This window comes from Nicotiana tabacum, chromosome 22, assembly GCF_000715075.1.
Source record: "Nicotiana tabacum cultivar K326 chromosome 22, ASM71507v2, whole genome shotgun sequence".
Classification (NCBI taxonomy): domain Eukaryota; kingdom Viridiplantae; phylum Streptophyta; class Magnoliopsida; order Solanales; family Solanaceae; genus Nicotiana; species Nicotiana tabacum.
The window spans coordinates 210,561,316-210,633,404 of record NC_134101.1 but is presented as its reverse complement, the minus strand read 5'-3'; the positions used below and the strand labels follow the sequence as shown (position 1 = coordinate 210,633,404).

The following is a 72,089-nucleotide window of genomic DNA, read 5'->3' as shown; positions in this document are numbered from 1 at the left end:
GTGGACGCCTGACTTCTTCAATTCTTATCCTCATTCTCCAGGTGGACGCCTGACTTCTTCTTTTCTCATCCTCATTCTCCAGGTGGACGCCTGACTTCTTCTTTTCTCATCCTCATTCTCCAGGTGGACGCCTGACTTCTTCTTTTTCTCATCCTCATTCTCCAGGTGGACGCCTGATTTCTTTAATTCTCATCCTCATTCTCCAGGTGGACGCCTGATTTCTTTAATTCTTCATCCTCATTCTCCAGGTGGACGCCTGATTTCTTTAATTCTTATCCTCATTCTCCAGGTGGACGCCTGACTTCTTCTTTTCTCATCCTCATTCTCCAGGTGGACGCCTGACTTCTTCTTTTCTCATCCTCATTCTCCAGGTGGACGCCTGACTTCTTCTTTTTCTCATCCTCATTCTCCAGGTGGACGCCTGATTTCTTTAATTCTCATCCTCATTCTCCAGGTGGACGCCCGATTTCTTTAATTCTTCATCCTCATTCTCCAGGTGGACGCCTGACTTCTTTTAATTCTCATCCTTATTCTCCAGGTGGACGCCTGACTTCTTTTAATTCTCATCCTCATTCTCCAGGTGGACGCCTGACTTCTTCTTTTCTCATCCTCATTCTCCAGGTGGACGCCTGACTTCTTTTAATTCTCATCCTCATTCTCCAGGTGGACGCCTGACTTCTTCTTTTTCTCATCCTCATTCTCCAGGTGGACGCCTGACTTCTTCTTTTCTCATCCTCATTCTCCAGGTGGACGCCTGACTTCTTCTTTTCTCATCCTCATTCTCCAGGTGGACGCCTGATTTCTTTTAATTCTTCATCCTCATTCTCCAGGTGGACGCCTGACTTCTTTTAATTCTCATCCTTATTCTCCAGGTGGACGCCTGACTTCTTCTTTTTCTTTACCAGGTATTTCCTGACACAAATATTGTTTTTGCCCCTGTTTTAAATCAAAGAAAACTTCGTTAGTTTAAAGCAGGGTGGTTGGCTGTGGTATTCTTGCAGATGGTGATGTTTCTCTTCGTCTCTCTTTATTGCCTTGGAATGATTGAAAAGACTGTTTTGTCTTTGTAATTGAGCCTTGACCATAGGATTCCCTCTGTGTATTTTCCTTTAAAACCTTTCAACTGTAATCATGTGCCTCTTCTGACTTTGCTGATCCACTTTTGATTGCATCTTTCTTACACCCGTATTTTATCTCCCACTTTTCGTGGCTGTATTTTGTAACCTTGAATCTTGGTAGTATACCTTGACATTCCTTCTTATTTGTTTGGAATAAAACTTATCTCAAAGCTTGGAGAAAGTAAGATTATTAATAACGAAATACGCTGATTTCGACAATTATAGAATGAAAAGAAAAATCCAATTTTTTGGATGACTGTTGGAAAAGGAATAAAGGACTTATCTGATTGGAATTACTGGCACCAATGATCAGGGTATGCATTTCGGATTAATCAACCCAGTCTTTTAATCAATCTCCTCTCAATTGTCTTAAGGAGTTTTCACCGATAAATTTTCCTCGTTTTTTCACTTCTTCACTTCCTTTTCGCCTTATGGTGCCTGTGTGGGTTTTTCACCTATAAGACTCTCTCATTTTACTTTTCTCTAAACTTCCGTCGCCTTATGGTGCCCGTGTGGGTTTTCACCTATAAGACTCTCTCATTTTACTTTTCTCTCAACTTCTGTCGCCTTATGGTGCCCGTGTGGGTTTTCACCTATAAGACTCTCTCATTTTACTTTTCTCTCAACTTCTGTCGTCTTATGGTGCCCGTGTGGGTTTTCACCTATAAGACTCTCTCATTTTACTTTCTTTCCTTGTTTGTACCAGAGTGTTATGAACCACTTCATTTGCTTGCCTCAGTATTTTTCTAAGATTGATCGAAAGGTCTTTTTGGTATTAAGGTTAGGAATGGAAAAGGTATTAAAAGCTAAATAGCTTTGGTATGGGTTTAAAATTACAACTCTTGGAATCTTTTCTTATTTCCAATACAATTCCTGCCCCAGTTTCTTGATTGGGGTCTCTTAATATTTCTTTTCCGTGCACATTGTGCATGTTGTGCACCCTATGACCGAGCCGTGAGGCGCCTACGTATCCTTCTTTGAGGAATCAGGTCAAACGTAGTTCACTACATAATAGTGAAGATTTTGATTTATTTTTTTATTGATTCCAAAAGAGGGTAGGAAAAAATAAGTATGGCTCAAAAGGGGAAGCAAATGGTATAGTGTTTGGATAGTAGAACAAATTGCCTTTGTCATTTCAATCTTCGAAATAGTGCTAAATACAAACATTCAAAAAGTTATGCATAATATCTCTTTACCGCGTCAGAATTGATCGCCATATCTATGCATTTGCCTTCGATATCTGTTAAACATAGTGCATCATTCGATAATACTCTGGTCACAATGAATGGTCCTTGCCAATTCGGGGCAAATTTGCCTTTTGCTTCAACCTGATGTGGAAGAATACGTTTCAGCACATGCTGACCTACTTCAAACTTCCAGGGACGCACCTTTTTGTTGTATGCTCTTGCTATTCTTCTTTGATATAATTGACCATGACATACCGCGGCCAATCGTTTTTCATCAATTAAGTTTAACTGTTCTAGACGGGTTTTGACCCATTCATCATCATCAATCTTTGCTTCGGCGATGATCCGAAGGGAAGGAATCTCAACTTCTGCAGGAATTACTGCTTCAGTGCCATATACCAACAAATAAGGAGTTGCTCCTACTGAAGTGCGAACGGTAGTGCGGTATCCCAATAATGCAAATGGTAATTTTTCATGCCATTGTTTTGAACCTTCTACCATTTTCCGCAGTATCTTCTTTATGTTTTTGTTGGCTGCTTCTACTGCTCCATTCGCCTTGGGCCGATATGGGGTAGAGTTACGATGTGTAATCTTAAATTGTTGACATACTTCTTTCATTAAGTTGCTGTTAAGATTAGCACCGTTATCTATGATGATCACCTTCGGGATTCCGAATCGACATATGATATTTGAGTGGACAAAATCGACCACAGCTTTCTTGGTTACTGATTTGAATGTCTTGGCCTCAACCCATTTGGTAAAATAATCAATAGCTACCAGAATGAATCTGTGTCCATTGAATGCTGCCGGCTCAATTGGTCCAATCACATCCATGCCCCAAGCAACGAAAGGCCATGGTGCCGACATTGTGTGCAACTCGGATGGTGGAGAATGAATCAAATCTCCGTGTATTTGGCATTGATGACACTTGCGTACAAAACTGATACAATCTCGTTCCATGGTAAGCCAATAGTAACCGGCTCGGAGGATTTTCTTTGCCAACACATATCCACTCATGTGGGGTCCGCAAACTCCTGAATGTACTTCAGTCATGACAGTGGTAGCTTGTCTGGCATCTATGCATCTTAATAATCCAAGATCTGGTGTTCTTTTATACAAAACTCCTCCGCTTAAGAAGAATCCATTTGCCAATCGCCTAATGGTTCTCTTTTGATCTCCTGTGGTTTGTGTGGGATATATACCCATCCTGATATATTCCTTGATGTCGTGGAACCATGGTTCTCCATCAAATTCTTCTTCCACCACATTGCAATAATCGTGCTGATTGTGGACTTGAATATGTATTGGATCTACATAAGCTCTGTCCGGATGGTGCAGCATTGATGCTAGGGTAGCCAATGCATCGGAAACCTCATTATGGATTCTTGGAATATGTTGGAATTCTACTGATTGAAACCGCTGACAAAGATCATGTAAACATTGTCGGTATGGTATGAGCTTCAAGTCTCGGGTTTCCCATTCTCCTTGAATTTGATGTACCAAAAGATCCGAATCTCCCATGACTAAGATTTCTCGGATACCCATATCGGCGGCTAGCCTTAACCCCAAAATGCAAGCTTCATATTCAGCCATATTATTGGTGCAATAAAATCGTAGTTGAGCCGTAACAGGATAGTGATGCCCTGTTTCAGAAATGATTACAGCTCCTATTCCGACTCCTTTCATGTTAGCAGCTCCATCAAAGAAAAGTTTCCAGCCAGGTTTTTCAATTTGCTTCACCTCGTCGATATGCATTGTTTCCTCATCAGGAAAATAAGTCTTCAACGGCTCATATTCCTCATCGACCGGGTTTTCGGCTAAATGATCGGTCAGTGCTTGAGCCTTCATTGCAGTTCGAGTCACATAGATGATGTCGAATTCTGTGAGCAATATCTGCCACTTTGCAAGTCTTCCTGTTGGCATAGGCTTTTGAAAAATGTATTTCAATGGATCCAACCGAGAAATGAGGTAAGTAGTGTAGGATGACAAATAGTGTTTCAATTTTTGAGCTACCCATGTTAGGGCACAACATGTCTTTTCCAGATGAGTATACTTAACCTCATAAGCTGTGAACTTCTTGCTAAGGTAGTAGATGGCCTATTCTTTTCTGCCCGTGAGGTCATGTTGCCCCAATACACAACCAAATGAATTCTCCAAGACCGTTAAGTAAAGAATCAAAGGTCTTCCTGGCTCTGGCGGGACCAACATAGGTGGTTTCGACAAGTACCCTTTTATCTTATCGAACGCTTCTTGACACTCATCAGTCCATTTGACCGCAGCATCCTTTTTCAACAATTTGAAAATTGGCTCACAAGTTGTTGTGAGCTGAGCAATAAACCTGCTGATATAATTTAACCTTCCCAACAAACTCATTACTTCAGTTTTGTTTCTTGGGGGTGGTAGTTCTTGGATGGCTTTGATCTTTGATGGGTCTAGCTCGATGCCTCGTCGACTGACTATGAATCCCAATAACTTTCCAGATGGAACTCCAAATGCACACTTGGCAGGGTTAAGCTTGAGGTTGTACCTGCGAAGTCTTAAGAAGAACTTCCTCAAATCCCCAACGTGGTTGGCCTGATGTTTTGATTTTATGATCACATCGTCCACGTATACCTCGATCTCCTTGTGTATCATATCATGAAACACTGTGGTCATTGCTCTCATATAGGTCGCTCCGGCGTTTTTTAAACCGAATGGCATTACCCGGTAGCAATAAGTTCCCCATGGTGTGATGAATGCCGTCTTTTCTGCATCTTCTTCATCCATTAGAATTTGATGATATCCGGCATAACAATCCACGAAAGACCCTATATCATGCTTGGCACAATTGTCGATCAAAATATGGATATTGGGTAATGGGAAATTATCCTTTGGACTTGCTTTGTTGAGATTGCGATAGTCGACGCATACTCTAATTTTGCCGTCTTTCTTTGGTACAGGAACGACATTAGCTAACCAAATAGGATATCGAGTGACTCGAATGACCTTTGCTTCCAATTGTTTGGTGATTTCTTCTTTAATTCTCACACTCATATCAGGCTTGAATTTTCTCAGCCTCTGCTTGACAGGAGGCATCATTGGATCGGTGGGCAATTTGTGGACCACTAAATCAGTGCTCAGGCCCGGCATGTCGTCATACGACCATGCAAAAACATCTTTGAATTCTATGAGTGCTTTAATTAACTCCTCTAGGATTTTTGGCTCGAGATGGACACTTATTTTAGTTTCCCGGACATTACTCGTGTCCCCTATATTGACGTCCTCGGTATCATTCAAGTTAGGTTTGATTTTCTCCTCAAAGTGAATTAACTCTTTACTAATCTCTTCAAAAACCTCATCTTCATCATATTCTGATTCATAATCACAATATGTTTCTTGAATTAATATTTCGGAACCAGATTAATTTTTAAGACTGGGCTGAAGATTCCTCATGCATGCCATATCACTAGAGCCAGCGTAAAAAGAACTGTACAGAAAAGAAGAAAAAGAAAAGAAAGTTATTAGGAATGATAATAAAAAGGAAACTGCTTTTTATTGGATAATGAAAGATAACAAGGTTTTGCACACTTCAAACCAACTATAAGATAAACTTTGGGATTACAACCTTGAAATATCTCAAACAAACTGAAAGAAAATCAAAATAAACTACCAAGACTTCTTTCGAATTGGGAGAGGAGTGACTTTCCAATTATTGAGCTTTGTTTCTGGTCCAACGAATTGAACTTCTGTGTTGTTACACCCTTCTCTGCCTTCCAGCATATTCACATCACTAAACAATTTCTCGAACCTTTCAATTAATTCCTCCTCAGGATTGACCTGGGATTTAGGAATTGTTGTTATCGGGCGATTTTTAGCACCGGTCTTGACAAAAGACTTCGACAGCTGTGGTACTGGTTTTGGAAGAACCCATGCTTGGTGTTTCAACTTCCTGGCCCTTATCACGTCATTGGTGGTAGGTGTGAACCCTAAACCGAATGTTCCCCAGTTCTCGGGGAGAGATACTGGTTGTACAATTCCTTGCAAAGATAAGCCCAGACCTTTGCCGGGTATAAAGCTATTCTTCATCATTTCATAAGCTACCATGACTGATGCAGAGGATACCTTTGGATTCGAAAGGTATTTTCCTTCTGGAATTTTCTCTACCGACACCGTGTCGGACACTTGGTATACCCATGGTCCTTGGTCAATTTCTGTTCTCTCGACCGGTACAATGGTGCTGTTGTGAGCATTTAAATTTTCTTCTCCATGCACGACTATTTCTTGATGGTCTCATTCAAACTTGACAGCCTGATGTAGTGTTGACGGGACTGCTTTAGCAGCATGGATCCATGGTCGACCCAACAACAAGTTGTAAGAAACAGTCATGTCCAACACTTGGAATTCCATTGTGAATTCAACTGGCCCTATAGTTAGTTCCAACACTATGTCGCCAAATGAATCTCTGCTTCCACCGTCAAATCCTCGTACGCAGATACTATTCTTCTGGATCCTCTCCTCTTTAATTTTTAATTTGTTTAAAGTGGAGAGAGGGCATATGTTTGCACTGGACCCATTGTCAACCAATACCCGGGTTACTACGGAGTTTTCACATTTCACTGTGAGGTAAAGAGCTCTGTTGTGCTCGGTGCCTTCCACAGGTAATTCATCATCAGCAAATGTAATTCTATTTGTCTCAAAGATTCTGTTGGCTATTTTTCCCAAATGATTTACAGAGATCTTTTCAGGAACATGAGCTTCATTCAGGATTTTCATCAACGCCAGACGGTGTTCCTCTGAATGTATTAGTAATGACAACAATGAAATTTGAGCGGGGGTCTTCTTTAATTGATCCACCACAGAATAATCATAGAGTTTCATTTTTCTTAAAAACTCCTCCGCCTCTTCTTCCGTTACAGCTCTCTTTGCTGGCATTGAATTGTTTTTAGTTTTTCTCAGCTCTTCGGGAGTAAAACATCTTCCCGAACGAGTCAAGCCTTGCACCTCGCACGCTTCTTCCTTGATTTCTTTTCCCTTGTACATTACAGTCACTCGTTCGTAGTTCCATGGGATGGCTTTGTTGTTGATGACTGGCAGCTGGATTACAGGTGCAATAATAACCCGATCTGTACGTGCTCCTTCCACGAATACAATGGGTTTGTTAGCAACCCCTGGTACTATCACTTTCGGCCTTTCTTGTCTTGCGGCAACTTTGCTTGATGATACCTCATCGACTATCATAGACGGTTCGTCACCATTCTTGTTCTGCTTAGACACCGGCTTCTCCCCCATTAACTGCTTATCTGGCTTGGTTTCATGAGACTTGATCATCATGACAGTTTGTGACGGCTTCTTTGTCTCCCCATTAGCTTGTATGATTTTTATCATGTTAGCCTCTTGATGGGCTGGCATTGGATTTCTATTGATATTTGGAGCTTCGGGGTTTTGAACCTCGATTTTATTAGTATCAATCAGCTCTTGTATTGCATTTTTAAAATGCCAACATTTCTCCGTATCATGGCCCAGTGTACCGGAGCAATATTCACAGCTAATGGTGTAATCCAGATTCTTTGGTGGGGGATTGGGTAGTTTGGATTGTATTGGTCTCAGCATATCTGGCTGTCTCAACCTGTGGAACAGACTAGTGTAAGATTCTCCCAATGGAGTGTAAGTTTTCTTTTTCTGTTCCCTTTCTCTCCTGAATGCTGGCCTAGGCTTGAAACCTGGTCCGGGATAAGCTCGGGAGTAAGTATTTGGTGTGACAGGAGCACGCCAATTGGTGTGAACAGGTGGCTGTTTGTATGCTTGAGCATGGTTAATGGCAAAATGAGGCTCTGAAGGGTGATAGTAGTGTTGGGATGAATCATGGTGGTAAGCTGATTGGCGAGGTCGTTGCTGATTATAGTAAAGCGGTGAACCCCTGGGTCCCGGCCAAATTCCTGAATCAACTACGGCTGCTTCCTCCCTCTTTTTTCTTCCGATTCCTCCTACCCCACCTTGAATAGCTTGAGTAGTTGCCTTAATTGCTGAATAGCTCATGATTTTATTTGTCTTGAGGCCTTCTTCCACCATACCTCCCATCTTCACTACCTCGTTGAATGATTTTCCAACCGCTGAAACCAAGTGGGCATAGTAAGTTGGTTCCAAGGCTTGGAGGAAGTAGTCTACCATTTCGCTCTCCTTCATAGGAGGATCCACTCTTGCTGCCTGTTCTCTCCACCGAAAACCATACTCTCTGAAACTCTCATTGTGTTTCTTCTCAAATTTGGTCAAAGATAACCGATCTGGGATGATTTCCAGATTGTATTGGAAATGGTATGTGAATGCCTGTGCCAGGTCATCCCAGGTGTACCATCTTCCATGGTCCTGGCGTGTATACCACTCCAAAGCTGATCCGCTTAGACTTTGACTGAAGTAAGCCACCAATAATTCATCTTTTCCCCCAGCTCCTCGCATCTTGCTACAGAAACCCCTTAAGTGGGCTACTGGGTCGCCGTGCCCGCTGTATAGGTCAAATTTGGGCATCTTGAAGCCAACTGGCAATTGTACATTAGGGAATAAGCATAAATCTTTGTATGCTACACTGACTTGCCCACCTAATCCCCGCATGTCTCGGAACGATTGTTCTAGACTTTTGAACTTCCTGAACATCTCTTCTTGTTCAACATTTTTGGCTGGCTTGTCAATTTCGGTTGGGAAATCAAACCGAGGAGCAGTTGAATTGATTTCGGAGGCTTTGAAGGTAGGCTCCGGGGGGTAATATTGGTTGTCCTGGGCCTGGAATGTAGGCTCACTAGGAGATTTGTGAAATGTAGCAGGGGGAGGTGCTACGAAAACAGGAGTCATAGGTGGAGGAAGGTACGGAACTGGTTTTGGAGGTGGAGACTGTGGTGTCTGAGAGGTGGTGCCTCGGTAGTGCTGATAAATGGGGAAACTTGGGGATAATTCAGTGGTGATATTATCCTGAGTTTGGATCATTGATGGAGCAGGGTTATTTGGGTAAGAAGGGGGTAACTGTCCTGTAGACCAAGCTTGGTACATTTCAGCCATTTGCTGCTTGAGCTTAAGCATCTCTTCTTTCATTTTCCCAACATCCATCTCTTCTATCTCCATACCTGTGTCAACATCTGGGATAGACATACTTTCGGGTATTGGTCCTTTTGATCTTGTGTGATAGTGATAATATGCCAGTATACTCTTTAGAGAAACTAACTGGTTGAATTCTGAAAATGAACAAACTTGTTAGTTTTGAGAGTTTAACACATATATAATCACACGTTGAGATGCAATGCTCCTAGACAAATAATCCCTTTCTATTATGCATTCGCTCGGTTGCTTGTGTCGTCCCAGCTTTCTTGAAATTGAAAAATTGTCACTCGCTTTTATTTACTACATATATCTTTATCGTGGTGATCGAATCTTAAAGATTGCCTACGTATCATGTCTCACATGAATCAGACCTTGTGTAGTTTGGACTGAAGGCAATCACTTTTATTAATTACACAAAGATGGAATTTCATTTGAAAATTTTAAGAAAATAGCTTGAAATACACACACTTAAATCAAAATAAAAGATACAATTCATAACATCTCACAACATGCCCCACTTTCCACTTTTGTTCTCTAATATTGGATTATCTGCTCAATGTGGGGCTTGACCTGGATGGCCTCCCAACGTACGATACATCCTTTCCAACTCCATTGCTAGATGACGAGCAAAAGTGGGCGCATGCTCTGTAAACCTTTCATAATCCATTCCTTGGCAGTTTACATAATTTTGAGATGTGAAGACTGCCAGGTCGTGGATTTGTGCCCTGAAACCTTGGAGACGTTGGTCTTGGTCTCGCAATTGCTGCGGACGAGTGGTGGCTATGTCTCTGACATGGTTTTCACGATCTAAAGCTGATTCTAATAGAGCTCGGAGTCTGGCCTGCTCTAATCTTGCTTGCGATCTTTCCCTGTCGAGGTATGCTTGTTGATATTCTCTGTTGCATCTTCTTGCCTCTTCTAGTTGTGCACGAAGCTGGTCTTCTGATCGCATCCAATAGTCTTTTTCCTTCTTGAATTGAGCCTTGTCTTTTTCGGATTGCCTATCTTGGCATTCCTTGTTAGATCTGGCTTCTTCGTTTAATTGTTGGATCCTTTCTTTTGCTTTGCTCAATGCCCTTTCGTTTTCTGCAAGCATGGAATCATAATCTTGCATTTTTTCGAAGAGGTTGGCGATGGTTTTTTGATCCTTCCAGCTCCTCTTTGGCGTTTTAGAGACTCTTTTCATTTTTTGGAACCGAGCATGAAGATTTTCATTCTCACAAGCTAGACTCTTTTTCTCGCCTTTGGCTTCTTGTTCTTGCAAATCTTTCTCCAAACTGAGGCTTCTTAGATTTTCTTTTAGGGCATGGATAGTGGCTTTGTACCCTTTTTCTTTTTCTCCCCAGATCAACCGCTCTTGGATTTTATCATTGAAGTTTTGAACATGGGGTCTTTTCGTTGGCCTTTTTAGCTCAGGTTCTGGTACATCATCCATGCGAGACCGCTTTTCGAACCACCTTGCATATCCAGGATTTATCTCACCCTTGGTAGTGTCTAGGACTTGAGTATCACTTTTCAAGTATCGGCACCCATTCCACATTTGCTGAAGTAAAGCTTCGGGAATAGTGGCTTCTGGGTGTAATTCGATTACTTGCATACTCAAATCTTCCTCATCAGGAACTATTTGATATCTCCCTAGTTGCCTTAGGACTCTTAGTGGTGCATACAGCTGAATGCTTCTCAATCCCAATAGTAGTAGATAACTATTTGAGGTTGACATATGTATTACTTCTCTCATCGGGAGCCATCCCAGAGTCCATTCAATTTGATTTGCCGTTAAAGCCTTTAGATGAGATACCCATGCTTCTATCCCTTCTGGAGCTTGATAATTTTTTGTTCTTTCCTCATAGCTCTCGATGTAATTAGCTTTGTTCGATCCATACTGTATGATCTTGGGTTGTTGTTGGAGATGTTCAATCACCCACATTTGCAACAAAATTTTGCATCCTTCGAAAGCTTTCGCTCCTGATTTGCATAAAGTCAAAGCCCGATAAATATCTGATAGAATGATGGGGACAAGGGTGTGATTTTCTTTAGTGGTGAGGATTTGCACAACTTTTGCGGTGCGAATATCAATTGTTCGCTCTCTATTTGGGAAGACCATGACTCCTAGAAAAGCCACCATGAAAGCAAATCGACGGTGTATCTGCCAAGTGTCTTTGTTTTGCTTATTAGTAAGGCCTTTCTCATGAATTTCGAACCCATCTGACTTTCCAAACCTGGAATACAAAAAATTGAAGGAACAACATCCATTGATGACATTGCTTTTCCTGATTTGACTGCTGATGTTCAGAAGACCGAAGAATCGATGTATTGAAGGAGCCTTTGTGAATATCAAGCTTTGATTTCTTAAACTTCCGTCAAAACCAACATATCCAGCTATCTCCTCTAATGTAGGAGTAAGCTCGAAGTCAGAGAAATGAAAAACATTGTGAACAGGATCCCAGAAAGTTACTAATGCCGTAATCAGATCATCCCGAGGCTCAACTTTCATAATGTCCGTGAGATTTCCCAAATGCTTGACGACCTATTTTTGTCCGTCTTCGCCTAAATCATACCACCACATTTGAAGCTGACATAGAAATTCCTCCGTACTTGTGGATGAGGGTCTTTGTGTAGTGCTCATTTTGTATCTGAAAGTTAATTTTAATAAAGTCAAAATTTATTTTGGAAAAATTTATGCTAAAATCATTTTCGAAATTTTTCTTTTATTTATTGAATATCTTTATTTCAAAAATTTAAAACTATATTTTTTCGAAATTTTTAAAGCGACCCATTTTATTCCTTTCTTCTTACCAAGATTTTATTTAAGCTGGTCAACAAGCATGTTCGAGGCGAATGAATGCACAAATAACAAGTAAGATGCATCATGATGGTCTTTTAATTTTGGGTTCACCTGTCCTAGACAGACCCAACCCCTGTGTTGAGTCTCCAAGGCCAAATGCATATGATGCAAATATTCGTTCCTACTAGGGATCCGGTACATGGCTAAGTTATTCTAAGTGTAAAATCTTAGGTTTATTGTTCTAAACCTGGCTTACCCAAACGGACAGTTTGAGCCGAAGTGGGGGCAACGTACCGGGAGCACGAAAGTCTGCCCGGCCTAGTTACTTGTCCCAACTCCGTCTTATTTGGTATGACTTTAACAGAAAGGTGGGTCACGCGCACGTGTACACCATAAATTCAGAAGACTCAGAGAGAAGGGGGTTTTCGTAGCAGTTGTATATATATTCATAATTCAAATAATATTAAAGCGGTAAACAGCAACATTTAGCATATTAGCATATAAACAGTTGAAAATCTCATAGTAAATAAAGCCAATTAACACAGATATTTTAAGCTCGAATTCTTTAAACCCTGAACCAGTGGTTCTGGGTTACAGTTCACTTTTGTCCCCAGCAGAGTCGCCAGAACTGTCACACCTCCTTTTCGCCGCGCCCCGGGGCGCGTGGGGAGTTTTCTCCAATTGAAGGACAGTCGAAACGGGATTTATTCAACTATTTTCAGAGTCGCCACATGGGAATTTTAAGGCGTCCCAAGTCACCAATTTCAATCCTTGAATCGAGGAGAATATGACTCTGTTTATTATTCTGCGAACCAGAAATCCTGAGTAAGGAATTTTGTTAATCCGGAAGAAGGTGTTAGGCATTTCCGAATTCCGTGGTTCTAGCACGGTCGCTTAACTGTTTTTATTATTGGCTTAATTATCTTGATTTTAAATATGTTGATGTTATCTGATTTTACTACCGCTTATACTTATTGTGATTGAGAACCCTTCTTTGAATCGAATTACGCGTACGTATATTCGTGTTATAAATTAAAAAGATGCAGAATTGTGTCACGCGCACGTGTACACAATAACTTTTGACAATATATTTATTAAGCACATTTTTTCGAGATTGTGTTGAATCAAGAATAATTAATTTTCTTGAATAGTGAACCGTACATATCGGATTTTTATGAAATTGATTTAACGCCTTTGGAAAAATCCTTTTATTAAATATTCGCTCGAAATTGCGCGTACGCATAATCCGAAATTTTGCTTTTAAAAGTATAATCAGGGTACGCGAACGTATCCCTAATTGCGCAACATATTTGTAATGATATTATGGAATTTCCACAAAAAATGTTTGTTATATCACGAGAAATCTCGTTTTAAGATATTCTTTAATTTTTGGAAAATAATCCACAATTTATTAAATGTTGACCATTGATTATAATTTCCGAATATAAATTATATTCATTCCAATTATTCAAATTCAAAGGACAGAATAAAAATATGATTAATACTATCTTTAAATATGACATATATATATATGTGCCAAAGAATAAAGAATAAATTACATATGAAACTGAAAATGAATTATTCATAAAGGAAGGAAATATTTTCCAAGAATTTTCATTATTACTTAATGCAAATTCTATTTTTCTAATTACCATTGATTTAAAGTGTTGTCATTTGTGTATACACACCTCAACTTATTCTCACATACTCGTTTTAATCTTAATAGATGAAATTAACTTACTTAGTTATGCCTATGATTGAGTTAGAATAGATATAGATATAATCAAACCAATTTGATTCTCAATCTATGTGAATTATTACTAACTATTAATTTTCACATTGTATAAGTTCCTAAGCCCTTTATTACTAAGAAAGAGAATAAGTCTTGTTGACTTAAAAAAATGATATTGCATACAATATTACTTACTATATTTGACATTTTTGAACATACGGATTATACTAACGCATCTTTCAACTATAAATTATGAACACAACCAATGTTATGCCAAAAGATGGCAATTTGCAGCTAATCATCATCTAGCTTTAAACAACAACTAATTAACTAACAAGATAAACTAATAGCATATTTTCTTTGATAATGCTATATTATGCTATACCTATCTAACAACACCATGAAGTGTAAATAAAAACCAACTTTCTGCCATGCTTCTTATTTACACAACTCATAGATAACTAAACTAATGAAATTTGACATGGATAACATTATTACAAAGTTTTATATGAATTTCAAAATAAGACAATTAACTTGTAGCCATCGAGTCGAACTCACTACTGGTTAACCAACATGAAACTAAAGCTGAAATTTTCAACTAAAGAACTCAAATGAGTAGATGATAGTATTACAATTCAAACTCTATTTATCTTTCATGTTGAATCTCTTTCCAACATAAAATTTAAAAGACATGTACCTGAAAATGAAGGTGGAAGGAGTAAATTTCAGCAGTAGCAGCAATAACAAAATCAGTAGAATATACCAATAACACAACAAGTCTGAACAAGACCCGTTGACCCAGATGAACAGTGACAGAGATTTAGGAAAAATTTCAGATTTGGACTGAACAACATTCACAGGCAAACAACAGATTCCAGAAAGAATGCATTTCAGATTTCATTTTTTCTTTCTATTTCGGATTGTGTGTGTGTGTGTGTGAATGTTCTCTTTTCTATTTTTCTTCCTGTTTTCTTCCTCACTTTCCTTTTAAACAAAATCTGAGTTCTTTTCTTTTCTTCAAAATCTCAATCCTAAAAATCTCTCCTAAAAATTCTCTAGGGTCTGTAAAAAAACTCTTCCTTTAAGGTCTGTCCAGCTCCTGTATTTATACAGGACTGGTTCTATACCAATTAGTATTGGAGGGACCCTTTATCCCATTAAAAATCAGAAAGTTTCCATTAAAAACTTCTTTTTCATACTTTATGTGATCCTAACATGATTTTCAGCAACCTCATTATCCCTTGTTCCCCATTATTATCTTTAAATAATAGCCATTAACACTCCATTATCAGCCCACTATTATATCATATTACCCTTACTGTTTTATCCCAGAAATGCCCTGTAATTTTACTGTTATTACAGCCCCAAACCAAACTGCCTAAACCTTAACAAATTTATCTGAACTAACATGTTTAGCAGCAAATAACCAACCCCTGAATCAAGCAAACCTTTTGTCCTTACAGATTATGCTAAACAAGGAGAGTTAAATTCATATTGAACACTGAACTTGCATACAAACATATTAACAATACACACAACTCAACAGAACATTTCAAATGAAATTCAACAACTGAACAAAGAGCAACAAATGCAGGAGCATTGTCAGTTTTTTGACACTGCCCCGAACTTTAATGTTCAGAAATTATAACACTTATTTGATGAATTTTATTGAACTATGAACAAAGATGACTTAATTAATGAATATTAATCAAACTGATTATCAAATAAGAAACGACTAATTACAACAAAATAATCCACCCGAAATAGGTTGCTTCAGTCAACATTTTTAGAAACAAGATTAACAATATAACTAATCGACGAACTTAATCGAGTCGATTACACACATTGTAATTAGTCACAACCAACAGAAACCATTCACATTCGGATCAAGTAGATAGGTAGGAGACAGAAATGACAGAATTGATCAAAACAAATATGAAAAATTAAAAAGCTATTAAAACAGACAACAATACACGTAGAATAATACAAAAAAGAAATAGAAAATACCTCTGAATCTTCAATTAAACTCGAACTCAACTCGGCTTTTGGATTTTTTTTGTTTGAAATCAAACAGACCTTAGTCGAAGTATTTTCTACTGAAAATACTTTGACTAAGGTCGATTGAACTTCAATCTTTTACTTGAAATCGGAAAAATTCCAAGATTGGAAATTTTTAGGGTTTCAGGTTCTTGGATCTTAAATCCGAACATTTCTGGGCAGATTTGAAGGGAACCAAACATGATACAAGGGTGAGGGTAGCCTAGGGGTTATTTCGTGTTAGTTTGAAATGGATCTGAGTTTGTTCTTGTTTGGTCCGAATCTTCAAAAGAAGATTCGAGAAGTTCCGAACTGATTCGAACCAAACAAACGATAGATCCATACTTAGGGTGACTAGGGGAAGCTATGGTGTCGGTTTGGGACTGTTAGGTTTAGATCTGAACTTGGCTCGAATCTTCAAATGAAGATTCGAGAACCTTCAGGGAGATTCGAACCAAGCGGGTAACATATTCGGATAGAGGGTGTTCAGGGGGTTCTGGGGTGTCAAGATGGTGACCGGCGGCGTTGATGCCGCCGGGTTTCAGGCGGTGGAATCCTAGGGCGGCTAGGGTTAGGAGTGGGGGTTTGGGACGATGATGAACAGTGTAGGAAGGGGGGTGTTTGGTTAAGGGCCGGGGTAAGGTTTGGGATTTATATAGGGGTGGGGTGGACTGGTATCGTCCGTTGGATCAAGTAGAATGGATGGCTGAGATCTACTCACTTAACCAAACGGTGTCGTTTGGTTTAAGTTAGGGGGACGGGTTGAACCGGGTATCGGATCGGGTAAGGGTCTTGGGTTAGGGTGATGAGATCTTGGCCGTTGGTTGTATTTAATCCAACAGCCCTTGATAAGAGGTGATCAAACGACGCCGTTTGGTCTTAACTCGGGACTGGACCGGACAGGCTGTTTGGATTGGGCTGACAGGGGGGTAAATTGATTTGGGCATGGATTTTAATCCAGGTCCAATCTTTACACTTGTATATTTTTATTTTATTTTTTCAATTATTTCATTTTTCTAATTTAAATTTCTAATTTTAACTATAAAACCATTTTAACTTCACAAAAATATATTAATCAACTTTTAACAATTTAACACATAGACAAAAATATTAATCACATAGTAAAACATTAAAATTAGAACAAACGCATATTTTTGTAATTTTATTTAAATTTACTCTTAAATGCATAATTAAATCCTATATGCATGCAACAGGTATTTTATTTTATTTTTTGATTTATTTTGACAAAATAAACATTTACGGATATAACACAAACATTTAACACCACGCAAATTCAAAAATTACACAGTAAAAGAAATTTATTTTATTTTTTGATTTATTTTTGGAGTAGTTTTCGTTAAAGCAAAAATCACGTGCTCACAGGGACCATTTGTAAGCTCATACAATAACAAGTACATACTTATAGCGGTGGACTATGTCTCGAAATAGGTAGAAGCCATGAGCTTCTCCGTGATGGTCTTTCAAATATGACAGAACAGCTGATAGACGAAAGAACTGAGCTCAGGCAAGAAATAGACCAATTTGGCTTAGACATGCATGACCTGCATGATCAATTGAATAAAAAAGTTGAGGCGTCTAATGTCCTACAACCAATCCTTGTGGATACTGTTGACACCCAATTTTGTCTCTCCTTACTTCAATTTATTCCCTGAAGTTATTGTTTTACTTAAAAGGGTAATAATAATTTATAGCATTCTTGTGTATTATTACTTCTATCTTTGCACCATACGATGGAGTTTTCATTATATATTTTACAATTTTCAGTTTTAAAGTACTATAATTTATTGTTAGCGTATTCTATAAAGTAGTAAGTGTTCAACGTTTTAATTCTCACTTCTTGCATTTAGTAATTAATATTTTACTAGTACTATTATTATAATTATGTGGAATTTATTAAAATAGAAACCGAAAAGGAATGCCATGTATTTTTAGCCGCCCAAATCACTCTCACATTGCTCTACGCATGAGATTTTTCCAAACAACTCATTAGCCCTTTACTTTATTTTTTAAATTTTGAAGCTTCTGCCAAGAGTCAATTCCAAATTAAGCCTCATAATATCTTCCTAAAAATTTATTATTATTTTCCATAAATTGACCCCATCCCACTTATATCTCTCCTCTTCTATCTCTCATTCAATTCTTCTTTTTCTTATATACAATGCTCTATTTGGTTACAAATCTTTTGTCCAAAATTATGGTGATACATAGGGGATCCTTACCAAATTTATGCCCATCTCACAACGGCTAATTTTTTTTTCTCTCCACAAAATCCATCTTTTCCATGAACTCTGAACGACTTTTTTCTCCCATCTCTATATATTCCTCTTTTTTCATTTCATGAGGGGGACTTCATTCTCTACCTCCATCTCCAAACATATGTCTGAAAGAGTTATTGCAACTTTTTAAATTTTATTTGTTCGAAAAAAAAAAACCGCCTGGATTCGGTATCCCGGTTTTCACGTCATCTATTTACTCTTACGACCTGGGTTTAAAACCATGCATTTAAAGCTCGACAACCAATGATTGAATGCTACGGTCTTCCATTATAATCGTTTTAAAATTATTTGTAAGTAGAGCTTATATACCCTTTATGATTTAATTTAGTAGAATGCCATTATTACTTAGCTTATGTGTTTCATTTTGTGTTCTATGATAAAGTTTTAGCTTTTAGCAATCTGTTTATATATAGATAAACTTAGTTAGCATTTTGTCTTATGGAATTTTCATTCCTAAATGTTGGTCTGCGTAAACCCTCCTTCTTCTTCTTCTTCTTTTTTTTAAAAATAAAGTTCCAGCCATGCTTTGTTTTTATAACTTGAAGTTCAAGTTTTATTTGTTTATAAAATCACGCTACTACATGATATGCAGTAGTTAAAATATTATAGATTTCTTTCACGCTCACTTGTATATCTATTTGCACCAAATAAATGTTTTGATTAATTTCTTCCATTATATTTACTTGTATGATGGTTTAATTTGTGTCTCATGTCGCTCCATATATGATGTTGTCTGTGTGTATCCTCTCCAAGCTAATTCATGGCATGTGGGAGGTCAAGAACTATGAGGTCAAGTCTCTAATATATAATCCTTTTTTTAAAAAATGACTAAGCCAGTTTTTTTGAAACGTCTTACTATTGAATTGTCTTCTCTTTTTTATCATGCAAATGTTTGCTTATTATGTGAATTCTTTGTAATATTTGTTAAGTGCCAGCATGTCTTTATCTCTTATTTATGTATTTATCTTGATATACTTGTTGTCGACTGACTAGTCAAATTATGTGATTTTCCTGCTTATGTGTTAGTTAAATTTTGGCCTCATAATAAAGTCGCCACCAAGGTTAACGACATGTGATTAACAATTGTCACAACGTCATGCCTTCAAGGTGGCGCACATTTTTACTAACATTTTTTTTATGTTCGAGCTATGGTTTGCTATGGAAATTCATCTTCATAAATCTCGTCATGTGGGAGAAGAAGTCTACTAGCTTCGTATTTCCTCTTCTTTGATGCACATGAAACTCAGGTACACAATACAGTATTGTTATTGGAGTTTAAGGTTAGTTCTTCTCACAGTTTCATATTTACTTGTGTGCTTATCTACTACTTGCTTGCGTGCTTTGTTACTCATCTTACCTCCCCAGGAATTTGCACCTCAATATTTAATTAGCTTTCTTCTGTGATTTTGATTAAAATATAGGACTTTGCATCTATTTTTGAAGCTTCAAAATGCCTCATAAGTCTCTAGCTAGAGAGCCTAAAAAATCGAATAAATAAAATACTTGCATATGTACTTTACGTGGCTTCTTCGTATTCTTAAGAACTTTCATTGCCCAGTAACTCTATATTTTATGCCTCGAAGTAATGGGTATTTGTTAGCTACCTATTTGCTGTTTTTTTTTTCCACCTTCTTGTGCAACATCACATGTTTCTCTTCGAGTATTTCCTTTGCTTGTGAATTATTTGTTGCTATGAATAAATGGTGAAAGCCTCACGAGCTGCTGATATTGAAAAGAGATAAAGATTATCTTGTTCAAGATGCATCCTGCATCTGGCTTCATCTTTGATGTATATAAGACTCGCAAATAAGTAGTGAAAATCTATTTTGGTCGTCGACGGAAGGTTAGTTATTTAGTTTTGCTCATTTATATTCCTATAGTTGCTTATGTGCGATCACTTCTTTTATTTTGTGTATGTTACTGGACTATCTCATATTTTTGGGGGAAAAAAAAGTGGAATTGCATTACTATTTTTCTAATGAATTTTGGTTAGAATATTGAGATTTTAGATTTCAATTGCCTTAAAAATTAGCAATCTAGCCTATCATTAATAATTTCGTACTTTTTTTTTGCTTAATAAAACAAATAATCCCACATAGTTTAAAATTCGGCCGGGCACCATATTTGTGGACCTCGAAGAGTGCCTAACATCTTCTCTTTGAGGTAATTTGAGCCCTTACCCGATCTTTGGTGGCACAGAGTAGTTAAATCAGAGTCATTTGCAAATAGGTGCCCTAACGCACCTTAAAATCATTAGGTGACGACTCTTCTCTTTTAGTACCCATTTAAAAGAGTTGTCACACGTCGAAGCCCGCTTTCGCGAGAAAACGGGGCGCGACAGATACTGGCCAGTTTGAGGAGCGGAAAGAGGAATTCCAGCTATTCGACCAAAATATTATTAATGATGCCAAGGTTGACGAAGTGCTAAAAATTGAGGATGTCAAAAATGATGCAATTTTGGAGTTGGAGCGTATTGGACCTCATTCTAAACATTTTTCAACATTGTGTTTGGTTGGTGACATGGGAATTGATCCAGCCGAGCATATGAAGGAGTCAATGGATGAGGAACAAAGTGTTTATATTCTGAAATTTGTGATGTCAAGGAGACAAAACGACATCCCCCACTTAAAGGCCAAGAAGTGCAAGATGTGATACTTATTGATTGGTTCATTTATTTTTATACAACCGCCCCAAGAACGTGACAGAAAAATTGATACAAAATTGGGGGTGCAATTCATATCTTCAAAGTGGAAGGAAAAGTAGTGAAAGTGATAGCGTCGTGCCGCGATGTTAAATCAAGCGCTTGTTGGGTGGCAACCCAGCCTGTATTTTAAATTTTTTTATTTTTTTATATAGTGTCAAGTTTCGTGTGGTTTTTGTTTTGCAGAATAGGGGAAGTCTGAGTACCCGAAGTTGAAGCTGAGGAGCATGTTTGAGCTTAAGTGTGAGGTCGTCCCGACCCTTCAGATTGAGGATCATGTCCGAGCTAGGCCCGAGAGGGTCTCAGGGAATATTTCTCACCTTTGTTGTATTATTTTTCTCTATGATCATGCATCGAGAACTATACATAAAATAAGTGTGGGGTGGGGAAACTACTTTCTGAAGTGTAATTGTTTAAAACTATATTTTTTTTTTAGTTTTTCTTTTAGAACTCGTAGTAGACATAGTTTAGTTAAAAAAAACAAAAATTGAAAAAAAAAGTTTATAAAAAGTTCAAGTTTTCCCCGACGATGGATCTTGACAATTTTCTCGAGGGATAAAGTCCGATTAAAAACACCAAAAAGATTTTTTTTTAAAGATAGTTAGGTAGTATCCCTTGGTTTTCCTTTGGGCGCCGATTCTTTTCCAAGGGTGTAGCTCGAACCGGGTACTTTATTTTTATATTTTTTTAGGAGTAATTCAGGAAGAAACTGAGTCGCTCTGAGAGACTCATTGACATGGTTGATATTGGCACATTAGGCTATGACATACATGCTATCTTTCCGTATAGTTGGTTTGAACTGTGAAGCCTAAGTAAAGTAAATAACCTATTTTGTGACGCCTTTTCTCAGTTGTTTGACTTGTTTGTCACATAGTGCAATATTGATTAATTTTCTCAATTATGTGTGCTTGCTTGACATGAGATTTGAACAGAACCGTCTTGATTGACTCGTGTGCAATGTGTGTGTGAGAATTTGTGATTTTCTGTGCTATCCTATGTAGTCTAGAACTTGTTCCGTGTGTTGATTGAAGCAAAATTGTAAGTTGTGCTAATCTGAGAGATGACATAAGCATTTTCTTGCTTGATCACGGATGTGCTTGTCACATAGAAATAAAATTTTCCGTTGCTAGCCCCTTTGAGCCTATAGACCTTTTCTTTGGCACCCACATTACAAGCCATACCCTTATTTTGTTCTTAATTTGATATTGATTGAACCTTTACCTCTTAAGGCACTTAGTCGCTAAAAGAAGTAAGATGAGATATCGGGGAGTAGTTTTCGAGTGGAACCATGAAAGGGCTCGTTGGTGCACTAAGGTTGAAATTAAAAGTCACTAGCCGATGAACTTTAATGTATGGAGTGTGTGAAGAAAAGAAAAAAAGGAGAGAAAGGAAAAGAAAAATTGCAAGAAAAGAGAAAAAAATATGATAGTTCAAATAATGGGGAAAATACACACCTCCAATTCTTATTGATTTGTGCTAGTGAAAATATAGTAGTGCTTAATTGAAAAGAGGGTTATGTTGCATATGGTTTGGGGCAAGTGAATTGGTTGAGAATATTATGTGCTTGAATTGTGAATGTAGTATATTAAAGTGCTTAGGAGGGTTAGCCACTATTTCTAAATGTATCATACCTATCCCTTGGCCTACATTACAACCTTAAAGTCCTAATTGATCCTAGATTTGGCTAGCTTAAATTAGTAGAGATATACACTACGAGCAAGCTTATGGTACGATCACGGGATGCATATGAATTCTTTGTGAGAGTGAGCGAATTTTGTTCAATTGTGTGATGTCCTTAATCTATATTCAAAAGTATATTTGAATGTGTGGACTAATCTATCTTCACTCTTTGTTTGTTGGGGAGGGCACATGATCTCATGAATAATTGGTAATGTTGTAAACTTTCTTATTGGGTGAGTACATGAATTGTAGGTGCTTAGTGGTTACAAGTTGGCTTTTGAGGTTGGGTGGTGACAAATAGGTTGTTGGAATTGATTGAATTGAAATGTTATACTTGGGCATGTTTAAACGAGAAGAATGTGAAATTTTGTGTGTTCATGCTTGTGTGCCGGTATTGATAATAGTCAAGGGTATAGTGTGTGGTTAAAAGTAGGGTGCTCCTCTATGATTGAACTTTGTACGTAGTTGGGGGTTTATTTGATAGTCCCATTGCTCGAGGACGAGCAAGAGTTTAAGTGTGGGGTGTTGATGTTTAGCTTAAAGTATATATATTTGTATGTATATCGCCTCATATTTTACTTTTATTTCATTGATTTAGGATGCAAAATGTGTTGATTTATGTTAATTTGATGTATTTTTATGTGTAGGAATGATTCGGGGGCAATTGGGGGCGATATGTGCGAAATTAGAGCCAAAACGGACGAAAACAGGGAAAGGGCATATTTCAGCGCCACAGGTGGCGCCCAGCCCTACCTGTGGCATCAGAAATAGAAGCTAAAATATTGGAGCGCCATGGAGGGCGCCAGTGATGTGAATCCTGTCCAATTTTGCCTGGGAGAAGGTTATTTCGGTCCTAGACCTACCCAACACGTATAAAAGCAAGACTAAACTTATTTGTCAGGGGAAGGATGCCACTTTTGGAGGATATCTAACACACTTAAGGAGAATTCACGTTGAAGAACACACACCACGCTTCGAGGAGACTTCTAACTAGTTTTTCTTCTCTTCTCTTCCTTTAATTTCATAGTTTATTAGTTCTAGAGTTTTGGGGTGCTACATGAACGTTGTAGTTTGAAGCTTGAATTGTTCTTATTATTTTATCATATTGGTTTATTTATTCAATCTTGCATTTAATTATTTGATTGCTTGATCACCAATTGAATACTATCTACGAATCTAGGATTGAACTCGGGAGAGGGAATTCTAGATTGCATATAAGATTGAGTAGAGCAAGATCTTAACTCTGGGGGGGGTGGATTTGCGATTAGGATAGGAATATACCTAATTGCCTTGCTTGGTTATTATACGGTAATTATAAATATGTTCTTGTTAATCCTAATTTCATAGGAATATAGGCATTAGATTAGCTTGAATAGGTGAGTTGTACTTCGGGAGAAGGCTACGAGCAATATTAACCTTGTCAACCAATAACCCAGATATATTAATTAGATAATTTAAGTGGAAAACTCAACGGGATTGTTAACTAACCCATAGCTCTAGAATATTCACTCACATTGAATTCATCTCTATAATTTTCCAACTTGTTTTCTTTAATATCTTAGTTTGTTGCGTTAGATTAGTTTTAGCTAAATATTCATACATTAGGATTCGCTTGAATAGATTAATTGTTTGGTTTAATTTAGTTGATAGTTAATCACAAGTCCCTGTGGGTACGATATCTGGACTTACAATCCTATATTACTTGTCGACCACGTATACTTGCGTGTGCGTTTGGGAGCAACAAGTTTTTGTCCCTATGTTTTTAATCGGACTTTATCCCTCAAGAAAATTGTCCAAAAGATCCATCGTCGGGAAAAACTTGAACTTTTTCTAAACTTTTTTTTTTCAATTTTCATTTTTTTAAACTAGACTATGTCTACTACGAGTTCTAAAAGAAAAACTAAAAAAAATATAGTTTTACATAAATAGCTATCGCCTGCCACTGGAACCTCTTCGCTGCCTTGATGGCGCAGGAGGCATCAAGATCGATGTCCTCGCTGACATTGTCAATATCATCAAGAATGTTGCCAAGCGTACCTCCCCCCTTGAGAGGAACCCCCGCGTCAGCAGCATTCGGGTCCTTAGCATCCCTTAACTCCCCGGAGGAGAACTGAGGGCCCAAATTGAGGCCACCCAGGGAATCTATATCGCCAAAGGGCAACTCCCGCCCCTGAAAAGCTTCGGGCCCAGACCCTTCAAAACCTTCAGCAACAATCTCCTTGGCGGAGGCTACACCGCGACCAGACAAAGGCTCGGGGGCCGCGGCTGCACCCTCTTCGAGGCCCTCCGAGGCACGGGCTCGAGCCAATTCAGCCGACCCTAATTCAGTGCCTTTCGACTCGAACATCTAGAGAGCTCTTGTGCTTGACTTTCGCTTTGTTACAAAAGGGGCGTCATCTCCATCATAGTCCTCGTCATCGGAGCCCAATCCAAAGGCGAAAGACGAGACCTCGGCTTCGGCCCGAGATCTACTAGGTTTAGTTTTCTTCGTCACCGGGGACTCAGTGGCCGAACTTTCTTCCTCTTCTTGCCTTTGTCAGGCTTTGGGGCCCCTTCCTCACCATCTGGAGGCGGTCTCATCTGCACTCCATCGCCAAGGCCTACGCAAGCATATTGATCGAAATCTCTCAGCATAAAGGATACGGGAAAGAAGTGCAAAAACATAGTGAAAGCAGCAAGAGGGATCCTACCATTGTTCTTATCCACCCACCGTGTTTTGTCCAGGTCGGGCCAAGACCGAACGAGATATGGGAACGAAGTGACCAACTGCTTGATCCATCCTAGCAGATTCTGAACTGCTTCAAAGTACCAAGCGATAGCTGCAGAAACCAAGGGGAAATCATTTTTCGGAAGAGAAGTAAGAAGATCACAGAGCATGTTCGAAGGAAAAGTACTTACGCTGTGTATTCCACTTCTCTAGGAATGGCAACCTCCCGACCGGGATGATGTCAGAGGTCCTCACTCGGACGAACCTACTCATCCACCCTCGATCCTTGTCCTCATCGGTGTTCGAGAAAAATGATTTTTTGGACCGGTGATGAAGCTTAATCAAACCTCGATAAAATCGAGGGCTATACAATCCGATTAGATGGTCGATGGTAAAGGTCTCTCCCTCGACCCCATCAGAGAAATGTCGGAGCATATAGACTATCCTCCAGAAAGACAAATAGATTTGACCGAGCATCACTTGGTACTTGTCGCAGAAATTGAGAATAACCGGATCTATCTCTGAGGATGAAGGGTTAGAAGAATCGACCGGACTCAAAGTGAATGGGTAAGTATATACATAAAGGAAACCAACTTTATGATTTGTTATGCTCTTGTCAAAACGGGGTATCTCAACCAGCACTGCCTTCCCCCAGCGATAGTCTTTCTTCACTTTCTTCACATCGGTCACTACGCCAATATACTGGGACACATGTTCGTATCGGTCCGGTATAGAGAAGGTTTGTCAACGGTGAAATCCTTCATCATGTCAAACCCAATAGGAGTGCACTGCTTGACGGTGGGTATCACTTTGGGTTTTCCTTTGGAGGTTCGGGATGAAGAGGCAGCCTCATCTTTCCGAGGAACTGTCTTGGAAGTTCTAGCCATAATGGTGGTAAAATTTTTCTGAGAAGGTAGGCAAAGGATCAAGAACAAAAGAAGAAAGGATGCGAAAGGGGATGGGTATGGCCTTGAAAATTTGAAGATGTTGAGAAAGTATAAATTATCAAATAGTTGATGCATTTATAGGAGCTGTGTGGACAACGGAAAGAACGAGCCAATAGTGGTTCGTGGGCTCCTCGATAGTTGTGTTTGACGACAACCCTTGCGTCGTTTTTGAAGTATGGCATTTAATGCTCTGATGGGCTGACATTACAGCAATGATGCTTATGGAGTAGGAGCTCAGAATCGTTTCCTATCACTTTGTTCTAAGAAATGCGAGGACTATCTGTATACGGTAGAAATCGATGGCTCGATTTCATGGCATCTCGAGGGTTTCCAGTAACCGACCTCGAGAATTCTCAACAGTTCTGTTTCGACAATATAAGTAATGACAGGTCTCGAGGCAATGAAATTAATGGTCTCGGCGGATCAGGGTGAAGATCCCAAGGCACGTACGTATAACTGGCCAGGTCTAGTGGTCAAGTCGAAAAAGTGAATCAAGGCATTAAATGGTTGTACCAGCCCATATCTTTGTAATTAATGTATTTGTACTATGTTGGGATTTCCCCTCTTATATAAAAGGGATCCTTGTCATTTTGTAAACATCTGTTGCTCCAGACTCAATATATTAAAACATTACCTCTGCTCTCTAACACGTTCTCTTGGTCTCGCTATCTCATTTATTGCTCATATTTATTGTGTTATATCTATTGTTCTTAATTTATTGCTTATTATTGGCCATAAAGAGCCGTCATTGATTTATTTATAACTGTTAGCCTCCATCGATCATCCTCAATAGCTCCCAGCCGAGGTTCAGACCCGACCCCGAGGCCCTCGAATAGGCAAGCTCGAGGCCCCGATTGACAACGATTCGGTTTGACTAACACCTCGCTCTTAAGCTCTTATTTCGTTTCTAAGTCTTTCACGTAGCATCAACTACCTAACAACTAGCATAAAAATAGATCACGTATTTTTAGAACCACTAGATCAAATTTAATTGTTGTTACCATTTTCACGGTAAGCAGTGTGTGAAATATAAAATACGACCAACATGCCAAGAACAAAACTACACCAATGGCCACTAGTGATAATGAAATGAAAAGGCGTGTGGTAGCTTATGAAATGAGCTATAAATCCTTTGTCTATTAAATATCTTGGGAGTATCGTTTAGTCACCGAGGAAGGGTATGTTGAAATAGCCTAACCTTGAAACTACACGTGCCGGTGTAAGAGTGGTTGAGGGGTAAAATCCCCGTGTTGATGTGATGAGATTGTTTCCCCTTAAACGGGATGAGATTGATATCTTGAGATTATTCCCCTAAATGGGATGAGATGATTACTAGCAGAAGTGATGCCGACCCACACGACATTATGATGAGACGGCTTAGCCGATTGGGCTGAGATCGGACGCCATGCTGCGCACATGGTGGTGTTGTGATTGGATATCTTTGGGTGAGACGGCTTAGTCAATCGGGCCGTAATGGTACTCCGTGCTAATAATACGATGGTATATCGGTACTAAAGATCTCCAACTTAAAACATTGTTATTTACTCCAAATATATCTTCCTCTTAACTTGACATTGTTATATTGTTTGAGGTTCTCATTGATTCCATGTTCTTTCTCATTCTATTGTTACTCGTTCTATCGAGAGGGTGTTTAGCCTTACATAATAGTACTATTCCACATGTACTAACGTCCTTTTTGCCTGGGGCGCTACATCTTTAATGGTTACAGGTGGTTCTACAGCAGGCGACATCGATCAGTAATAGCAGTACACCCTCTTCCCAGCTGACTTGGTGAGCCACACTTCATTTTGGGGTCTTGTATCTTTTGTTCCTTATGTATAATGTTTTGAGGTATAGCCGAGGCCTTGTTGTTGGCACTATCATAATACTCTTTGTATCCGTTAGAGGCTTCGTAGACATAGTATGGGTTGTATCTTAGTTTTGGGAAAGTCAAATTAAAGATGCTCTATTTATATCACATGTTCCCACTTCTAAAATATGAAGTAATGTATTTTGGAAATTATAAATGAAGTAACTAATGATAATAGAATTGATGTTGTTCATGAAATCCTCTCATTGTTTAATTAATAGAATACATCTTCACTCTATTCATGGGAAGGTCAGGTAGAAAGCATCTAGCAGACTTGCTTGACCGAGTTATCTTGGTTGAGCACCGATCGCGCTCCCCGAGGTCGGGGTGTGACATAGATGCAATCCATGTATTGACAATATCATCATTATATTTCACATTCAATCCTGCATAAATAATCCATTAATTCCCGCATAATTTATGCAATATTATTTATGTGAAAATATAAGGATTATTTTAGAGACCACCTGTTCACAAGAGGAGGGGGAATAATTATGACTTGCCCCATTTTTGCTTAATAAAGAACATGGTTCTTCAACCTACAGATTTCAATACCAACCACGAAGTAAAGTGCAGAAACATAAATACACAAGTAATTTTATATGAAAGCTCGTAAAAATTACGACATTCGCGTAGGATTTTCTCAAACTTTACTAAACAACAAGATCAGTTTTTCTGTAACAACTCAACAATCAAGGGAATGTAACTTCTAGTGCCTTAGTCCCTAAAATCAACTAAGTTGTAGCTATCTCTCCTAGACTATAAATTTTAGTCTAGAACTTCAAAATAAATTTTTAGAATTATTAACCTGCGATTACATTTCTCAGAAGCAGTAGTTAGAACAATGACTCGAGACTCAAATAGCTAAAGAACTAGACACCTTCCTCTTCATATTAGTTGTTCAGTTGAGCAGCTTGAATCCAGAATGCATTGCTTTACTTTGATTGCTATTTGTTGTGAGTGATTTTACAGTAGAACTATGAAATAGCGTGACTTTTCAACAACGGCAAAGTGATACTTTTATAGGAGTAAGATTGGCCAAAAGCTTCTTCAATTTTAGCTCCAAAACCTAGAATATTTTAGTTAAGGAAAATAATCCATTTAGAAGTTGGCTTCCTTAATTATCTCCAACTTCATAAGCTTTTTCCTTTTATGCAAGTGTGCCAATATTAATGAATCTTTGTTGCTCGCGAATTTCTTCGATTGGTAGCCCACGAAATAAATCGTTCAAGGAATAGGACTTGCATTAGGATCAATTTGCAATTGCTGATCAACATACTCCAAGAGACTTGGTTCTTTTGATATCTGCTTGATAAATATACTATCATATTTGTTAGTATTATATATATCTTTAAAAGACCTAGTTCTTTTACAATAATTTATTAATCCTCAAAATTAATTTAAGCTCAGCTCAACAATAACGGAGCAATCTCCTATTAATTAATGATAATTTCTATATGGATATTAAATCTCTTCAATTTCCGATCAAATATTGTATAAACATAAGTTAATTTGTTTATTTGATTGCATGTATCACTAATCATGCTTTAAAAACAAAGTGGAATAGGTGCTTAAAGCGCTCAATCGTAAAATTGTTATCTTAAAAACAAGTTGAACTAAGTCTAATAACTCATTAGTAAGCGTATGAAAGTACAACAGCGTGCACTATGCAGCCAACCCAAAACATGGAAGAATCAAGCATAATATATGCAATGATTCATTCAGTACCAATACAAATTAAAGCTACATCAAAGTGGAAGGACCAATATAAAGCTAAAAGTAGCTAGCTTATGGTAACCGGCCTAACCAAAACCTCACGATAATATAAAATTAGCCTTGTGAATTTAATTTTAAGTAGGGAACTTAGCTCGTCTGCCTACCAATCAAAGAGGTTGAGAGTAAACGTAAGTTCATCCGCAAGCTCGAAGAGTTTTCCTTCATTCGCTTGTGACATATTCTCTAAAAACTTTCGTTGTAGCTAATCATTTATCTAATATTTATGGATTATGGGCGAACAACAAAAATTGAACCCGCGCATGGCAAATTTATAATCTACTACCTTGAACCACTTGGCTATATTCGCCCCCTCGACGACTTACATTCCATTTTTACAACTATATATTTTTTTGATTTTTCACTTGATATTTGATATCCATTTTAAGAGCTAATTAATTAGGACTTCCGTTGTGTAGGGCCTATTCGAGGAAAGTGTTTCCTTTTAGGAGTATTTTCATTTCCCGAGTTTGAATTGGAGATATCAAGAATTTTATTTATCCCACCACAACTTTTAGTGGTATGAGTGCTATAAGTAAGTGTTAGGTTATTATTATGAACCAATGAAACTTAAAGAAATCCAGATATACTCTTTCCTTTTTCCATTTCACTACTTTACATATATTCAATTAGTTGATTATAGTTCTATAATTACACTCCAAAAATTTATATCTTGATTGCAAAGCATGATGGAATAGTCGGCTAAAAGCTGGTATGTTAAAAAACACTTATCCTTTGCATACATTGTTTCACATGACTTTTGTCACTTAATCGTAGTTATGTTTAACTAAGAAAATTCAAGAAAACTTCAAATAGTATTATAAAAGTTTAAATTTCATTTCAAGCATTCTGGATGAAAGAAAAGAAAAACAAAATGAATATTACATCACGACCTTTGAAAAATTAAAATCCAAACCATAAATGGAAAATAACTTCTTAATTATTCAACATTGTCTCTTAAAGTTGAATTAACCAAGTCGATGTATGTATTAACAAATATTCTTCAGTCAATTGAAACTAACATTTTATTCAAGACACGTTTAAATTGAAAATACAAAAGAAGAAGACAAAAGTAAATATATTTTCTCTCTAGAGGACAACTCAGATTGACAGGTTTAAGCTAGCTTTTGGTGATTCCCAATTTTTTTTTTTGAAAAATCAGATTGGGGTGAAATTTGGTTTGAAGATGAAAATGTGTTTGAACATACGTTTTCAAAACATATTTCCCAAATTTATTTTGAAAAACATGTATATTATTAAAGATTTGGCCCAAAACCAGCTATTGAGATTTGAGATTTGGGATTTGAGATTTGTAGTCAAAATCTATGGCCAAATAGATGTTTGCTAAATAAAATCCAAATTTATTTTGGCAAAATCTATAGTCAAACGGGTCCTAAATTTCGTTAATCTCCTAACAATAATTGTTTATGTATTTTTTTCTCCTTATTAAGAGTTGTTTTAAAAAAATAATAAAAGGACAAACGAACCAACAAACATATTCTTAGGATTGGTATATCCTAAGAATTGCGTTTAGTCATACAATTCCATTTAGCCGCTGGATTGGTATAAACAAGATGCTCAAAAAGGGTGCGGTGCCTGCCCACCTTGTGCAACGCCTTGGCAATTACCCCCCTTTCATACATTCCCTCTTGGCTCACCTCTCATTTCTTGCCTTAATCTTTCTTCTTTAAAACTATGAGCTAGATGGACTAGTTAACACCGTTGACATGCATAAAAATATATATTAAAATGTCACTTTCTTCTTCCTCTCTTAATATTAAGCGTGTGGTCCAATCAATAAAATAAAAATGATAGAAGATCAATGTACAAATTATAACAAAGATAAAAAGTGCTAAATGATATTATTCCACCCGCTTAAATTTTGATGAATTGAATTGATTGATACTAGTGTTGGGTTTTTTTGGCTAAAAAAGAGTGCGAATGAAAATGGAGGGAAATTATTTCTTTTGAATTTTCCTCCTATACAAAGTGACATTGTCCCATATTGAAGGAGGAAAAGAGATTTGATGGTTTTATATATAATTGTACTTCTTCTAGCTCTTAAATAGTTGAGAAGAAAGTAAGCCCCGTGCCGCCGTCATTGCTCGTACGGATTCATATTCATAAGTGAACTCGGATTAATTTCTGCTTTCTTCTACATTTATATTTACTTAGTTTTCTTTTTGTATAATATATTTTTTGAATACATAATTAATAATGGTTAGTACTGAAAAATAGTACACAATAAAATAATTAAGATGCGTACTAATTAATTCAAACACGATTGTATTTGAAAGAATAACTTATTGGAAAGATATATATGACAATACACGCGCATGCACTATGTGGTCAAGTAAACAGAAGAATAGAATGAATTCTAGGATTTGGTTATCGCGAACCAATACAATTCAAAAGAACCCTCACCCACTTTCTGTATATTTTTTCCTTTTTTCTTTGCACCAATTAACTTTTGAACTTTTTAGCTACTATGCATAAGTGTTCCCTTGTTGCATTCCACAATAAGTGCGCTTGGGCAAAGATTAGCTGAAAGTTAAACCTTATTAATTCAAGAACGTATTGTTTTGTTAGGTCGAGAATATGCTTTAGAATAAGATTCAAGATTAAGGCCTCCTTGCTATTACTATTTCCAAGGTAGGGGTAAGGTCTGCGTACATACTATCCTTCCCCAGATTCCACAGTGAAAAATAATATTGGTACGTTGTTGTTGTTGTTGTTGCTGCTATCACTATTTCAAATTTGCAAATAATATTTAGCCATACAATTCTCGAATTCAAATGAAGTATCAGTTGAAGTTCAAGTGAAAATATTATAATACTGATCCAAACATGTATTTAAAGTAAAATCTTAATTTTCGCAAAAGTTCAATTTTTACAATTAAAGACGCATTCAAATTGAATTCTACGTCCAAATACAATTTAACTTTAAATACTTTTTTTGATTTCAATAAAAATATTGTCCAGCCGTATATTAGTAACTTTTTTATTTTAAAAAACATATTAACCTTTCCGAAAAACCTAGAGACTTATTTAGTTATTCCTTTTTTTTTACGTGGTAGAGTTTAGAGTATGAGAGTTAAACTACTTGATTTTTAGCATGAATTCAGGCACAAATTATTTAAATATTTTAAGATAAAATTTACATATTTATAAAATTACATAAAAATAATATAATCATATTAATTAATAATTTAAAATATTTCCAAAATAGTGATAAAAGAGATATTTATTGTTTAATAATAATATCACATAAAATAAGACACATAAAATACTCCTCATGAATTAAATCGACTACTATTACTTTCGTTTAGGTCTTACTGTTCTTTTCAATTTATTTTAAAAAATAAATATTACCTTTCTACAGCAAGGTATTAATTTCAGCATTTTCTTTTACTCCTAATTAATTTTGTAACATTATATTTAATCAAAAGTCAACATGTACAAAGTCACCTGCTCTATGGACTCTAGAGACATGACCGAGCAAAAATAACCTTCTATGGCCAACTCAACAGTGACCTCAGACTGCTATCATCAAGGATAGCTATTAGACCATAAAGCATATACGTATTATATTTTTGAAATGTTATACGCACAATTTAATTTAAGAAATAATATTTAATTTAAATAATTCTTTTAACAAATAAATAAAATGATCTAACTTGTTAGCCAAGACAAATGAAAATTGGGAACCGAGCCATAGAAGGAAAGAAGAGTTAAGTAAGAACAAGAATAAAAGAGCGACATGCTCTGCTCCAAGCCTCCAAATATAAAAAGGAAAAAGAAATACCTTGTGTCTCAAGAATATGGTCCCTACAAATATTAATTAATTAATTAATATACTGTTTAATACCAAAAACAAAAAGCATACTGTATAGATGGAGAGAAACCAAAGAGAAAAAATAAAAGAGAAACCAAAGAAAATTTCAACATCACGTCAAGTCCGCAGTTTTCTTATATAATTCTCCAAGATCTCGCCTTCGTTTGGACAACGCAACACTTCTTAGACCTATTCCTCCTCTCGCCCCACCATAGACTAATAACCCTATTTTTTATTCATAATTAATTAATCCTCTACAAAAGTCTCCTCCTTCAGTTTCCTTTTTTTGTTGAAAAAAAAGCTAAAATTCTCTGCTATGGCGATTGAGAACAGCAACAATGGAGTGAATGTTTGTACGGTGAAGAGGCCAAAGACGAAGATAGTATGTACTTTGGGCCCAGCATCTCGATCGGTGCCGATGATCGAGAAGCTTCTACGGGCAGGCATGAACGTGGCCAGATTCAACTTTTCTCATGGATCTCACGACTATCATCAGGAGACTATTGATAATCTCCGTCCGGCTATGGAGAATACTGGTATTCTCTGTGCCGTCATGCTTGATACCAAGGTAGTATCATTTTTTTTAACATCTATGTATGTGTATTTATTTATCACTGTACAAAATTGTCAGAATTACTAATAGAAGCCGTACGATTAAGCCGTAAGATCGTGTCATAAGATAACTGTGGTCCTGACGGAGGCGGATCCATGGTTTTGGAATGCCACTCATCTTTTTAGTTACTCCGTTTGAAATTTGATATTTGTACAGTAGATTTTAAATTTAATATTCGTCCAGTAGGTTTTTCTAACACATGTATACGGTCTGAGCCAAAGCTAATGTGTTTTGATAGCTTTAATTGTACATCTGCCCCTGTGGGATAGTAACCTGGGTAACATAAGTGGATCGTTGCTATTTAGTGAGTAGTTTATATGGGTTGTTAATTGTTTGATCTTTGGTTTGGTTAAGTGCTACTTTTATACCGACAGACCATGATGTTGTTTGTTTGTATTGTGATTTTGTACTTTTTGTACCTTTTGCTGGCTGAAAACGGTGGTTTTTGTCCCCCTTTTGGTATTGTGTATCATTTTCTTGTATTTTAGTGTAACGGGTCCAAAGAGAGCAGGATTGATATTGACTATTCATATAGTTGATCTCAACTAGTTTGGGGTTGAAGCTTAATTGTTGTGATTAGATGACATGGAGAGGTTGGACTGTTCAAATTTGGTGTATTATTGATACTCTGCGGACTAGTAGGAGCAATTGGACGCTCGAGGTTGTATTGGAAAATTTGGATTTTTCTCAATTCTATAAAATCAACACTCCAAGAACTGGATGCAGACAGTTGGTGAGATGTAATTCTTTTAGGGAAGTTAATTGTGGTGCTGTCTGCAATTTGAAGTTCAATCTCTGAGCTTTGGGGTGAGGAACTCCCTCCATTTGAACACAGATGGACCATTATGTTCTGAATTATGAGTATTTTCTGGGCTTTGGTCACTGATTTGTAATGAAAGCTAAACACATGGCTTAGCGCAGCTTTTTCATTTATGGGGTAGCTCAAACAGTCAGTCTCCTAGTTGAGCTTGCATGTGGCTATTGTGTTGCATTTTATGTTAGAGAATATTAATCTTCCCCTTTCCAGAAGAAATGGATAAAAACATTGATGCTCTTTTGCTTCATTACAATCAGTGTTGTCAAAGGCTCATTTTAGGTGCGAGTGTTGTCAAAGGCTCATTTTAGGTGCGAGTGTTGTCAAAGGCTCATTTTAGGTGCGTTAAAGCATTGAAGCTCAGAAAAGCTTAGGGAGGCGTTTCGCCTCACTTAAGTTGTTCTTCAGTGTAGGCAAGGCACCAAGATGTGCCCCTTATTGCCCATGCGTTCTATTTTACATGGAGCAATACTAGACTACAAATATAATTGGCAAATAAGTGTATTAGTTGTTAAGGAAAACAATATGAATGAGTTTGTTACTTTTCTCTTGAATTACATGTATATTTTTATTTTTTTCTTGCATTGCGCCTTTTATAACTAAAGGCCACACTTAAATTGCGCTTTGCGTTTAAGGCCCCAATGGACCTAAAGCGCTTTTTAGAGCTTTTCGCCTTTGACAATATTGATTACATTAGGCATTCCCGCTACCATTGGTGTTAGTGACCTTGGGAAATGATTGTCCTATGGACTCACTTATGTATGTGAAAGACGGATTTGCTGCAGGTGAGTAGTGAGTAGTAATATAGCCCCGATATGTACTACAATTGTAGGACTGAGTTGTTCTTGGCATATCAACTCTTTTTGACATTCTAGTTATTTTTTACGTTTCCTCAAGATCACGTCTAGATGTGACAACATGTGTCGTGTTCTTCGACAGTATTACTTCAAAATTATAATATACTCTGCGTCAGTTCGGATGATCCTTATGGTGGAAGCATACATGGGTGTCAGGCAAGGTTGCAAAGTTAAATAGCTATGTAGTAACAAAGGAGAAAGAATAAATGCTCTATTGGAATATCATACTGATTTAGAATGTTTGTTAAGCATGATATGAAGTAAATGACACTGTAAGTGGTGGATATAAGAATGTAAGATTCACGATATGATGTCTATTTTGATCTCGATGGAAATACAGATTAATTGGATATTAAATATTATAACCAATCAGAAAAGAAAACTTTGATATTGGATACTCTATATGTGATTGCTGATTATTGTTGCCTTGTGTGTGGTATTACTAATTCTTTCTTATTCTGGATACCTTTTTTTATTAAAATCTTAACTGAACTGGACCATATTGATGGTTTTGTAAACTTAAGGCATCAAACTTGATAGAAGATATCATTTGGCACCTCATGTTGACTGGAACTCTATCCCGGCATGTCTTGGAGAAAGCCATTTCCTTGAAAAATGATAAATTTCTTGAATTTTAATTGAAGTTTTATTCTTTGTTTATTAAGAGAGAAATGTGATGATACTCTGACTCATCTCCAACTCATTTTTCATAGTTTCTTGTACATAATTTTATGCTTATCTTTTGCCTGGTTGTATTCAAGATCAGCGTGTTCCATATCATGTAATAAATTCTTCAGTGATGTTTAGTGACAATGCAATATGTTCATTTAGATGTTCAACTCTGATTGCCTAGCCCTGTCTTGCCTTAACCTTTTTATGTGAAAGTTCTGACACTTCATTTTCATCTTGTAGGGTCCAGAAATTCGAACAGGGTTTTTAAAAGATGCTAAGCCTGTTCAACTTAAACAGGGTCAGGAGATCACAATCTCAACTGATTACAGCATTAAAGGTGATGAGAATACGATATGCATGAGCTACAAAAAGTTGGCAGAGGATGTAAAGCCTCAAAGTGTGATCCTTTGTGCCGATGGCACAATCACCTTTACTGTTTTGTCTTGTGATAAAGAGAACGGTTTGGTACGATGCCGCTGTGAGAACACTGCTGTTCTTGGTGAAAGAAAGAATGTCAATCTCCCTGGAGTAATTGTGGATCTGCCGACATTGACAGATAAAGACAAGGATGACATTTTAAACTGGGGAGTTCCGAATCATATTGACATGATTGCCCTATCTTTTGTTCGTAAGGGTTCAGATCTAGTGGAGGTTCGAAAGCTGCTAGGTGAACATGCAAAGAACATTCTTTTAATGTCTAAGGTTTGCTTCTGACCAGATAACTATGTAGTCTAATTTTTTTTCCATGAAGTTGCCTATTCAATTTATTGCATCATTGTTTTGTGTTTGTAGATTGCTTTCGCGGTACTTGAGAGTCATACACAGCACACAAATTTTGCAGAAATATTACTAAATGATATATTTAATCTGACTCCTTTTCCCAATAATTGAAGAAATAACATCACGAGTTGGAACTAAACTAGTACTAATCTATCCTTCTCTCTTCTGTCTGATCTGGATTAAGCATTACCAGAATATTTCAATTGCTAGCAACATTAGCTTGTTAGTTGGATTTTTAAATAGACATTAAAAGATATAGACTGTGTGAACTGGATGAGCAGTAACTTTTTTCCTTTTATCCCTTGAAATTACTGAATTAGATTCTCTAACTTGTGTAAACAGTCAAAATACTCAAAATATTTTTCTTCTTGTTAGGTTGAAAACCAGGAAGGTGTAGCAAATTTTGATGACATTCTTCTCAACTCTGATGCATTTATGGTGGCAAGAGGTGACCTGGGAATGGAAATTCCAATTGAGAAGATATTTTTGGCTCAAAAGGTAATGATTTACAAGTGCAACATCCAAGGGAAGCCTGTTGTCACAGCAACGCAGATGTTGGAGTCCATGATCAAATCTCCAAGGCCAACTCGTGCAGAAGCAACAGATGTTGCCAATGCTGTTCTTGATGGCACAGACTGTGTCATGCTTAGTGGTGAAACAGCTGCTGGAGCTTACCCTGATCTTGCAGTGGGTACCATGGCTAAGATTTGTATTGAAGCAGAAAGCACAATTGATTATCCAGATGTTTTCAAAAGAATTATGTCAAATGCCCCAGTTCCCATGAGCCCATTGGAGAGCCTTGCATCTTCTGCTGTTCGAACCGCTAACTCTGCAAAAGCTGCTCTTATCCTAGTGTTAACCAGGGGAGGAAGTACTGCAAAATTGGTGGCCAAGTACAGGCCTGGAATGCCTATATTGTCGGTGGTTGTCCCCGAGATCAAAACCGATTCTTTTGATTGGACTTGCAGTGACGAGTCTCCAGCAAGGCATAGCCTTATATTCAGGGGATTGGTTCCAGTTCTCCATGCAGGATCTGCCAGGGCTTCCCATGAAGAGTCTACAGAAGAAGCTCTGGACTTTGCTCTTCAACATGCCAAAACAAAAGGGCTATGCAAGCAAGGAGACTCCGTTGTAGCCCTACACCGTGTTGGAACTGCGTCTGTGATCAAGATTGTTACAGTCAAGTGATGGATGACTTTTGACGCGTGCCTTTTTGGGTTTCTGTTGTTGCAAAAGGGTAACTGATAAATGTTTTTGCTTGTTGCACTGAATCATTTTCTGCCTTCTAGAGAAGGAATTTATGACTATACATTATATTTTGTCTTTATATAACGCCTCGCCCCCTTTTTTGCTTTCCAGCACAATTTTCCAACCTGACGGGACAGTGATATGATGTGAAATAAATTCCCTATGGCTTGAATTTATCTGTCTAAAGTATTCATCCGCAGATTATATACTGCATGTTTCATTACATTAATGTTTAATTGGTCGTCTATGTGCTTATTAGCTGCCAAGTTGGAGTGCTTATTTGACCAGAACATACATACACCTTTAAAAATCAGTGATATCGGAAGTACCCCAAATTGAATTTTAAAGGTGGTTCACAATATTGTTTTATCCTCGGGTTTTGCAAGTATTCATCCATGGGCAAATTATGTACCCGCATCTAGAGTTACCAAATCTAAAGACTTTGTTATGCTAAATTGATCCGACATTGGTAATAACATTATTTACACAGAGATATTTCCGATTCTGACCAGGTAAGTAGACCAATGAATGAGGGGGATTTGTATATATACCCAGTTTTGGGATCACCATTGAAGTTGTATTCGTATTACACAAAAATTTGCAAGTATACCTGTTTTAGGACCAATTTTAGACTTAGCAGTTCTGAAGTTGGAAAAATTCGCGTCTGAAATTTCAAACTTAAGATGCACTTAAAGGACTGTTTTGGTTAGAAGTGCGGCTAATTTTTCCACACTTAAAGACTTTTTAGTGTGAAGTGCAAAAATTATACTTAAGATGCACTTAAGACTTAGCTAGCGTTTGGCCATAGATTCCCAATTTTTTTTTTAAAACTCTAATTTAGGTGAAGTTTGGTTTGAAGATGAAAATCTGTTTGGACATAATTTTTCAAAAGATATTTCACTTTTTTTTTTAAAAAAAAAACAGGATATGTGACTTATACCCATAAGTTCAAAGGACTATAAAAAATACTCAACAATATCAAACAAACAAACTTGCTAATCCTGTATATGCAGAACCTTCATCGATGTCATTCATTATCATTATCACAAACTATAGTCTTGAACATAGATAAGTTTGGCACAAAATTGTCATTTTATAATGAACTACATAATACACTATCCTAAAACCATAACATGATATTTTAATATTAACTGCTAATAACACAATTACTAGCCATTATAATTCGTCAAATTGCAATAATATTACAAGATCCATCATTCCAAAAGAAAATGATATTAATTAGATGGTGGTTATTTGGGTCATAATAGATGGTAGCTTTTTATATAAAATATAAAAGTTTGGGGTAATTTTTTAAATTATTAAAAAATCAAATAGTGATATTTTGGGCCAAAAACATGTCTAGAGCTAATTTTGGGATTTGAAAATTTTATTTCCAAAATCTGCCAAACATGAATAAAATCTATAAGCAAACATGTTTTGCCATTTTTTGTGTGGAAAAACTTCGCAAAATCTATGGCCGAACGGGGGCTTAAACTGCAGCTAATTTTTATATGCACTTAAGATTATTTAGTCTGATGTGCAAATTGCCCAAAACTAAAACTTGTTCTTCGAATTTCAACAATCGAACACATAACTAAACACCCAAATCTACTTCAAGTGAGCTCAAATTTAAAACATAACTTTCAAATATCATAAAGAACAAACTTCAATCATTAATTTATCAAAATAACAATAAATACTAACAAATCCATTTTGCAACTAAGAGGAAGAGGAAGAAATCCTAAGCAGTAGCAAATATAAAGCGCCACATCAATTTACTACTATAAAACATCATAAATCACCTTAAAATCTGCTCACAAACATCATGTAAATCTACCGTCACCTTATTTTTCGCAGCAACTAAGAAGAAAAAAGGAAAAAAGAGGAAGAGAAAATTTTAAAGTTGTCCATACTTTTGAAACTAACTAAACTTTTTTTTTTTTTTAAAAAAAAAGTTGGTACAAATTGAACAGGGACGACCAAATAAGGCATCCCTAGTTTTTTACATGAATAAGGTATGTAAACTGACCACTTAATTAAGTATTTCTTCAGACTACCATCGCTATCTAATGTTGACCACTCAATAAACTTTTTACATGAATAAGGTCTGTACACTGACCACTTAAGTTTTTTTCTTAGACCAGCATCGCTATCTAACATTAGCCATTCAATAAACTTACAATATTCCATTTCCATATAGTTTACATGTAACATTTGCCTCATTCTTTTTGTCATGAGTCAACTAAAAAATTAAATATTCGTAAATTACTTTTCTATAGGAAGCCAAAATGAACTTTTAGCAGCTACAGAAGGTGATATTAACTCTTAGGCGATGAGGATAAACGATCACTTGATGATTAACCTGACTGTGGTTGACAATGTTGGGACTCACATTCCTGTGTGTGAATTCATCCTGTAAATACAGGGGCAAATTCAATGTTTCGACATATAGATTATTTGAACTCAGTAATTTTTATGCCTATATATATTTTTACTAAATATTAGATCTGAACTTATAATTTTAGAAGTAAAATAAGTTTAATAATAAGAACTTTAAAGTGAAACTACCAAGTCAAAATTTTGTATCTACTTCTATGTAAATATCAGCTTCATCAAGAATGGAAATTCATACTGGTAATACAAACTTTTCAGTTTTACAATAAACCCAGAAGATCATGACCACAATTTTTTCAGTATAAGTGATACTTATAGAAAACTCCTACATAGTACAAATTATCATGGATAGTAATTAGAATATCACTACTAGCGGTGTTCATAAAAATCTGAATAATCGAATCAAACTGATCGAAAAAATCGATACTTTTTAGGTTTGGTTTGGTTTTGGTTTTGAGTTTTAAAAACTAATCAAATTTGGTTTGGTTTTGGTTTTGGTTTTGATTAAAAAATAATCGAAAAAAATCTAACCAAACCGACTATAGAAGTAACTATTTTTATTTATTATCACACACATATATATGTATATTTTTATATAAAGTTTCTAGTATTTTATGGTACATATTAGTGGTTTGTGTTTTTATGTCACCCTCGGGAGTCGTGATGGTGCCTACTAATGTGAGCTAGGCAAACCGACTGTTTGAACAATTTACCTTTTTTCCATTTTAAATCCCTTAACAATTATAAGCAATAATTTAAAGACAGTGGAATTTATGACAAGCGGAAGAAAAATAATAAAACTACTGAGTATATCCAATACAACTGTTTAAACAAGACTACCCAGAACTGGAGTCACAACTTCACAGACGGTCTAAGAATACTACAAACAAGGTCTGAATGAAATACATAAGTCTGTCTCTGAATAAGTAAAAACAGTAAAAGAAAAGATAGGAGGAGACGCCAAAGCCTGCAGACGTCTGCAGGACTACCTCGGATCGCCTGTGTGGACTGAAGACAACACCCTCACTGCGGTCCAAACATTCCGGTATCAGTATCAGCACAACTGACCCCATGTGTTGGTAAGAGCCCAGCCTAACCTCGGCTAAGTAGTGACGAGGCTAGGACCAGACTACCAAATAAACCCGTGTAGTTAAATCATATACAGCGAAAATAGAAGCAAATAATTACAACTAAAGTTGGGAGGGAGAAACATGTTGCGGGGAGTAACAGGAAACAACAGAACGACAGTAAAAGAATATAAGGAATGCCATAAACCAATTACCAGCAAAGATAAGGAAATAGAAGAACGGGTACACATGTAATACCGTTGAAGGCGTGCAACCCGATCCCATTTCATATGATACCGTTGCAGGCATGCAACCCGCTCCCATTTCATATACTACCGTTGCAGGCATGCAACCCACTCCCATTTCATATATTACCGCTCCCATTTCATATATTACTGTTGCAGGCATGCAACCCGCTCCAATTTCATATATTACCATTGCAGGCGTGCAATCCGCTCCCATTTCATTTATCAACACCAATCATATAAGAATTCCGGCAAGGGAACAATAGCAATATAACAACATCCCGGCAAGGGAACAATAATATTACAACAATATCCCGGTAAGAGAATAATAATATCAAAACAAACATCCCGGTAAGGGAACAATAATATGACAATAACATTCCGGCAAGAAAACAATAGTGATAATAACATCCCGACAAGGGAACAATGATGATAATCCTCATATGAAGCGCAATAAGCCACAACGAAGTCATAACAATTACAATACAAGACTCACGGGCATGCTTGACACCGACGTATAGATACTCGTCATCATGCCTATACGTCGTACTCCACAGTTAACACATAGAAAATAAGGCACGAGTCCTAATCCCTCAAGATAAGGTTAGACCAAACACTTACCTCGAACTTCCATGGACAACTCAAGCCTCAAACACCGCTTTTCCTTTTGAATTTGGCTCCAAATCAATTGTATCTAGACATAATCGACTTAATAACATCAATAAACGCTAAACAATCCAATTCTAATGCTTAATTATAGATTTCCTATCATTTTTTCCAAAAAGTCAAAAATCGACCCCGGGGCCGCTTGGTCAAAACACGAGGTTCGGACTAAAACCCGATCACCCATTAACCCATGAGCCCGACTATGTAATTAGTTCCAAAATCCGACCCCAAAACGATGTTTAAATCCCAATTATACAAAAATCCTTAACTATAACCAAATCCCTAATTTTCTACCTTTAAGAACATGATTTAGGCCTAGAAATCTAATGGGTGTTAATGAAAATTGAAGAAAATGAGTCTAAGATTACATACCTATGGATTTGTGGTGAAGTTCTCTTTCAAATATCGCCCAATTTGGAGTTTGGAAGAAGAAGTTATGAAATTTTTGTTAAATCCCGTATGTTCTATTACTCTTTAAAAATCACTGGGCAGGCCTTCATCGCGTTCGCGATAGGCATGTCGCGTTCGCGATGGGTCAGGCCCAATTAATCATCGTGTTCGCGATACAAGGCTTGCGTTCGCGGAGCTTCATCCCCCGGAGCCTTCGCGTTCGCGGTCGTGTGGACGCGTTCGCGAGTAAACTCCCTCTCCCCCTGCCCAGGCCCAAAAGCCTTCGCGTTCACGATAGCAGGCCCGCGTTTGCGAAGGAAAACACCCCCAAAGCTTCGCGCTCGCGTCCTGTGTCTCGCGTTTGCGTAGAAGGAAGTTTCCTTCAGCCTGACTTACCCTTCGCGTTCGCGAGAGTCCTTCCGCGAACGCGAAGAACAACACACCAGAACACCAGAAACTGAAAACCTGCAATTTTCCCTAAGTTCAAAACCTTTCGAAACCCCTCCGAGCCCTCGGGGATCCAAACCAAACATGCATACTAAATCAAAAACATCATATGAACTTATCCGTGCGATCAAATTGCCAAAATAACCTCTTAAACAACTAATTTAGGATAGAAATCTGAGAAAAATCTCAAAACTTTCAAAGTATCAATTTTCACAACTACGGGTCCGAATCACCTCAAACGACTTCCGTTTCTTACCAAATTTCACAGACTCATCTTAAATCACATATAAGACTTGTATCGCATTCTAGAACCAAAATACGGGTCTGATACCATCATGTTTTAAACACATTTCATTTCCAAAACTCATAAATATTCCAGAGAATAATTTTCTTTAAAAATTTATTTCAGGGGCTTGGGACCTCGGAATTCAGTTCCGGGCATACGCCAAAGTCTCATATTTTCCTATGGACCCTCCGGGACTGTCAAATCACAGGTCCGTGTCCGTTTACCCAAAATATTGACCGAAGTCAACTTAAATTCATTTTAAGTCAAAATTCATCATTTTCACAGATTTCCACATAATGGCTTTCCGGCTATGCACCCGGACTGCGCGCACAAACTGAGGTGATACTGAAAGAGGGTTTTAAGGCCTTGGAATGCAGAATTCATTTCTAAAACAAAGGGTCATCACATTCTCCACCTCTAAAACAACCGTTCGTCCTCGAACGGACAAAAGAAGGAAGTACCTGAGTCGGGGAAAATATAGGGATAACGGCTCCACATATCAGACTCGAACTCCCAGGTCGATGCCTTAGCAGGCTGACCTCTCCACTAAACACGAACTGAAGGAAACTCTTTGATCTCAACTAACGAACCTACCGGTCCAGAATAGCTACCGGCTCCTCCTCATAAGACAAGTCCTTGTCCAACTGGACAGTGCTGAAATCTAACACGTGGGATGGATCACCGTGATACTTCCAAAGCATGGACACATGAAACACTAGATGCACGGATGATAAGCTCGGCGGCAATACAAGTCTGTAAGCCACCTCTCCCACTCGATCAAGAATTTCAAACGGGCCAATGTACCCAGGGCTAAGCTTGCCCTTATTTCCAAATCTCATCACACCCTTCATAGGCGACACTCGAAGCAATACCTGCTCACCGACCATGAAAACCAAATCTCGAATATTGCGGTCGGCATAACTCTTTTGCCTAGACTGAGCTGTGTGAAGCCTATCCTGAATAATCCTAACCTTGTCCAAGGCATCCTGTACTAGATCCGTACCCAATAATGGAGCCTCCCCCGGCTCGAACCATCCAACCGGCAACCGAAACCGCCAACCATACAAAGCCTCATAAGGAGCCATCTGAATACTCGACTTGTAGCTGTTGTTGTAGGCAAACTCTGCTAAAGGCAAAAACTGATCCCACGAACCTCCAAAGTCAATGACACAAGCTCGGAGCATATCCTCCAAAATCTGAATAGTTTGCTCGGACTGCTCGTCAGTCTGAGGGTGAAAAGCTGTGCTTAACTCAACCCGTGTGCCCAATCTCCCTGATATAGATCCGAAATGATAGACACGGTCACATCATAAAGACGAACCATCTCCCTGATATAGATCTCAGCTAACCTCTCGAAAGAATAGGAGACTGCCACAAGAATGAAATGTGATGCCTTGGTTAACCTATCAATAATAACCCACACTGCATCGAACTTCCTCTGAGTTCGTGGAAGTCCAACAACGAAGTCCATAGTAACACGATCCCACTTCCACTCAGGAATCTCAATCTTCTGGAACAACCCATCGGGCCTCTTATGCTCGTACTTAACCTGCTGACAGTTCAAACACCAAGCTACATAAGAAACAATGTCCTTCTTCATCCTCCGCCACCAATAATGCTGCCACAAATCCTGATACATCTTAGCGGCACCCAAATGAATAGAGTACCGGGAACTATGGGCCTCCTCTAAAATCAACTCTCGGAGTCCATCCACATTAGGCACACAAACTCGACCCTCTAATCTCAGAACTTCATCATCTCCTAAGGTAACCTGTTTGGCACCTTCGTGCTGCACCGTGTCTCTAAGGACACATAAATGGGGATCATCATACTGCCGATCTCGGATACGCTCCAATAAAGAAGAACAAGAAACTGTGCAAGCTAACACAGGGATGGGCTCAGAAACAACTAACCTTACGAACTGATTGGCTAAAGCCTGAACATCCAAAGCAAGCAGCCTCTCACCAACCGGAATATAAGCACGACTGCACATATTAGCTGACTTCCTACTCAAGGCATCGACCACTACATTGGCCTTTCCCGGATGATATAAGATGGTGATATCATAGTCTTTCAACAACTCTAACCACCTTATTTGCCTCAAGTTTAGCTCCTTCTGCTTGAACAAATACTGCAAACTCTTGTGGTCTGTGAACACCTTACACGCCACGCCATACAGATAATGCCTCCAAATCTTCAATGCGTGAACAATGGTGCTAATTCCAAATCATGGAGTAGATAGTTCTTCTCATGAATCTTCAACTGACGTGAAGCATAAGTAATGACCTTGCCATCCTGCATTAACACCGTACCAAGTCCAATGCGAGATGCATCACAATAAACTATATATGACCCTGAACTTGTGGGCAAAACCAACACCGGTGCCGTAGTCAAAGCTGTCTTAAGCTTCTGAAAGCTCGCCTCACACTCGTCCGACCACCTGAACTGGGCACCCTTCTGGGTCAACCTAGCCATCGGGCCTGCAATAGATGAAACCCCTCCACAAACCGGCGATAATAGCCTGCCAACCCTAAGAAACTCCGGATCTCTGTAGTTGATGCTGGTCTAGGACAGTTCTTGACTGCCTCAATCTTCTTCGAATCAATCTGAATACCCTTTGCTGATACAACATGACCCAAGAATGCAACTGAGCTCAACCAGAACTCACATTTCGAAAACTTGGCATACAACTGGCTACCCTTCAAAGTCTGGAGAACCACTCTAAGATGCTGCTCGTGCTCCTCCCGACTGCGGGAATAGATCAAAATATCATCAATGAAGACTATCACGAACAAATCCAAGTAAGGCATGAACACTCGGTTCATCAAATCCATAAAAGTTGCTGGGGCATTTGTCAGCCCAAATGACATCACAAAGAACTCATAATGCCCGTACTGAGTGCGGAAAGCTGTCTTAGGGACATCGGATGCCCTAATCCTCAACTTATGGTAGCCAGATCTCAAGTCAATCTTTGAAAATACCTTGGCACCCTGAAGTTGATCAAACAAATCATCAATTCTCGGCAATGAATACTTATTCTTGATTGAAACCTTATTCAACTGCCGATAATCTATGCATATTCTCATCGATCCGTCATTCTTCTTAACAAACAACAGCGGCGCACCCCAAGGCGAAACACTAGTTCTAATGAAGCCCTTTTCAAGCAAGTCTTGCAACTGTTCCTTCAACTCTTTCAACTCAGGCGGGGCCATACGGTACGGCAGAATAGAAATGGGCTGAGTGCCCGGAGCCAAATCAATGCAGAAGTCAATATCCCTATCGGGTGGCATACCCTGCAGGTCTGAAGGAAATACCTCAAGGAACTCACGAACAATAGGCACATAATCAATAGAAGGAACCTCAACACTAAAATCACGAACATATGCCAAATAGGCCAAACACCCCTTCTCGACCATACGCCGAGCCTTCACATAAGAGATAACACTACGGGTAGAATGACTAGGAGTCCCTCTCCACTCTAAACGAGGTAAACCCGGCAAGGCTAAGGTCACAGTCTTGGCATGGCTGTCCAATATAGCGTGGTAAGGTGATAACCAGTCCATCCCTAGTATGACATCAAAATCAACCATGTCCAGCAGTAATAAGTCTACTCGGGTCTCAAGACCCCCAATCACAACTACACAAGAGCGATGAACATGATCTACTACAATAGAATCACCCACCGGTGTAGACACATAAGCAGGAACACTCAAGGAATCACTAGGCATGACCAGATACCGTGCAAAATAAGATGACATATAGGAGTATGTAGACCCTGGATCAAATAAGACTGAAGCATCTCCACTACAAACCAAAACAGTACCTGTGATAACTACATCAGAAGCCTCAACCTCAGGCCTGGCTGGAAGAGCATAACAACGGGGCTGGGCCCCACCACCCTGGACTACATCTCTGGGATGGCCTGCAGCTGGCTGGCCTCCACCTCTACCTCCACCTCTAGCTCCTCTACCCCCACCCCTGGTTGGCTAGGCGGGATGTTGAACACTCAGTTCCTGAACCATGGCACGGGAACTTGGATGTTGAGAGCTGCTTGAGGACAATATCTAGCAATGTGCCTCGTGTCGCCACAAGTAAAACAAGCCATCGGCTGCTGTGGCTGACGACCTTGAAGTTGCGGTACACTGATAGGAGCTGGTGGTGTACTGTAGGACTGCTGATCAGAATACTATATATGAGAACCACGTCCACCTGAAACATCGTGAGAAACCTGAAGTGCTGACTGAAAAGGCCTAGGAGAATGGCCTCTACCATACGAATCCCTGCCTCCAGACGAGGCACAACTGAATCTGCCTGAATGAAGAGGCCTCTTGTCGGACCCTGACCACCTCCTTGCGATAGAACCATCTCCACTTTCCTGGCCACATTGGCCGCCTCCTGAAAAGAAATCTCATTCCATGTCTCCCTAGCCATCTGAAGTCGAATCGTCTGAATACGTCCCTCAATGAACCTCTTCACCCCCCCTCTCTCGGTGTGAAGTATGATAAGAGCATGTCGTGTCAAGTTGATGAATCTGGTCTCATACTGAGTAATGGTCATAGAACCCTGTTGGAGATGCTCAAACTGCCTCCGATAGGCCTCTCCCTGAGTGATGGGGAGAAACTTCTCCAGAAATAGCTAAGTAAACTTCTCCCAAGTCAAAGCTGGTGATCCAGCTAGCCTAGTCAAACAATAATCTCTCCACCAAGTCTTGGAGGATCCAGACAAGCGGAAAGTAGCAAAGTCGACCCCATTGGTCTCCACTATCCCCATGTTCCTAAGAACCTTATGAGAGTTGTCTAGATAATCTTAGGGATCCTTAGAAGATGCACCGCTGAAAGTAGTAGTGAAGAGCTTTGTGAACCTGTTCAATCTCCACAAAGCATCGGCAGATATAGCTGCTCCATAACTGGTCTGAGCTACCACACCCGGCTGAACTACTCCAACTTGCTGAGTTGTTGGAGTCTGAAACTGGGGAGCCATCTGCTCCGGAGTGTGAGTAATAGGAGTCTGGGCTTCTCCTCCAGCTTGAGAGATGGTTGGTGCTACAGGAAGCAAACCTGACTGGGTGACACTCTTCATAAGGCCCACTAGACAGACCGGAGCATCCTGGAGTATTGGGGTAGCAATAAACCCCTCTGGGACCTGATCTGGGCCTAGCGGAACTATCTGGGCCCAGCGGAACTATCTGGGCCGGAACCTCATCATCAAAGTCAACATGAGGCTACGCTGCTGGTGCTGCTGCTCTTACGCCTGGCTCCACGAACCAAACCTCATACCCGTCTTACACATGCTATTCTTGATACCGATAATAGTTTATTACAATTTAGCGACACTGAATTTTGCCATAACCTCCGTAAATTAATGAATGCTATCTATTCTAATAATTATAATAATATTGATAAAAATGATGATGAGAAAATTGATCTTGATAAAACTCAACCGGATGATGATACACCCACTAGTCATGCTCCTGATGTTGGCCCAATTAGTGATAATGCCGCTAATCCAAATAATGACCCATCTGATACTCTCATTACTACCCCTACTTTTTCTAGAGAACCTACCAAACAGCAGGAAACATCTCATGTTTGGCCATTTTTTACTCAACTATTTCCAAAAAATAAGGCTAAGTATAAAACTTGTGGTATGGAGTTAGATTTTAAATATTTTGGATCGCGTTCGGGGACAGGATCTTTGGTTAGACGCATAAAAAAAAACCCAAAGATAACATCAGATATCAAGGTCTGAAAGCTTTGGCTGAGGAGAAAAGTGTACCTAGTCCTAGTCAGGCTGACCCTAGTACCGGTTCAAATCACTTTCAACTGAAAATTAACACTGTTACCGATGGTATTTCATATATGATCCAAAAAAAGATACGAAAAATTTGTCAAAAATGGTAACTGTTATGTGTTTACCCTATAGTTTTCCTTTTGACCCTGTGTTTGTGCATTATATTAGAATTTTTTAAATCCTACTTATAAAGATTTTTCTCGTACAACCGTAAAGAGTGATATTTATAAATATAAGCCTGAATATGAACAATATTTCTGCTATTTATTTACTCATATAAATTGTCATGTTGCTATTACAATTGATATTGGTAGAAGTAACAACGACTATGATTACCTTACTGTTACATGTCATTGGATTGATGAGGATTGGATAATGCAAAAGCGCATAATTGATTCACGTCACACATGGCAGTTTATTGCTAGCACAGTTATGGATATTTGCAGATATTTTTGCATTAATTATAAAATAATTTCTGTTTCAATGGATAATGCTACTAATAACACAAATGCTATATACTTGCTTACCACTATGCTAAATCTTGCATTTAGTAACATTTTTCACGTTAGATGTATTTGTCATATTCGCCATTTAATTGTGGGTGGTGGTATGAGAATTTTAAATATTCAAATTGAAAAGGTTAAAATGGCTCTTAACTCGTTTTTTCATTCAAACCGTAGAAGTTGACTTAGAGAATATTTTAAAAGATACAATGAATGTGGCCTAAGAGAAATAAAGGTTCCTAAACCTTATCCAACTAGATGGAATTACATGTATGAACGTTTGATTGTTGCATATGAATATAGAAAATCCATAAACTGAACGTTTAATGCTCATGTAAGTGATGATGACGATTACCTTACAAATGGGGATTAGGCTAATGTTAAAATGCTTGTTGATTTTTTAGAAAAATTTCATATTGCTACAAAAGAATTTTTTGGGAAATATTATCCTACTATTTCTAACTGTTTAGTTTATATTGCAAAACTTGAAAATTTGTTTGCCCATTTTTCACAGGGTGGAGAAATTTATCAACTTGCTATTGATTCTATGAGAAAAAAGTTTTAAAAATATTTTTTTACCTATTTCCCCTATTTATGGTGTTGCTACTTTGTTAAATCCTTGTATGAAATTAGGAGGTCCTCAATTTTGGTATGAAACTGTTTATAATGGTTTAGCACTTGAAGATGATGAGTTGCCTAAACTTCCGGAAGAAATAGCCTTAATTAGAATAAATGCTAAAACATTTATAATGCTTATCAAGTTGCATTAAATCATGCCAGACCAAATGTTTTAACTCCTCCTCCTCCTCCTCCTTCTTCTTCTTCTAAAAGAATTGCGGGAATAAGATGACTTAGTGTTTGGGTGGGGTTTAGGGGTTCTTTTGGTTCTAGTAGTAATATTTTTCACAACTAAATGAGTTTGAATTTTATTTGTCGCAGCAACTTGAGGAAGTGAATCCCGACGACACCTTTAATATTTTGCAATGATGGAAGGACAAAGAAAAACACTTTATGGTTCTTTCAAGGATGGCCCGAGATATTTTAACTATCCAAGCTTCAACAGTGACATCAGAGAGTGCTTTCAGTTAAGCAAGACTTCAAATCAATGATTATAGGGCATTTATGAGGGAGAGCTTGAAAAAATCAGTACTTTTCAGATATTGGATCAGTTCGGAAAGAAGAAAATTTGGGCTTGCTGAATTACAATCAGAGGTATACGAAGCTTGTCACACCTCCTTTTTCCATACCCGCGAGGGGTAAAGGGAGTTTTTTCCAATTAAAGGACAATCGAAACGGGATTTATTTATTTATTTCAGAGTCGCCACTTGGGAGATTTAGGGTGTCCCAAGTCACCAATTTTAATCCCGAATCGAGGAAAAGAATGACTCCATATTACAGTCTGCGTACCAGAAATCCGGATAAGGAATTCTGTTAACCCGGGAGAAGGTGTTAGGCATTCCCGAGTTCCGTGGTTCTAGCACGGTCGCTCAACTGTTATATTTGACTTGATTATCTGATTTTATACAAATATGAACTTATGTGTAAATTTTATCTTTTAACCGCTTTTATCATTTACTGTTATTTTTATCAAGAATTGCAACATCGTGGAAAACACACCTCGAACCACATTATAATCAATGTACCCGTGGTTAGAGCTACGTTTCAACTCTGTTGAGATTAGGATTTGGGTCAGATAAATGTGCCCCCGAGTTTAGGAAGATAACATTATTAAATACGCGCCTAAAGCAACTAGCGTATTGTTATTTTGAGAAAGGCCGTGAAATTCGCTAAACGGCCTGTCCCGAATTCTAAGTATTTTAATATATATACATTTAGAGGGCCCCGCAGCTTGTGCATTTTTTGTTTGTCGAGGCTCGTCTCATTCATTATTTTTAAAAGGAATTTGCAACGTCATGGAAATGCATCTCAAACCGCGTCACAATCAATGTACCCGTGATTAGAGACACATTTCGACTCTGTTGAGATTTGGATTTGGGTCACATAAATGTGCACCCGAGTTAAGGAGAATAAATTATTAAAGGCGCGCCTAAAGCGACTAGCGTATTATTATTTTTGGGTGAAGCCGTGGAATTTCGCTAGACGGCCCGTCCCGGAATCTAAGTACTTATTATGACCAATTATTGAGCCATGACGTCATCTGAGGTTAAACGAAAACAACAATTCTAATAGGTAATAATATCCATGGTAAAATGAAAAAAGCAATTCAACAAAGGCGACACACAAACAGTTCATAGGAAATCCATATCATTTTTTCATTCCATTTAAGCAAATATCACAAGTTTGAAAATGTGTATGCACCTGTTTGAAGCAAGAACAACAACTAAACTGGACCTAAAACTATTGGAAACCTCTCCAACGACGGAACCTCGATGTCAAGCTCAACGATATCAAACTGGAAGCCACGAGCACAACCTAATGACGACCTCAGACGGATTGCGCGACGATAGCGAAGAAACATAGGTAACTGGGCATGCTAATGGCGACTGGATAATTGCCTGGTATGGCGCACTGGTTCGTTGCTGGGGGAGGAGGCGAGCTGGGTTTGGTTCTACAACTGGCTGCGATGGAGATTGGAGGAGAAGGGGTGGTTGTTTGGGCAGTGAGGGAGTGGGGTCGAGGGATAGTGACGACGGGAAGCAACAGCAGTTGTTGTTTGATAGAAGCTGGGGCGTGGGGGTCGTGCTGGTTCAGCTGGTAGCGGGCAACAATGGTGGTAGACGACCGGAGCTGGGCGTCGTTTGTGGTCGACGAAGGGAGTTTGGACAGGAGGATGGTCGACTACTGCAGCGGTGGTTGCTGCTGCTCAACAAAATGAAGGGTTGTGGGTTATGGAGGTCTGGAGACGAGGAGGGTGATGACGATGGTTATGGCGTTTGGACGTAGGGTCGACGGGCAGTGACGACGCAGCAGCAACAGCTGCTGCTCGACGGATTTAATGGAGGATCGCCGGAAAATGGTTTGATGGAGCTAGGAGGAGGAGGAGTGGTCGTGAGGCTGGTGGGTCGTGGTGGTTTTGTGGTAGGGCTGCTCCTAGGGTTTTTTAGGGTCTTCGTTCCTTCAAAGAAGGAAGAAGATGAATAGTGCCCAGTTTTCAAAGTCTGTCAAAAATCCCCCCTCTTCCCTATAGCTTGTCCGTGTATTTTGTACCCTTTTGCAAAGAAAATGGACCCCACGTGTGTAGGGGTCCAACACTTGTGTCCCCCATGCGTGGTGGGGTTCCCCATGTGTGAGGTTCCATTCGTGTTCCCCACGCGTGTCCCCCCATATGTGGTGGGCTCGGATTATTATTGGCTAGGTCCGAAAATTAGGCCTAAAAACGGGTAGTTTGAACCCGAATATTATTCTTTTGCCCGGACCCGAGAATAAGAACTCGACGTTGCTCAAGTAATCCTATGTAAGCAAAATAACTACCAAACTAAGACTAATATTTAAAACAAAACTATATCTTTTTAATATTTTTCAAGATTAAAATAGCTACAAAATATTAATAAAACTATTTTTGTAATTTTCGTTTTTATATAAAGATAAAATATAAAGTAATATTTTTGTATTTTTTTCAAAATTAAAATGACTACAAAACATTAATAGAACTATATTTGTTTGGTAATTTTCGAAATTATATAAAGTACAAAAGTAAGGTACGTTTTTTGTGTTTTTTCAAGTTTATGAGAAATACATAAACTAAAATTTATATATATATTTTTGTAATTTTTTCCCTTTGCGACGAAATAAAGTAAAATAGTCAAAATAGCTATATTAGACCTAAATTAAATATTTACGCTAAAAATGTGGAAATTCTCGGGGAGGGTAAAAAATCACGCGTCTACACCTGCCCCTCTTTGACTGGAAACACGAAGAGTTTTCCGACAAAGAACGACTACACATGTTTTTGACCCGACCATTATTTGGAGGGACTACACTAAGGAAAGGAAGGGAATGTGACCGAGCCCTGGTATCTGAGCTGCCTACATATCCTTGGTTATACAGGAATCAGGCCACGTGTAGTTCGGAAATGAGAGAGATGGTAGAGTGTACCGAGGTGAAGAGCCGATCGAGGTGCCGTTCCGTTGAGGTTCCGGTCCGCGATCCTGTCATTACATCAAAAATGAAAACTGAAAAAGACTAACTAAGCCTATCAGCCACTAGTTACAAGGATTCTTATCTATAAGTCCTCTGAAACTTGATCTTGAGTCTTGAATGGTGCTTCATACAGACTTTGGAGTTGAACCTTGATACTTGCTAGTTGTAGGTGCTAGTTCTTGAGCAGACTACATATGTTCTCCACTTCCGTACTTTGGATTATTTTTTCTTTTTCTTTTTTTTTTCTTCTTCTTTCTTTTTTTTGTTTTTGTTTTTGTGACTAGCTTTTGTTGACTATCTCAGACTGTTGACTCGCATTCTTGAGGCGAGCTTCTTGTTGTTTCTAACTTGGATTGAATGCTGGGGATTTTTGTTGTAGCCTTCTGCCTTCCAATGGGTTACTGCTTGACCTTGAACGATGTTCCTCTGTTCTACAGGCGGACTCATGACTTCTTCAATCTTCGACATACAACAACCTCCACTCTACAGGCACGCTCCTAACAACCAAAACAAACAAAACAAATGAAATTTCCTAACCCAGTTTGCACTGGGAAAATTTGTGAGTCGTTAGCAAGATCGTAACCCACCGATACTACTGATGCAATGCTGAGAGTGAACTAAAGACTAGACTAGGATGTGCATCTCCTACGAGTAAAATCTCAATTTAGGATGTGAGTCTCCTAAAAAACTTGAATGACCTTGATTAGGAAGTGCGTTTCCTACAGGTAAAACTTCAACGAACTAGACTAGGAAGTGCGTCTCCTATGGTCGAACGTAAAATGAATCAAACTAGGAAGTGCATCTCCTAAGGGTGAAATCTCAATTCCGGAAGTGCGTCTCCTGCAATAAAAATGTAACCTGAAAAAGCCAAACTAGGAAGTGCGCCTCCTATTGGTAAGACATGGAATGTATTCCCTTGTTATACAGGTGGGCGCCTAACTTCAACACTTGAAATGAAAAGACTGAATGTATGCCTCTGTTATATGGGCGGTCTCCCAACTTCAACACTTGAAATGAAAAGACTGAAATGTATTCCTCTCGTTATACAGGTGGGTGCCTGGCTTCAACAATTGAAATGAAAAGACTGAAATGTATTCCTCTCGTTATACAGGTGGGCGCCTGGCTTTAGGAAAACTAAACATTGATAATATTAAAAAAAAAACTAAAAATGACTCTTTTTTTTTTCAAATCCAAACGTTTTTTTAGGGGAAAGATTCATCAGACTAAGATTTTGATCCTAGGAGAAAATTCATCAGACTAAGTCTTGTTTTTATTATCTTAGGAGAAGGTTCATCAGACTAAGATTTTTGATCCTAGGAGAAGGTTCATCAGACTAGGTCTCTTTTTGTTATCTTAGGAGAAAGATTCATCGGACTAAGATTTTTGATCCTAGGAGAAGGTTCATCAGACTAGGTCTCTATCTTAGGAGAAAAATTCATCAGACTAAGATTTTGATCCTAGGAGAAGGTTCATCAGACTAGGTTTTTTTTGTTATCTTAGGAGAAAGATTCATCAGACTAAGATTTTGATCCTAGGATAAGGTTCATCGGACTAGGTCTCTATCTTAGGAGAAAAATTCATCAGACTAAGATTTTGATCCTAGGAGAAGGTTCATCAGACTAGGTTTTGTTATCTTAGGAGAAAGATTCATCAGACTAAGATTTTGATCCTAGGAGAAGGTTCATCAGACTAGGTCTCTATCTTAGGAGAAAGATTCATCGGACTAAGATTTTGATCCTAGGAGAAGGTTCATCAGACTAGGTCTTTTTTTTAGGAGAAAAATTCATAAGACTAAGATTTTTGATCCTAGGAGAAGGTTCATCAGACTAGGTCTCTTTTTTTTATCTTAGGAGAAAGATTCATCAGACTAAGATTTTTGATCCTAGGAGAAGGCTCATCAGACTAGGTCTCTATCTTAGGAGAAAAATTCATCAGACTAAGATTTTGATCCTAGGAGAAGGTTCATCAGACTAGGTTTTTTTTTTGTTATCTTAGGAGAAAGATTCATCAGACTAAGATTTTGATCCTAGGAGAAGGTTCATCGGACTAGGTCTCTATCTTAGGAGAAAAATTCATCAGACTAAGATTTTGATCCTAGGAGAAGGTTCATCAGACTAGGTTTTTTTTTGTTATCTTAGGAGAAAGATTCATCAGACTAAGATTTTGATCCTAGGAGAAGGTTCATCAGACTAGGTCTCTATCTTAGGAGAAAAATTCATCAGACTAAGATTTTGATCCTAGGAGAAGGTTCATCAGACTAGGTCTCTATCTTAGGAGAAAAATTCATCAGACTAAGATTTTTGATCCTAGGAGAAGGTTCATCAGACTAGGTCTCTTTTTGTTATCTTAGGAGAAAGATTCATCAGACTAAGATTTTTGATCCTAGGAGAAGGTTCATCAGACTAGGTCTCTATCTTAGGAGAAAAATTCATCAGACTAAGATTTTGATCCTAGGAGAAGGTTCATCAGACTAGGTTTTTTTTTGGTTATCTTAGGAGAAAGATTCATCAGACTAAGATTTTGATAACAACTTAGGAGGAAATGCCTCTCCTATGGGAAAAACAAACTTAGGAGGAAATGCCTCTCCTATTGGTAAAACAAACTTAGGAGGAAATGCATCTCCTATGGGTGAAACTAAAACAAACTTAGGAGGAAATGCCTCTCCTATGGGTGAAACTAAACAAACTTAGGAGGAAATGCATCTCCTATGGGTGAAACTTTAATGATTTCAAACTAGGAAGTGCGTCTCCTATTAATGAAATCTTCACTTAGGAAGTGCGTCTCCTATGCGTGAACCATTTCCTTCTTCCTGAATTATTTACTTACCTGTGTTGTCTTCCCTCGAAACTGCTGGGGATTATTTTGATGGGGATGACTTTTCGCCCTTTTTTCCTTACCCACTCTGGGTTGCCCGAAACTCTGTCGAGGATGCTTCTACATCTCGATGATCCACTGAGGATAACATTGCTGAGGATAACTCTGCTGAGTAAATATGTTATCTTACTCCTTCCAAAATTACTTCCTTTTAAGTAGGATGTTTCATTCCTGTGCAAACTGCTTCCCTTTTTTCTCTTTTTTTTTATTCTTTTTTATACCCTTTTTTTTTTTTGCATAGCTTCTTCCTTCGAAGAATACCTCCCTTGAGACTCATTTTGCCTTTCTCCGAAAGGAACCGCTGAGGATACCGATTTTCACCAAACTTGTGTTGGACTCCTCGAAACTGCTGGGGATAACACTATTTGGGAGTTATTTACTTACCTATTGGGGGGTAAAATGTTATCAGCTGGGGATAACGCTGCCGAGGATAACACTGCTGGGGGATTCTGATTCCTTCAGAACTAGCGCTTCACTCTTCGGAAGGCTGTTGGGAATGATGTTGGCCTCTTGCTTTTTCTGAGCTCAAGTTTTATCCCTTTGCTGGGGAACAACCTCCTCCATTGAAACTTATTATGTTGGGGGCAACACTGGTTCTAAGACCACTTCCCTTGAGACTGGCGTTATCTTTATTCTTCCCCGAATGGGTACCTGACTTCCAGAAAATTTTCTAAATGGAAGGAAAATTTTCTGGCCCAGTTTGATAATATCCCTTGTGCATTCATTTGTGGCATCAATGCCATTTCTTTTACCTGTTTCAAATCAAACAAAATTTGTTAGTTTAAAACATGGTGGTTGGTTGTGATACTCCTATTGGGATGATTTTTCCTTTCTCCTTCCTAGCTCTGCGCTCCACAACTTGTTGGGAATGATATTATTTGCTGGGGATAATCCCTTTCTGCCGAGGATATCCCTCTTCTTTTGTGGCATAGTTCGAAACTGGCATTTCCCCGACCTTTTAGTCTCGTATGAATTTCCCCAAATCATGCTCACTGCTTTCCTTGCTTTGTTCATGGGCCTTGGCCTTGAGGTTTATAACCTTGGTTTTGGCAAGGATATCCCTTTTGACACTCGTCAATCCTTTTGTCAATTCCCTTTTGCTGGGGATATCTTTCTTGACACTAGCCTCGCGTTTGTTCCTTGCTGACTATACCATTTGGATGTACTAGTCAGATCTCATTTTGTATAATTGGAAAGCTGATGGCATATTTTGAAGTCAATTTTCACTTGTTCTGGCCAAACAGACTCTATTGGGAAATTTTTCTATGAAAGGAAAAAGATAAAAGGAAACAGAATAAAAGGACAAAGGAAAAAGATGACTCTTTAACAAAAGAAACTATAAATAAAAACCTATCAAACGCAGATACTGACTCTAATGGTCATGACACGCACATGTGGCCTATCCTCTACCGTTAATCATCTTTCAAGATCTTCATTTGGCAATTCCCCATCTGATTCTCAATCTTATTCGACTTGTAGTGCCCGAAGGGTTTTCACTATCAAGCCTCTCTCATTTTGGTTTTTCTCTCAGCTTTCATCGCCTTATGGTGTCCGTAAAGATTTTCACCGATAAGACTCTCTCATTTGTATCACTTTCCAGCTGGGGATTTGGAGTGTTGCCGGTATGACTCTCTCTGCTGGAGATTAGAGTCCTTTCTGCTGTGGAACAGAATGTTATGTTCACCGGTAAGACTCTCATTTGTCTGACTTGGCATCTTTTGAAGACTGATCAGAAGGTCTTTCTTTGGACCGTAATGTGGGTTTTGGATAGGGCTAGAAAGAAAGGGTATTAAAGGCTAAAAAATGAATCGACTTTGGGTTATTAATTACAACCTTCGGAACTAGATTTATTTACAACAAACGCAACCTTTGCCCCAGTTTCTTGCTTGGGGATATCTTAATTGATTTTTTTTCATTTTTCAAAACTCTGACCGAGCCGTGAAGCGCCTACGTATCCTCTTTGAGGAATCAGGTCAAACGTAGTTCCCATTCCTCTGTTTCATTTGACTTTCTTTTGTTTTCGTTATCATTTTCTTTTTTTCATCTCTCCTTTCTTTTCGTCGTTTTTTTTCTTTCTCTCTTTTTTTCTTTTATTCTTTTTTTTATCTTCCATGTTTTGTGTTTCTAATCTGTTGTTACCGATTCCGAATGAGGGGTATGAAAGGAAAATAAATAAGGCTCAAAAGGGGTTAACGAAGGATAAAGTGTTTAGGTAGCAGAACAAAATGCCTTCGTCATTCCAGTCTTCAAAACATGCCAAATGCAAACAACACAATTTAAACAAGGATTTGTAGCCTCTTCCGATGGTGCTGGACTTGACAATTATGTTAAACATTTGCTTTTTCATTTGTCATTTTTAAAGCACTGTTGGGCGACACTCTCACTCTCATGAACGACCCTCATGCCAATTTGGCGAATCTTGCGTTTAATGGTTTTCTTTATGTTTTACTTGCCCCAGTTCCACATGACTCGGGATCCAAATAATCTCAAACCGTTCTTATTTCCTTTAAATGCTTTGATCACCTTTCCAGGGTTTTATGATTAACTTTTAAGATTAGGCCCAAACTGTGTGCACATGTCATGTCCCTAGAATCGGCATTGAACAAAAATGAAAAAAGGACTAAACAAAAAGATGACTGGAAATAACAAAAGACCGGCTTTTGTATTAGACTACCGGAGAAATGGTTTGAATAATAAAACAAACAAAACAACCAGAATAAAATCCTAACACAGCCTCGACAAAACTTAAACAAACTGATATGACAAAATGGAAAGATAGGAAGGTTTGACACAAGACAATATTCGGATTACAACCCTAAGAATAATCCGGACAACAGAAATGACAACAAAATAAGCCACCACCAGCTTCTCTATTGCTAACCAAGGAACGGAGTGTCCTCCCATTTTATCAAACTTGGCATCTTAGTCACTGAGCTTCGCATCAGTATTGCCTAGACCATTACCAACTTCAATATCATCAACCTTAGTCAACAAGTCCCCAATAGGATTCGAGTGCTTCTGTTATCAGGCCTGATCCTAGCAGAGTGTGTATCATGAGGTGCAAGTAAAGGATTCTGGGTGTCATTGTCTGGCTTACCACAAACCAACCACCTTAACTTTCTTTGCAAAACAAACAGGTTAGAATGGACTAAGTCGGTCCTCATTATTAACAACATCTTTCTTTTCTTTTTTTTTTTTTTTTTTTTTCATTTTTCTCTTTTTCATTTTTTTTGTTTTGGTCGAATCTTATGGAGATTGCCTACGTATCATGACCCCGCATGAATCAGACCTTGCGTAGTTCGGACCAATAAAAGATAAACAATACTAAACATTTTTTCAATTTTCATATTAAAACCAAACTGGGTTTCATAGGTTTGAAGATGACCTACAAACTGGAAAATCAAACAACCCACATATCTTAATCAAAAGATTTACAAACTCCAAAAACAAATGGCCAGCTTCCTTTCTCCGTTTGACGAATGCAACTGAACGGTTATTTTTGCAAACGTGGCCCCTTCCAAATTCCACATGAATTTTGAGGCCAGGGAGGATTATTTTATGACACTTTACAAACGTGTCCGTTCTTTTACGAAGATAACCTTTCGACAACTGAAAGATACTCTAAGGCTATTTCGGCAAGAACTGTTTAAGACACGGCCGAAGCTGGCTCGGCTTATTTTTGACTAAAAATCTAAATGGTATTCACCTTACCGCTGACTCTTTGTTTTTTTTCAAACAATAATAAAAACCTGGTGTTGCAAACACGGCCCTTCAGCGCCTCGGGGACGAAGATTTTTAAGGCTGTGAGGGTCAACTGGACCAAATCTTAAAAAATGACCCGAAGGTGGCTATTTATGCAAAGTCAGCCTTCCGACGTCCCTTTCGGGAACATTCGGCTATTTTTGACAAAACAGCATCACCCGACTTACTTATGACAAAATTAAAATTTTGACATGTTTTTATTTATTTGTTTTTGGTTATTTTAGCAAAGGTGGGGTTGGACCCGATGAGGGTTGCCTACGTATCTCACATCCGGTGAGAATCAAACCGCGTAGTTCTGGCAAATAGACTATTTTTGAGAAGACCCTTTTCCATTTTCTATTTTTCTTTTTACAACAAACAAACAAACTATTATTTTTCATTCATAACAAACAAACAAACTATTATTTTTCATTCAAAACAAACAAACAAACTAACGTAAAACATAAAACAATCCTTCTTTTCTTTTTTTTTCAAAATTCCGGCAGAGTTTCGCCACTACTTGGACATTTGTTTTTTTTTTCTTTTAAAAATAAGTAGTTATATCTCTACACTGTTATTTTCTCATTTTTTTCACGATTTTCTAATTTGTGGAAAATGATGACAACATACAAAATCTTTTGAATTTTCATGCTTTTATATATATATATATATATATATATATATATATATATATATATATATATATATATATATATATATTTTATATTATTTATTATTATTTTCAAAAATGTGGCATGGGAGACATAAGGATTTCCAAGACTTCTTGGATTCCGCAAATGTTCCTCATGCGCTTTTCCCAAAATATAAAGCATGAGGGACATAGGGAATTCCAAGACTTCTTGGATTCCATAAATGTTCCCCATGTGCTTTTCCCAAAACGAAGCATGTGGACATAGGGAATTCCAAGACTTCTTGGATTTCACAAATGTTCCCCATGTGCTTTTCCAAAGAATGAAGCATGGGGGACATAGGGAATTCCAAGACTTCTTGGACTCCACAATTGTTCCCCATGCTTTTGATTAAAATAACACCATGCTGGAAAAAAAACGTGCGGCCTTCTTATTAAACGTGATCAACATAACCAGGTGTGTCATTTGTGCGCGACTATCATTGGTCCGCCAAATGACCCATTCACCCTTGAATAAATACAACATGTAGAACATAGGATGCCAAAATATGGTCTATTATTTTCAGGTTGCTTGTCCTAGACGGACCCAACCCCTGTGTTGAGTCCCCTAAGTCAAATGCACATGATGCAAATAAACGTTCCTACTAGGGATCCGACATGTGTCTTTGTTATACTAAGTTCATAACCTGGGTATTTGTTCTAGACCTGGCTTACCCGAGCGGACAACTCGAGCCGACGATGGGAGCTGTGTACCGGTAACCAAAAGGCCATCCGGTTTTGCAACTCCTCCGAATCCTCGTTCTATTTTGGTATATGACACTAACAGAAAGAAGTCACGACCAGCGTGCACTCCTCAAGAGAGAGAAGAGAGGGGTTTCGGCACAATTTATATATATAGTCCAAATAATATCAAAGCGGTAAAACACATCATTTAGCACATTGAGCCCAAACATGTAACAAAATCAGATAAAACCAAATATAACAATTTATCTAAGCTTGAATTTCTAACCCTGAACCAGTGGTTCTAGGTCAAGTCCCCAGCGGAGTCGCCAGAGCTGTCACACCTCCTTTTTTCATACCCGCGAGGGGTGAAGGGAGTTTTTTTCAATTAAAGGACAATCGAAACGGGATTTATTTATTTATTTCAGAGTCGCCACTTGGGAGATTTAGGGTGTCCCAAGTCATCAATTTTAATCCCGAATCGAGGAAAATAATGACTCCATATTACAGTCTGCGTACCAAAAATCCGGATAAGGAATTCTGTTAACCCGGGAGAAGGTGTTAGGCATTCCCGAGTTCCGTGGTTCTAGCATGGTCGCTCAACTGTTATATTCGGCTTGATTATCTGATTTTATACAAATATGAACTTATGTGTAAATTTATCTTTTAACCGCTTTTATCATTTACTGTTATTTTTATCAAGAATTGCAACATTGTGGAAAATACACCTCGAACCACGTTACAATCAATGTACCCGTGGTTAGAGCTACGTTTCAACTCTGTTGAGATTGGGATTTGGGTCACATAAATGTGCACCCGAGTTTAGGAAGATAACAATATTAAATACGCGCCTAAAGCAACTAGCGTATTGTTATTTTGGGAAAGGCCGTGAAATTCGCTAAATGGCCTGTCCTGAATTCTAAATATTTTAATATATACATTTAGAGGGCCCCGCAGCTTGTGCATTTTTTGTTTGTCGATGCTCGTCTCATTCATTATTTTTAAAAGGAATTTGCAACGTCATGGAAATGCATCTCAAACCGCGTCACAATCAATGTACCTGTGATTAAAGACACATTTCGACTCTGTTGAGATTTGGATTTGGGTCACATAAATGTACACCCGAGTTAAGGAGAATAAATTATTAAAGGCGCGCCTAAAGCGACTAGCGTATTATTATTTTTGGGTGAAGCCGTGGAATTTCGCTAGACGGCCCGTCCCGGAATCTAAGTACTTATTATGACCAATTATTGAGCCATGACGTCATCTGAGGTTAAACGAAAACAACAATTCTAATAGGTAATAATATCCATGGTAAAATGAAAAAAGCAATTCAACAAAGGCGACACACAAACAATTCATAGGAAATCCATATCATTTTTTCATTCCATTTAAGCAAATATCACAAGTTTGGAAATGTGTATGCACCTGTTTGAAGCAAGAACAACAACTAAACTGGACCTAAAACTATTGGAAACCTCTCCAACGACGGAACCTCGATGTCAAGCTCAACTATATCAAACTGGAAGCCACGAGCACAACCCAATGACGACCTCAGACGGATTGCGCGACGATAGTGAAGAAACATCGGTAACTGGGCATGCTAATGGCGACTGGATAATCGCCTGGTATGGCGCACTGGTTCGTTGCTGGGGGAGGAGGCGAGCTGGGGTTGGTTCTACGACTGGCTGCGATGGAGATTAGAGGAGAAGGGGTGGTTGTTTGGGCAGTGAGGGAGTGGGGTCGAGGGATAGTGATGACGGGAAGCAACAGCAGTTGCTGTTTGATAGAAGCTGGGGCGTGGGGGTCATGCTGGTAGCGGGCAGCAATGGTGATAGATGACCGGAGCTGGGCGTCGTTTGTGGTCGACGAAGGGAGTTTGGACAGGAGGATGGTCGACTGCTGCAGCGGTGGTTGCTGCTGCTCAACAAAATGAGGGGTCGTGGGTTATGGAGGTCTGGAGACGAGGAGGGTGATGACGATGGTTATGGCGTTTGGACGTAGGGTCGACGGGCAGTGACGACGTAGCAGCAACATCTGCTACTCGACGGATTTAATGGAGGATCGTCGTAAAATGGTTTGATGGAGCTAGGAGGAGGAGGAGTGGTCGTGAGGCTGGTGGGTCGTGGTGGTTTTGGGGTAGGGCTGCTCCTAGGGTTTTTTAGGGTCTTCGTTCCTTCAAAGAAGGAAGAAGATAAATAGTGCCCAGTTTTCAAAGTCTGTCAAAAATCCCCCCTCTTCCCTATAGCTTGTCCGTGTATTTTGTACCCTTTTGCAAAGAAAATGGACCCCACGTGTGTAGGGGTCCAAACTTGTGTCCCCCATGCGTGGTGGGGTTCCCCATGTGTGGGGTTCCATTCATGTTCCCCACGCGTGTCCCCCCATATGTGGTGGGCTCGGATTATTATGGGCTAGGTCCGAAAATTAGGCCTAAAAACGGGTAGTTTGAACCCGAATATTATTCTTTTGCCCGGACCCGAGAATAAGAACTCGATGTTGCTCAAGTAATCCTATGTAAGCAAAATAACTACCAAACTAAGACTAATATTTAAAACAAAACTATATCTTTTTAATATTTTTCAAGATTAAAATAGATACAAAATATTAATAAAACTATTTTTGTAATTTTTGTTTTTATATAAAGATAAAATATAAAGTAATATTTTTGTATTTTTTTCAAAATTAAAATGACTACAAAACATTAATAGAACTATATTTATTTTTGGTAATTTTCGAAATTATATAAAGTACAAAAGTAAGGTACAATTTTTGTATTTTTTCAAGTTTATGAGAAATACATAAACTAAAATATATATATATATTTTTGTAATTTTTTTCTTTTGCGACGAAATAAAGTAAAATAGTCAAAATAGCTATATTAGACCTAAATTAAATATTTACGTTAAAAATGTGGAAATTCTCGGGGAGGGTCAAAAATCACGCGTCTACAAAGCTTACGAAGAAATGCTAGCTAAACTTGATGAGGATGCTGTTTCGCCCGACAATGGAAGCGGCGATGACCAATCTACTTTTCCGCGACCACCAACGGAACTCCCCGAACCTTGAAGGATTTATGAAGTTTGTAAGAGATAACATGTAACTTGCATGAACAAAAATTAGTATATATTATGTAACTTGTATTTTGGCACATCTTGATTAGTTCTTCTTCTCAATAGTGGTATTAGCACCTTGTTGTGTTCATTCCATATGGGGGAGGAAGCCTAAGAAAGATATTGCCATATTTTTTATTGCTATAATAAAATTACAAGGCATTAGCCGTTGGGCCCATTTAGTCCGTTGGGACCGCAGGCCGGCCCGTTTAGTCCGGGACCATGAGTTCGTGGGCCTGATCTCAGACCGATTCCTTCAAAAAATGCTTCACACGGAGTACTCGGATGGACAAAAATCTCTCGTATCTGCTCACTTTATCTTTGCACGAAAACTCTTCGTGTTTTCGGACAAAGACGGGCAGCTGTGACCACGTGATTTTTGCCCTACATGAGAATTGCTCCCCCCCCCAAAAAAAATCAAAATAAAATAAATTTGTTTGTTTGCAATTGTTGTGAATTTTGTGTTATTTTTCTTGTATTGTTTGCATTTGTCTGTGCATGTTTATGTGTTAAATTAATAAAAATACAAAAATATATCGCATTTGCATTTAGTATTTAAGTTTATAATTAGGAGTAATTGAGTTTGTTTTACAAGAATGAAAATCACAAAAAATACGCATCTTTTGCATTTGTTTTAGCATTTAATGTCCAATTGTATGATTTTGTTTTAATTTGGTATGTTAATTATGTGTGATAATTGTTATTAAAAGATAATTAGTTTTTAATAAGTTAATTTGGTTTATAAATTAGCTTAAGATTTTAGGTCTTTAATTTTTAGTTTAAAAAAAAAGAAAAAAAGAAACAAACGAAAAAATGGAGAGAAATTCGGATTTGGGACAAAATGACACAGGACCAAACCAAATAACCCCTTATCCAACCCAAAAAACCCACCGACCCGGTCCAGCACTAAACCAAAATGACCCCCCCCCTCTTTTCAATTACCCTTCATTTCCTTACACCCCAAAATAACAACCCTAATTCACATAACCTAAAACACCCCCCCTTCTTTGCTGCGTCTCCTTCTTCTTCAACCCTAACCAAGCAGCCGCCACCCTCGAGACCCCAGCACCCCACCCCCTCTGCTTCATCTTCTTCGTCGTCTTCTCCAGCGGCGACCACCAACAACCCAGCCTCCGCCTCGTCGTCGAAACCAAGTGACCAGTCTGCTTCTGTTATCCCCATAACCACCAGCGAGCAACTCCAGCTCGAATTCCCGTCGACCACTCTTCAGTCGAGCAACTGCCGTCACCATTTCCAGCCATGAACCAGCTGCAACACCAGACCTCACGTCGACCAGTAGCTCCTTCAAACGACCACCTCCATTCCCGTCGACAAACCACCAAACCAGTGACGCAACCAACCAGCCTCACCGTCGACTCCATTATCTCTTAGACCACAGACGAACGTCCATCTCCAAACCATCATGCCTGAGCTTCGTCATCAACTGCTTCACGTCTTCACCACTTCGTCGTTCACCTCCAGCCAAACCAGTCCGTCGACCACGTTGTCTGTCACACCTTCCATTCCAGTCATCTCCCATTTGAACACTAGGTCACCAATAGTGGCACCATGAAGCTTTTCAATATGTTAAAGACAGTGTTTGATTGGATGTTCGTCAAACGCTTCACTCTCGCATAGAGGATCCATTTCAAGTCCCTCTTGAAGTGAATATAGTTATTGTTGGTTTTAATGGCGACGGGGGCTACAGGTGCGCATGAAGGGTTCTAAGTTGAATTGTCTCTTGGTCATGTTTTCTTGATTGTTTTGTTTAAAAATAAACAAGTCAGATTATAACTTCTAGCAATATATTGCTTCTGTTTGATATCAATCAGTATAAGACTAGTTTTCCGTAATGGTTTGGTGAATTGATTGACGCCCTTGGCGAAAGTCTGAATTTTTATGGAATCGATCGCTTATATTGGCTTTTTGAGGTTAGGTCTTAATTAAAGCTTTAATGATACTTCTTTGTTTGATTAGTCAATTTCATATTCTTGTACAAACAGTGACTATTCCTATAAATGTTTGCTAGCATTTTTGGTTCAAATGGTTTCATTTTTGTGTATTGTTTGCTTCCCTGCTCTTGGTTGTTCATCATATTGTTTGATTCCCTGCTCGTTCATGTTTTGTCTAAGTTAATTGTGATTTTGTTCCCAATAGAGTTAGTTTATTCCCTTGTATCTGTGTGAATCAATTTTGACCTTACTAGTTCAATACAATGGTTCTGAATCATTGAATCCTTTATCTTGGTTGTAATGTTATTGGATTTAATTTGAAGTTCAATTGATGATCGAGTTTAGTAATTTGAGTCTACTTGTTTGTTCTATTAAGTTTGTTGATATGAATCTGACCATGATAAACTGAGTCCTAAGTGTTGTCAATTGGGAGTTAGGCTCATATGATTTGATTAGTTAATTGTTAGGATTTCTCACTTAAGATTGGTTGTAGCTGTTATAGTTTGGTTAATTGATTAGGAGGATTGGATATAGCTGATGGGGTAGAATGGTAATTTCAGTAGTTTCAGGGGTGATTTGGGAATGGAACAGTTAGGATAATATTTTAATGTTAGTGTTTTGTTAGTGGGATATTAGTGTCTTTAAATTAATATGGTAATGGGGAACAAGATGGAATGAGGGGCTGAAAATAAGGAAAAAGCTTTCCTTAGTGGGTTTAAAGTGGAAAAAAGGCAGATTTTTAGTGGGGAAGGGGGTCAGGCAGTTAAGTTTGAAAGAGAGGGCAGGTCTGTATAAGAGGGCAGAATTAGGACTGAAGAAGGGGGATTAATTTTTGAGATCTTGGGAGTTGAAAAGAATAGCTACTATTTTCATTGCCTCACTTAGGATCTGAAATAGCTAGAACCTTTCTTCTTTTTACTTCTGCTCTATACTTGGAGTTGTTTATAGCTGCTGGTTATTTGTTGTTGCACTGCTGTTGTAACTGCTGTTTGTATTACTGCTGCTGACCCTCTTCTTCTTCTTCTTGTATTGTCAATATCAGGTACACATTCTAAAAACCTGTGTCGATGTAAGCCCGCATTTGAAGTTGAAGTTGAGATGAAATGGAAGTTCAGCTGTCAGTTATATTTGACATGACTGTATAAATAAACTGAAATTGTTTCTTTATTACCTAGATTATCACTCGATATGTCTTGAATGTATATAAGCATATGATCTCAAGTAGTGGATGTATTTAGTTTTATGTTAGGTTAATAGGATAGTTAGATTAATTCCTGAGTCTTATGTTTTTTTTGAAATAGTCCATTTTGTTAATTTCAGTAGTAGTAATTTCAGTTTTAACTTCGTTAATAGGACTGTTTATTTACTACATCATGGCATGTTAAAATTGGCCCATAAAGAGTGTTGTGGTTATTTTGTTCAAGTTGTTCCAAGTAGAACGACGTGCTGCTTTCACTATAAAATCAGGATGCTTACCTAATGACATGCAAAAATGAATAAGTAAATTCTTGACGTCAGGGGCTCGATCCCTCGATCTCTCCTACGCAGCTTAGCACGCCCCATTCGGTTTTGAGCTTGCCTCAAGGCCCACCCATTGTTGTTCATTCACAAGTAGAATTAGTTGGCCCATTTAATTTGGGCCTGATTTAAAAGTCTCAGTATATAATTAACACAATATAAGTTTGGGGCTTTGAGTTAGGTAGTGGGTTCAAATTAAAAGGTCCGTCCTTCGGTTTGGACTCGAACTTGAACTCGAAGCCAGCTTTTATAATATTAATTAATTTGGGCTTCTTTTTACTTTAGAGACATTAAAAATAGCAAATTATAGTTGCTTTAGGCTTTTTTTTTAAAATAAAAAAGAGACGAGCCTCGCCAAATAAAATACACAAACTACGGGGCCCTCAACGGACAGTTATTTCAAATTCTTAGATTTCGAGACAGGCCGCATAGCGAACTTTACGGCTTTTCTCAAAATAACAACGCGTTAGTCTTTAGGCGCGTATTTAATAATGTTATCTTCCTAAACTTGGGTGCACATTTATGTGACCCAAATCCAAATCTCAACGAAGTCGAAATGTGTCGCTAATCACGGGTACATTGATTGTGACGTGGTTCGAGATACATTTCCATGACGTTGCAAATTCTTTTTTTAAAAAAAATAATGAATGAGACGAGCCTCGACAAACAAGAATACACAAACTGCGGGGCCCTTAATGGACAGTTATTTCAAATGCTTAGATTTCGAGACAGGCCGCATAGTGAACTTTACGGCTTTTCTCAAAATAACAACGAGTTAGTCTTTAGGCACGTATTTAATAATGTTATCTTCATAAACTCGGGTGCACATTTATGTGACCCAAATCCAAATCTCAACGAAGTTGGAACGTATCAAAAATTGCGGGTACATTTATGTGGCGCAATTCGAGATGCATTCTCACGACGTTGCAATTCTTTGAATAAATAATAACAAAAGCGGTGAACAGTTAAAATTTGCACATAGGTTCATAATTGTATAAAAATCAGATAATTAAGCCGAATATGATAGTAGAGCGAACGTGCTAGAATCACGGAACTCGGGAATGCCTAACACCTTCTCCCGGGTTAACAGAATTCCTTATCCGGATTTCTGGTGTGCAGACTGTTAAACAGAGTCATTCTTTTCCTCGATTCGGGATTCAACCGGTGACTTGGGACACCACAAATCTCCCAAGTGGCGACTCTGAATCTTTAAATAAAATCCCGTTTCGATTGTCCTTTAATTGGAAAAACTCCTTTTACGTCCCTTAGCGGGGGTGTAGCTGAAAAAGGAGGTGTGACAACTTTGGCGACTCTGCTGGGGAGGTAACCCAGAATCTCTGGTTCAGGGTTCAAGAATTCGAGCTTAGAATAATTGTTATTATTTGGCTTTATTTATTATCTGATTTTATTACATGTTTTAGCCTAAATGTGCAAAATGTTGCTCTTACCGCTTTGATATTATCTGAATTGTATATATAAACTGCTACAAAATTCCTCTCTTCTCTCTCTTGAGGAGTGCACGCTGGTCGTGACTTCTTTCTGTTAGTGTCATATCCCAAAATAGAATGAGGATTCGGAGGAGTTGCAAAACCGGATGATCTTTTGGTTATCGGTACGCAGTTCCCATCCTCGGCTTGAGTTGTCCGCTCGGGTAAGCCAGGTCCAGAACAAACACTCAGGATAAACATAGTATAACAAAACCTCATGCCGGATCCCTAGTAGGAACGCTTATTTGCATCATGTGCACTTAACTTAGGGGACTCAACACAGGGGTTGGGTCCGTCTAGGACAAGCAACCTGAAATGAAAAGACCATCCTACTGCATCCTGTTTGTTTTAAGCATTTATTTTCCGCAGACTTGCATGCTGACCGGCTTCTGAAAATACTAGAATATCGAAAAAAGGAAAAAAAAAGAGAAAAAAAAGAAAAAAAATGAAAAATGTTTTTTTAGCGTAATTTATTCAAACAAGTTTCGTTTTCAGAATTAGGTTATTTTCGTTGCCCGAACTACGTCGGTTTGATTCTCACAGGATGTGAGATACGTAGGCAACTCTCATCGGGTCCAACCTCCTCTTTTGCAAAAATAGCCAAAAAATGTCAAAAATTTTAGTTTTTCGTCATAAATAAGTCGGGTGATTCCATTCTTGTAAAAATAGCCGAATGTCCCTAGAAAGACGCCGGAAGGCTGTTTTTGCGAGAACAGCCACTTTTGGTCATTTTTAAGGTTTTGTCCGGTTGGTAAAACACGACCTTTAAATCTTTTTCGAAGTGCTGAAAGGCCGTATTGACAAGACCAGAGTTTTTAAATGTGTGTCAATTCTTCCTTTGAGTCCAATGAGTCTTAATCACCCCAAACAAACATGCAGAATGAGCACGGATCCAAGTTTGCCGGTAACAGTTAGGAGCAAGATCCTTTTGGAGTTGCGCTTGTGGTGGGAGGATTTGGAAGAGTCAGAGTGAGATAAGATCAAATCACATCTGGGAGGCTTCACCAGTTTGTTGAACGTCAGACCCAGATGTGACATCATGAAAGCTTTGGTTACATTTTGGGACCCGGCCCACAACGTATTCCACTTCTCAGATTTTGAACTAACCCCAACCTTAGAAGAGGTAGCAGGTTATATGGACATTACTGAGGGGCTAAGGCACAAATATCTGATTGCTCCAAGAGCCGTCAATTCGCACAAGTTCATGGATCTGCTAAAGATAAGCAAGGGAGTCCCATACTCTGAATTGGATAGGGGTTTTTCTACTCTGCAATTCATATACCATAGGTATGGGCATATAGGAGGGTTCGAGGATCTGGAAAGCGGGGTTTGCAGCAGAGGGAATCGGACAAAATGGGATGAACATAGGCGGTTCGCCTTCATGGTAGCATTCTTGGGCATTATGGTGTTTCTTCGGAAAGACAGAAATATT

The 72,089-nt window shown here is 38.4% G+C and overlaps 1 protein-coding gene across 1 annotated transcript; it reads left to right on the top strand.

Moving 5' to 3' along the window:
* The first annotated feature begins 33,898 nt into the window (after window positions 1-33,898).
* LOC107807979 (pyruvate kinase, cytosolic isozyme-like) lies at window positions 33,899-38,903 on the top strand. The gene is made up of 3 exons (XM_016632460.2): window positions 33,899-34,301; window positions 36,930-37,391; window positions 37,845-38,903. Exons 1-3 carry the CDS (start codon window positions 34,050-34,052, stop codon window positions 38,655-38,657), a joined length of 1,527 nt encoding a protein of 508 aa, XP_016487946.1. The 5' UTR covers window positions 33,899-34,049; the 3' UTR covers window positions 38,658-38,903.
* Window positions 38,904-72,089: the final 33,186 nt, after the last annotated feature.

What these genes read in the sequence shown, in the direction of transcription:
- LOC107807979 (XM_016632460.2), top strand. Translation starts at nt 34,050, where the DNA reads ATGGCGATTGAGAACAGCAACAATGGAGTGAATGTTTGTACGGTGAAG. An exon ending in CCGTCATGCTTGATACCAAG is followed by an intron (nt 34,302 to 36,929) that starts GTAGTATCATTT and finishes TTCATCTTGTAG; the next exon opens with GGTCCAGAAATTCGAACAGG. An exon ending in ACATTCTTTTAATGTCTAAG is followed by an intron (nt 37,392 to 37,844) that starts GTTTGCTTCTGA and finishes TCTTCTTGTTAG; the next exon opens with GTTGAAAACCAGGAAGGTGT.